General features: G+C 37.3%; 4 protein-coding genes across 9 annotated transcripts; 3 read left to right on the plus strand and 1 right to left on the minus strand.

Moving 5' to 3' along the window:
• The first annotated feature begins 13,104 nt into the window (after positions 1–13,104).
• Positions 13,105–15,812, plus strand: LOC103943871 (auxin-responsive protein IAA27). The gene is made up of 5 exons (XM_009354232.3): positions 13,105–13,746; positions 14,271–14,500; positions 14,860–14,998; positions 15,150–15,211; positions 15,458–15,812. Exons 1-5 carry the CDS (start codon positions 13,259–13,261, stop codon positions 15,493–15,495), a joined length of 957 nt encoding a protein of 318 aa, XP_009352507.2. The 5' UTR covers positions 13,105–13,258; the 3' UTR covers positions 15,496–15,812.
• Positions 15,813–21,678: 5,866 nt separating this feature from the next.
• LOC103943870 (rRNA N6-adenosine-methyltransferase METTL5-like) lies at positions 21,679–28,141 on the plus strand. Of its 4 annotated transcripts, XM_048586360.1 has the most exons (6): positions 21,679–22,050; positions 22,269–22,317; positions 27,410–27,498; positions 27,617–27,692; positions 27,809–27,868; positions 28,005–28,141. In XM_048586360.1, exons 1-5 carry the CDS (start codon positions 22,039–22,041, stop codon positions 27,844–27,846), a joined length of 264 nt encoding a protein of 87 aa, XP_048442317.1. In that variant the 5' UTR covers positions 21,679–22,038; the 3' UTR covers positions 27,847–27,868; positions 28,005–28,141. The 4 variants fall into 4 exon arrangements, 2 of the variants coding, with proteins under 2 accessions (XP_048442317.1, XP_048442309.1); XR_007259121.1 differs by having other exon boundaries at positions 27,617–27,868; XR_007259123.1 differs by lacking the exon at positions 28,005–28,141 and having other exon boundaries at positions 22,168–22,317; positions 27,617–27,961.
• A 181-nt stretch (positions 28,142–28,322) lies between these two features.
• LOC103943869 (polyprotein of EF-Ts, chloroplastic) lies at positions 28,323–33,671 on the minus strand. The gene is given in 7 exon segments (XM_009354229.3): positions 28,323–29,114; positions 29,328–30,039; positions 30,631–30,837; positions 31,159–31,566; positions 31,569–31,719; positions 31,722–32,754; positions 33,484–33,671. Coding segments are annotated over 6 exon segments (3,129 nt in total). The 5' UTR covers positions 32,733–32,754; positions 33,484–33,671; the 3' UTR covers positions 28,323–28,474.
• A 12,865-nt stretch (positions 33,672–46,536) lies between these two features.
• On the plus strand, positions 46,537–48,875 carry LOC103944022 (protein SPEAR1). 3 transcript variants are annotated; one of them, XM_009354414.3, is made up of 5 exons: positions 46,546–47,062; positions 47,176–47,292; positions 47,797–47,876; positions 48,001–48,091; positions 48,496–48,875. In XM_009354414.3, exons 1-5 carry the CDS (start codon positions 46,841–46,843, stop codon positions 48,604–48,606), a joined length of 621 nt encoding a protein of 206 aa, XP_009352689.2. In that variant the 5' UTR covers positions 46,546–46,840; the 3' UTR covers positions 48,607–48,875. The 3 variants fall into 3 exon arrangements, with proteins under 3 accessions (XP_048424060.1, XP_048424029.1, XP_009352689.2); XM_048568103.1 differs by lacking the exon at positions 47,176–47,292 and having other exon boundaries at positions 46,537–47,062; XM_048568072.1 differs by lacking the exon at positions 48,001–48,091 and having other exon boundaries at positions 46,544–47,062.
• Positions 48,876–52,604: the final 3,729 nt, after the last annotated feature.

Here is a 52,604-nt window from a genome sequence, read left to right on the forward strand (position 1 = left end):
ATTTTTTTTCTCATGCCAAGCACATGCAAAAGCTGCCATCTTGAGGTGAAGTAGCTGCTCAAAAGTCACATAGTACGCATACACACTTACGCTGAAACCTCGCAAAAAATGATTCAACTGTGGAATTTTGGTGGCTCTCAATGTCACACCCACATGCACTTGTTTCACTCAAAAGATTTTGCCAAATTCTGCTGGGCAAACGCTACTAGGGCTCCCAATTTTAGGAAAAGTTATTGTACATGTCCTCTCATAGTTTTATTCTGAAAGACAACGATGACTTCACAGACAGACATGCCACATGCAATCTTTAGTCATCAAGCCACACATCCTCACTCGATTGATGAATATTTAACCATACCATCGTACGTCACATACTTTACAAATATTACGTGAATATCTTCTTAACTTGCTCTGAGACCTTTGAGACGAACCCTTAAGGGCAAGGGTTCTGAACCTAGCTATGAAGCAAAAACAAAAATGTTGTGTGTGATTTAGATTACCACCCACTTCCTTTTTACCTTGTTGAGTTGCCAAGTGATTTTGATGTAGGATGGCAATTCTGACATTGACCAACCACCGATTACAACTTTGAATTATTTAGCTGGTAGAGATTCAGGGCCTCTGCCCCTCCTGGACTCCAATAATTTTGTGATATATTTATTGGGACCCATTAATTGCTGTGGATTCAAGTAGTGCTAGTACAACACTACCTGCAAGCCTTTTGAAGGATGCAACATGTAAGTCACTACCCATGAACTGTTCTAGAATATCAAAGCTGGAATCGTAGTCTTCATTAAAGCTTCCAAGACTTACAGTAAAAAGGTAAAAATCGAGCATAGGACTGAACAGCCTATATAACTTTAGGTCTCGTCTAGGCAGGAGAAATTTACATGTCACAGGTGTGTCATTTTCTCTTTTTTCTGCTTACATGATAATTATGTAAAGAGATTGAGAGAAAAACATATATCTTGTGACATGTAAGTTATTCTTCCCATGCATAAACCCTACCTTGCTTCAGTTACGTAGTATGATTATATATATGAGAGAACCAGTTCAAACAAATGATGCAGGAATTGGGTACTAACAGAAACGTTTCTTTCGTTTTGGCTTAGTTGGTTTTTGCTGCAGGCAAGTCATGTGGCTTGTGTCCAGTGTGCTTTTACCTTTCAGTCAATCACATTGCTAGGAAATTCTGGTGTAATCTGGGAGGCTTTCGTTTCACCGAGTGTTAACTAAACGATTTCTGACGGTTAGGAACTTATAATGGTTTGTAATCTACTTGTAACTCTTTCTCTACAAAATGATGAATTCTTTTGTGGGTCTGGAGATCTTCGGTTGCATACAAGAATCTTCATGCACATACGGTGTTTACACTTGAATCTCTCTTACAAATTAGGGTTCTTTCACAAATCTCATAAACATACGATTGATAGTGTTATATATGCAACCAAAAATAAAACTTGGGAGTTGGGAGTGACACAAAAAAGATTAAGACCAGTGTTAGGATCTACACTCGTACCTGAATTAATTGTAATAATCAAAATTAATTGACACGTCCATTTCTCATAAAGTAAAACGAATTAGTGTGACTTGAGATTGAGTTGAAAGACATAAAACATTATAATTCACATTCGAGACTTAATTCTAAGGTAATGCCAAAGGTGATATGTTGTTACTTTTCTAGTGCTCATCCAGAACAATACAAGATTACATTTAGCTTTTTCTGGTTATGGATCTGCAATGATGCCTCATTAGTACTAGGGGTTTCTATCTAATTCCTCTCCATGTGGTGGGCTCCATTGGCCTCTCTTATCCAGTGTGTCTGATGTGCAATATGTGCTATAATTCATAGATGGCTATGATGGATTTGCCATTTGGGACTAAAAGAAAAAGGATATTTATTCCTTTTCATGTTTATTCAAATACAGAATGGGGTCAGGTGGGTGCTATTTTGAAGATTCATGCTGTCTCCTAACCCTTACCAGAAAGTCTTTGCTCTGACTATGACAACCATTTGGGATGTTCGAGAGCCATCTGTTTAAGGCCTTGTTTGCTTCAAGCAACTAATCGATCTAAACTTTGAGATTTTACGGTGGCGGTATTCTAATCTATTTACACTGTTATATGTTTTAGCGTTCACGCATGATAATGTATCATTGAAACTCAAGTTATCCATCGTAGCCTCTAAGTGCATGAAAGTTCTTCTTGTGTATGGGTTTATTGTTGTTGCTTTAATCTTCATGCATGATAATATGTTATTGATTTAAGGTACCGTCATTGTAGCGTCTTAAGTGCATGCATATCAAGTTATTGTTGCTGCACAAGATTTAGATTGACTGACCATGGCACTAAGAGGATTCAAAAATGTGATGATCATGACACGCAGAAAGATTAGAATCCCTCATATTGGTGGAGGACCTAGCTTTATCTTATCACGTTGTTAACTCGTGAGATTACTGTAACAAAAGTGAAGGGCATTGGGGACCCACCACAAAAAATATGGTGTAGAATCAGTAGATCACCAGTTGAGCTTGGCCAAACACCATAAGAAAAGCACTGTATCACATCTCAGCAGGGATGTGAGGTAAGTTTTTGACACAAGCGATTTTAAAAGAAGAGAGGATTCTAACACGAATCGTTCGGTGGACGAATAAACGCACTTAATCACGTAAGTTGCAAGCCGTATACAGATGTGAAGCAAAGTCTCAAGGCATTGTGATTGAAACTAAGTGTAGGTTTGCTTTGGCTGCTTGGAAACCACTCTCTTTGTTCCAACACTGCCCTATAACACCACACGACTGCGCCTCCTTGAAGGCCCACCAACAAGAGGCAACAAGTTTGGTACTTGAGGCCCACGCACCATTTGTGGGCCCTCTTTGGAGATTTCTTTTCAATATGTTCATTATTTGAAAAAGAATTGAAAGTACACTTTTGTTAATTTTAGCTATTGACATTTTCCAATTAATTCAATTCAGCAACCGAAAATTAGAGGGATGGGATGAGAAATAAAAATTGAAGTGTGAATGACACTACCCTTTTGAAAAGAAAAAAAAATGTTAAAAATAGGTGAAGAATAAAGCTGAAATTTTGAATAGGCGAAGAAAATGTAAATAACACTATCATTTAGAATAAAGCAGAAATTTTGAAAATATTTTATCTCGAGGAATAGGCGAAGAAGAAATTCGAGTTTGCATTATGGTGCTTAATTCTTCATTAGTAAGTGGTTTAGAATGATATATCGTTATCAAGTATGTTGTTTAATATCTTAGTAGATGTGATGTTAGATTGTTGGGTATGTGTTTCGTGTTCGAAAATTTTTACTTCCCTAAATTAATTTAAAAGTTTCAAACTCTCCGCCTTCTCTTTTGTAATAATAAATTTAAAAACTAATAATAATACATCATCATCAAGACCATCTACAGTATAAAAATGTAGAATTATCCTAATTGTTGACAAAATTCCAAAGCTTGGGATGAAGTTGAAGAAATTCAGCTTTTGAACCTTGGGATAAGTTTGGATTAGAACACAATTAAATTACAGTTATGCTCCATTATTTGGTGACCCCACAACACAAAACCTCATTTCTCAAAGTGTTACTAAAAGAGATTTTATCATGAACAATATTGGTCATGACATGACATGCCAATTAACTTTACAATGTATTGATACTTCTAGTTAAATATTTGTAAGTGAAATATTTTAGGTTTAAATTTTCTGAATAATGAGTTTAATATTAAATTATTATAACTTTGTGCAATGTGTTGCCCAACCCAAATTTTTAATCTTTTAGTTAAATATATTGTTATATCAAAACAAAATATGAATCAGGAGATTTTTTTAATATAACATTTATCATGTCATGCCAGTTAGTTTTACGGTATATTGATATTTCTATCTACTTATAAGTGAAATATTTTAAATTTGAATTTTCTGAATAATGAGTTGATTACTAAATTATTATAGTTTTGTCCAATGTGTTGCCAAACCCAAATTTTTAACCTTCTAGTATAAATATATTGTTATATCAAAACAAAATATTAATCATGGAATTCAATGTTAAAAATACTGCGTTGATCCTAGCCGTTGACAAGTTTTTACTGTTTTGATCAGTGAAATTCCATGCATCCAAAGGGTAGATATAAAGGAAAAAAACAAAATTACCTTGACCCAAAATTAATTTTTATATTTACCAGAAAAATAATGAAGAAATGTAAATTTTATATTTTCTATTTTGGTAAATATTAAAAAAATAATGATAAAAAGTTGAGCGGGACTTGTTGCCAATGGCATCCACACCACCACCACAAGCATAACGCCGTTTGTCCCCTACCAACCGGTCTTCTTTGTAACCGTACAAACTGCAGTACCGTCCACTCCTTTAGCCTCTATTTATGAATTTGATTGACGAGATAGGTCATATTTGGAATTTTAAAATATTTATTTTCTAGAAGAAAAAAAAAAGTTGAAATATATGAAAACAAAATAGGGAGTTTTCGGTACGAGAAATACTAAGAAAACCTTCTCAAATACTCTTTATGGATTCTTTAGCATTTCAGAGTTTATCGTTAATTATCATGACAACAACATTATAGAATATTATGCAAAAAATATGAGGTGATAGAAAATCTATGGAGAGTCTTCACTTTGAGAAAGTCTCTTAGCATTTCTTATACCGAGTACTGCTATATTTTGTACTCATATGTTTTCAACTTTTTTTTAAGAAAATGAATATATTTCAACATTATAATCAAGTTAGCAATGAACGCATCATTGCACCTAAATTCTAATAATAATCAACTCGAGTCTCATTGAATATCTTGAAACTCATATTCTGTAATTTAACATTCAAAAAGTCAATTCATGTCACACTTTGCCCCTACCGTCAAAATCTAGTAATAATTCCTTTGGAACTGTAATCATGGTACAAATTGAAACAACTCGTCTCGATTAAATTTACGGAGTTTGGAACAAGGGCATTTTGAACATTTCACGGGTGAAATATATTTTGGGGATTATTTTTGGGCCTTAATTGGTGAGCCGGGCGAGGCCTGCCTTCCTTTTTGGTCCTGCAACCTTCCCTTCCTCTTGGCCGCCACGTGGACCTCTCTCATATTTTCCTCTCACTTTCTCTTCTTCTCTCTTCTCTCCCTCGAGTTCACACTCTCTCAACTCTCTTTCTCTCGCACCAACCTCATCTCCCTCTCCCCTAGCTACACACCCACCTACACGGTGACAACGACGACAGCACCACCAGCATCACCCACCACCAGTGTCGACCTTTTCCCTCCCTCATTCTCTGGGAAGCATAGAGGCTACCCAACCCATTTCGGTGGGTCTAACGCCTTTGAGCCATTTCCTGGCCACGACTGGACCTGAAAATGGTAAAATCCTAATCTACTCTTGGTGGTCTTCATTTTGGTGGGTAGATCACATGCTAGGATGGAGAATCAAAGTTGAACGGAGCTCGGGAAGCTCCGGCTTCCTCCTTCGCCAATCTGGCTTGAAAACTGGGTCGTTTTGACCCAAACCCAGAAACCCAGTTATAATTCAAGCCTTTAGGGCGTGCAAACCCGGGCCTTCGCCCACTAAACCTAGCCCAAGTCTAATAGCCCTAAAGCCTAAACCCAAGGCATTCGGCTTTATCTGAACTCAAACCCAAACCTAGGCCTAAGCTCAACCTTGCAGCCCAGACCCATTAAACCTTTGGCCCAAAACTCTCGGCCCAACCCATGTGGAACCAACCTAGAATGACCTAAAATGGCGCATAGCGGTGTGTGCAGCGGAGCGTGGACACCACCCCGTGGCGTCGTGTGAGGGCGTATGCAACAACGCATGGAGGTATCAGAGGTTCCCCCTTATGTTTTTTGACATCCTGAATTCGTTTATGACATCTGTTTCCCAAAATTCAACCATTTTAGTATAGTTTTATTAATTGGTACCTTTTTGTGCTTAGGTGCAATTGTGTATGGCGTTTCCGTCCTCTCTTGTTTGCATTGCTCTTCGACTGGCAAAGTATCTGATAGTGGACCCCTTCTAAAATGCATATTTTACTATTAGAACTGCATACACGAAAAACATGATTTAATGGTTACGTTTTATGAAATGTTTATGAGTAAATTAGATTTACACTTTATGAGATATCATGCTTTACTGAGAATATTTTGGGATACCATACTTTATCGATTTTTAACATTCTTTGTAATATATATGATTGATGACTATATACAATGAAGATATTTTAAGATATAATGTTTGAGCTATTGAGCTCCGTTGAGATATATGTACTTATGTTTGGAAATATTATGTTCAATGATTTTTGTGCTTATATAGTGGTCACTATTTTACCTATGGATGATGATACTTATATTGGCTTCGGCCGGGGGTTGTAGTGCCTACGGGTGGAAAATACTTATATTGGCTTTGGCTGAGGGTTGTAGTGCTTACGGGCGGAAGATATTTATATGGCTTCAGTCGGAAGAGTTCTATATGGCTTCGGGTGGGAGATGATACCACTACTAAGCACACTATATATGATATATGTTTTATGAAGTTTTATGGCATGCTAGGGTTTTCGGATATTACTTATTATGCTATATGAGTTTTCATAAAATTTTGGGGTTAGTACGTTGATGAATAATTGTTTCAGTTTTACCTATATATCAACTTGGTCCACTCATGTTTGTTTTGCGCCCCCTCAAAACTTAGAATCGAAGCATACAATTTCGGCATCAAGGCACTCCTGCATCGACATGCGAGTCCTCTCGGTGTAGGATCCATTCCTTTGTTCATTCAATTTTATATTATTTCTTTTTAGTGTTTTAGATTAGTTGTATGCTCTGAACACGTTCCTCATTTGTATATTAATTATATTTAAATTTATAAGTCCTTTGTATATTCATCGGTTCTCATGCATATTAGTATGGCTTCATCACGTTCAAGTGTTGGCTAGCATGTGTCTACCCTGGTGTTTGGAGGATATCAGGGTCTGGCGTGTCACAAATAGGATAATTGTTGTTGAAAAGTGTGCCATATAAGTGCTATACGCTACAAATTTAAGAGAGATTTTTCAGTGTGACCGGCACACGAGGTGATACACCACATGTCATTATATAAATGATGAGATATGTATGTTAAAAAGTTAATAACCTAAAAAATAAAATTTCCCACCATTTACATAAAAACACATGGTGTATCACTCATGTTTCCGTCACAATAAAAAATTTCTTCAAATTTAACAATCGAGTTTCACTTTTCACTTTTATTTATGCCAACAAACCATTTTAATGATTTGCTAACTAGTTTAGCGGTAAGAGAAAAGTGAAACACGAGTTAAGGTTTATAATGTCCAGTGATGAAGTTTAAATTTCAGAGTGTTAAGTGAAACTCAAATTAAATCTCAAGATTATTTCCGTAAATAAGCTAATCTAAACTATATATTGGTAGAACCTTGATTATCAACCAAAACTTCATAAAAGTACCATTCTAACCTTCTAATCAAAACGGAACAGCAATAAAAATTATGGGCAATTTAGTAATTACATGAATACAAATTTTATTGTTTTTTACATGAGCGTCATAGCCATGTAATGTCACATCCCGGCCCGGGGCGGATCACTTCCCGGGCCCGCTCCACCACCGTAGCACGATATTGTCCGCTTTGGGCCCCGACCACGCCCTCACGGTTTTGTTTCTGGGAACTCACACGAGAACTTCCCGATGGGTCACCCATCCTGGGAGTGCTCTCGTGCGCAACTCGCTTAACTTCGGAGTTCCTATGGAACCCGAAGCCAGTGAGCTCCCAAAAGGCCTCGTGCTAGGTAGAGATGGGAAATACATTTAAGGATCACACCCATGGGTGATGTGGGATGTCACAATCCACCCCCCTTAGGGGCCCGACGTCCTCGTCGGCACACCACGACCAGGGTTAGGCTCTGATACCAATTGTCACATCCCGGGCTGGGGCGGATCACTTCCCAGGCCCGTTCCACCACCGTAGCACGATATTGTCCGCTTTGGGCTTACCATTCCCTCACGGTTTTGTTTTTGGGAACTCACGAGCAACTTCCCAGTGGGTCACCCATCATGGGATTGCTCTAGCCCCCTTCTCGCTTAACTTCGGAGTTCCTACGGAACCCGAAGCCAGTGAGCTCCCAAAAGGCCTCGTGCTAGGTAGGGATGAGAATATACATTTAAGGATCACCCTTGGGCGATGTGGGATGTCACAATCCACCCCCCTTAGGGGCCCGACGTCCTCGTCGGCACACACGCGACCAGGGTTAGGCTCTGATACCAAATTGTCACATCCCGGCCCGGGGCGGATCACTTCCCGGGCCCGCTCCACCACCGTAGCACGATATTGTCCGCTTTGGGCCCCGACCACGCCCTCACGGTTTTGTTTCTGGGAACTCACACGAGAACTTCCCGATGGGTCACCCATCCTGGGAGTGCTCTCGTGCGCAACTCGCTTAACTTCGGAGTTCCTATGGAACCCGAAGCCAGTGAACTCCCAAAAGGCCTCGTGCTAGGTAGAGATGGGAAATACATTTAAGGATCACACCCATGGGTGATGTGAGATGTCACAATCCACCCCCCTTAGGGGCCCGACGTCCTCGTCGGCACACCACGACCAGGGTTAGGCTCTGATACCAAATTGTCACATCCCGGCCCGGGGCAGATCACTTCCCGGGCCCGCTCCACCACCGTAGCACGATAATAATAACAGCCCTGTTTAAAAATTCAAAATTAAATTTTAAAAAATTGGCAACTGCAATTGAAGTGGTTGGGGCGGGGGATTTGGTGGGTATAGTTGGGGGCGATGAGAAGTGGGGATCAACGGATGAGGAAGGGAGGAGAGGGGAGGGGAAGGGAGGGGAGGTGGCTTTTGGCTTGGATTTCCATTGTTTTCCTTTAAATTTTACATTTAAATGACTCTTAAATCCAGACATCCATCGGAACCATGGTGCCACAGGTAGCGATTCAGCGGTTCATGGTTGTTTGGTACAGTGCGAAAAAGCACAGATTAGTTTGTACATTGCTCTCTTTTTTTGTTCTCTTTTTTCATTTTTCATTTTCTTTTTTCAATCGTCATCCCTGCTCATGATAAGTCGTAATAAATTCAAAATAAATTTAGTTGCGCACGCGAACTATTGAAATTCTACACCTGTTGTAAGATGACATTAGTTTAAAAAAAAAAAAAAAAGAGTTGAAAAATCCCGTCACTTTAGAAGAAATCAAATTAGCTTTATTTAGTTTTTTCTAATATTTCTCTTGATTATAAATTAGTAGTTCGTTTAAAATGGCTAAAATCATTTTATAAAGTAATTTTGGGTATCAAAAATTTTAAGTGCTTCTTACGAAAATAAAAATATTTTCAGTCATTTAAAAAAAAAGTAACTTGTGACAGAAGAAACATCTATTGTTTTTTCTTTTATTTCAGTGCTGTTTTGCGGGTAAATGATTGTGCTTTCTTTTCAGTCAAATTTGTTTCAGTCGTCAAAATTTTCCGGGAAAGTTTTCAAAATTTCCGAGCATCCAAACGACAGCTAGCTGCCGGCACGTACAAACACAAATCACAGAGAGTCACTTCCCCATCAACCCACACTCTCTTCCCAATTCCTCAAACTGCCGTTTTTATCATTTTTTTCCAACTGGGCGTTTAGGGGCATCTCCATCCATGTCAGCTTTCTCACAAAGTCCCTCACTTTCCCACCCGACTTTTCCCTTTCTTTCCCGCAATCCAAACACCGAATCCGCCAAAACAATCCCCACCCCCACCCCCGCCTGGGATTTCCCTATCCGCCTTGAAAATTCCGACTGTGTTTTCCAGTCCCGTCCCTTTCCGTAATTTCCTATTGCCAGCCACACGTTCGCGGCGCGAATTCCAATTTTTCTAGCTTTTTTGACCTTTTTTTGCTAAGTTTTTTATATATTTTAAATAAATATTGAGGGAATAATATAAAATTAGGTTAAATAATCGAAAATTAGGTAAAAGGTTCATAAACTTTTTGTTATTTGAGTTCTTATAAATTTGTCCGTGCAAAATTTAGGGATCGTGTCACTTTGGTCCTTAATTTTTTTTTTTTTTTGTTGTCAAACGATAAATTTTGTTAGATTAAATGTTAGATTAGTCATCGATAGGATTTGAACCCACATCGTCATGCAAAGTTCAACTCCTTCCTATCATTGTAGTAAAAGGGCACTTGTGGTTGGTAGTTGTTTTTTTTGTTCGAACAAACAACAGTAGTTTTTTTTTTTGTCGAAAAAGTAATGTTCATTAAAAAATAAAACTTTACAAGCCAACCCAAGGGAAGGCAGAATAACCCAAAATAAACTTGGAGAAAGCTAAACTACAAAAGCCTAGCCCAATAAACAAACAAATAGAAAATAAAGGATTATGCTAATGAGATCAAATTTTAAAACCAAATTTGCAAATTAAATGATATATCACTAATAGGAAATAAACACGTGAAACAATACTTAAGTAATAATCCAAACATCAACATCCACATCATTGGTTAACAAAATTTGGTCTCCCTAGCATTACCCGAAAATAAAACCCTAATCTCAATCCTTCAGAGAGAAGCAGCTCGATCGTTGCAGCATGAACGTCTTGCCAGCAGTTACCAACGCAACAACACTAGAGAAAACAATCGAGTGGTCAATTTGAACAAGACATCATAGTACAAAAATTGCAAACCCGTAAGTAGAAGCACACCAGAGCTAGATTTACCGAAAACGCTAGACCGAGAAACAGTCACCGGATCAAGTCCCCTTCACTAAACTTAGCAAATATATACAACAAAGTAACATATGGTAGAAGGTGAGGCTAAAGGGGCATGTAAAATACCCTTACTTTGACCGAAGTCGCAGAACACTTGACCTCGAAAGGAATTCGGTAAACCGGTTGAGGGAAGGGAAGGGAAGTGAGGGAGGAAAATGGATATGGTATCCATTTTTGGTTTGGAGCCAAAGAGCAAAGGATAGGGTGGGGATGGATAATGAGGAAGGGATGGTGGGAAACAAAAGAACATAAGGCAGATAACCGAGGAAGGGGCATGAAGCCCAAATCTGAGACAAACTCAGGGAAAATTTAAGACAAAACTCAAGGACAACTGAGAAAAACTAATAAGAAAAATGAGAAGAGAGTGGAAAGGAAGAAGAGAATGAGGGAAGGATGAGAAAAAAGGGGTTGCCATCGGCACCAAGCCAAAGGCTAGGCCCGGCGACGAATATGTTTCCTAAGAACAAACCATATAGTTAAATTATTTATCTTTGAGAAAAAGTGAGTTGAAACGCATCTATAGGAAGAAGAATTATGTGGCTGATCCGTTGACAAATTAGAGTTTTAATATGGATATTGGTGTTCATGTGTTTCATAAGCCTTTTGCTTGGATTGGATCATCGCTCATGGATGATATTTTACTGAACATTAAACAAGAGAGTACAATAAAAATTTGAAATCGATCAAATCACTTTGAGATTTTAATTGTATTGAATTAGGCATACATATTAAAACTAGAGACATCACTAGTCAGTTAAATATATAATATTGGTGTTTATATATAATGTACATATAAATTATTAATCCTATCATCGCTCATGGATGATATTTTACTGAACTAATACAAGAGAGTACAATAAAAAATTGAAATCGATCAACCCAAATCACTTTGAGATTTGAATTGTATTGAATTAGGCATACATATTAAAACTAGAGACATCATTAGTCAGTTAAATATATAATATTAGTGTTTATATATAATGTACATATAATATTATTAAGGATTAAGTATCTAAAACCCTCTAACCTTTTAGCGTTATTCCAAATTAGTCTCAACCTTTTTAAATTTTTTCAATAAGTACCCAACTATTGAAAATATCATATCCGTTAAATCTCAATTGAGTTTCTGTTAAATTACCTAGGGCTTACTTTGTCTCCAACATCAATATAAGGTTATGGAAGCATGGGTTCCACCAAGTAACGGTCACCATCACCCTACTTAGGCTTTCACCTCCAAACCCAACGCACAACCATAAACTCCACTCTACAACTCAAGCAGCCAAAATTAAGAAGAACGTTATGAAGATTGCTGAAATAGTATGGATTGCTATGATGCGGCCACCACCATCTTTACCGCCTACAAAGAAGAATTTAAAGCTTTACTAACAAAAATTGGTGAAGAAGGAAATCACATGAGCAAAAACAAGCTCATTGGCACCTTAGCTAACTTCTGAACCTTCTTCTTTGCTAAGAAATTTCCTCATCTTCATTTTTGTTTTTCATTTTATTCGTGTATTTGTTTTTTCAACTTCATTTCCTTTTTTGAATTTATTTTTAATATTATTTTAGTATCCAAGTAAGCAAATAAGTGGGACTCATTGTTGCCACATGTATGTTTAACGACAAATTAACTGAGACTTAACATATGTAACATTTACAATAGGTTGAGTATTTATTTGAAATGTTTAAAAATGTTGAGACTAATTTAGAATAAGTTAGAGAATTTTAGGTACTTAATCCTAATATTAATTTATATATTTTATTATATACAGTTTAGTTTGGTTAAATCACGGTTTGTAATGCATTAAACCACTTTTTGCGGTTTGATTCGACCTTATTAACCGATTGAACAAAAAAAAAAAAAAAAAAAAAAAAAACAAATCAACCCATTTTGGTGGTTTTCTGGATTTTAAGGTCATTTACCCCGCCCTAGTAAAAACAATTTTTTTATTTCTTCAATGTGGCGATTAAATAAAAATTTTCATAACCAACCGATTGACTTTGTGTTGGTTGGTTTGTTATGTTTTACAATACATAAGGAATAGAAGGATTTTTGAGCAAGTAAATATTTAAAGTGATCAATTTTTGTAATAAAAGTCGTTTTTTTAGAGGAACATTTAAAATTAACCCATTATAGTTTATTATTGTTAATAAAAGCCAAACCCAAAGGTTTCCACTTTATTTCTCAAGTTGTCTATTTAAAAATCGACCAAAAAGAAAAGCTGTCTATTCAATTTTAATTTTTAATTCCCACACTTTCCTTGCTTTTTATTTTCTTTTGTGTAATTTTTTTAATATATTCATTTTCTCTGTTACAGAGTCCTGAGTACTGAGAGAGTGTATCTTATATAGAAAGAAGCTTCTCTTTTTCTTCATCTTCTTCTCCAAAACACCAATACACTCTGAAATAAAAGCTCTCAACTTTCTCATTTCTCTGGTTCTAAATCCGTTTAATGCTTTCTGGGTTGACATATTTTGATGTCTATTTCTTTGGAGCATGATTACATAGGCTTATCTCCTTCAATGGAAACCTCTGACAAGTCTGCTGCTTTGAACCTCAAAGCCACTGAGCTGAGACTGGGCTTGCCTGGCTCCCAGTCCCCAGAGAGAGACAGCGGCGGCGGCGGCGGTGGGGTGGAGGAGAAAGCTGCTGGGTTTTCAGCATGTGGGGTTAAGGGGTTGGTGTCTGGGGCCAAGAGGGGATTCTCAGACGCCATTGATGGAGCTTCTGGAAAGTGGGTTTTCTCTGGGAGTGGTGGATCTGAGGTGGAGTTGGGAAAAGGTGGAAACTTGCTTTCTCCTAGAGGTGTGCATGCTGGGAAAACTCTTGCCGCTGGGAGTGAACCCAGCAAGCAACCAACTGGTTTAGCTGTGTCTACTGTGAAAGATGGTGTCCAACAGTCTCCAAAGCCATTGCATGAGAAGAAACCCCAAGGGTCTGCTGGGTCTACTGCCCCTGCTGCAAAGTAAGTAGCTTTCTTTCTCTGCCCTTTTCTTCTTTCTTTAATATTCTGCAGAAAGATGAATATTTTGTTTGCTGAATTGTGGTATTCATTTTTTTTACGGGTTTTAAGTTTTTTAATTAGTAGTACTAGAGGAAATTGTGGGGATTTTCTTTGTCCCTCTAGGTTAAATTGAAGAATTATATGGTTTTTTATTTTGCAGATTGGTTGTTTCATTTCTCATATTGCATAAAATTTCACTTATTTCCTTGTTTGGAAGCAGGGCATAAGATTTTGTGTTAATTTCAAATATTTCGTTGCATGTATGTTTCAAATTTGGTCCCAGAACGGCAAGATTTTTGGCGTCTGCAAGCCAAGTCTGCAATCTGTTGACTTGGTTTCATTGTTTTGAATTCACTGCTTTCTGGACCTGTTGACCCGAAATTCTAACATTATGTACATTATATAGTCATAGATTGGATAGGTAGGAAGTTATTTAAGATGTTCATCATAAACTCTTAACTTGTCTAATGTCATGTGCGTGACAGGGCACAGGTTGTAGGATGGCCACCAATTCGTTCTTTCCGGAAAAATTCAATGGCTTCCGTTCCTTTGAAAAATGATGATGAAGCTGAAGGCAAGATGGGAGCAGGGTGTCTATATGTTAAGGTCAGCATGGATGGTGCACCGTACCTGAGGAAAGTTGATCTCAAAACCTACGGTAGCTATCTGGAGTTGTCTCTAGCTCTGGAAAAGATGTTCAGCTGCTTTACAATCGGTAAGTTACCTTGTAACTCATCCTCTGTTCTTATTCACCTGCCATAAGTTTCCACGTCTGGCAGTAGTTTTATGTGATTCAAACCATCTTTAAGAAGCTAGGATCAGAATTCGAGAACGATTGGAAGACTGTTTACCTTAACAAGAAAGTTGTTTGTTCCTTCTGTAGTTGGAATATTGGAACTGTAAATTAGTGACTAGAGTTGGGTGGAGTTTTTGCATGTCTGTTGGTATATGTAAATCAACTAGGTGAAGAATAAATCCCAATCTAATTTAGCAAATTCTGCGAAGCACGTTCTTTTGGATTCCAAAGAAACCAATCCCGATTTAGTTTTTCCTCTTTACTTAAATCTTGGTCAGGTCATTGTGGCTCACATGGAGCTTCGAGAGATGGATTGAGCGAGAGTAGATTGATGGATCTTCTACATGGTGCTGAATATGTCCTCACCTATGAAGACAAGGATGGCGATTGGATGCTAGTTGGTGATGTTCCCTGGGAGTAAGTGGGACTTTTCAACAAAATTTGTAAATTACCTGTTCATTTTCCAATACAGATATTCGGATGTGTAGATACAATAGTACTCAAATAGCTTTTCAAAAGAGGTTTCTCCATGTTAGAATGTTCACTAAATCGAGGATTGCTCTTGCAGAATGTTTACCGACTCATGTAAGAGGATGAGGATCATGAAGAGTTCAGAGGCTATGGGTCTAGGTATCTTCACTGATCTTATTTTTCCTTCTAATTCATTTTTTTTTTCATGCATGTCACTACGGAGATCGGTTTTAATCTTTCAACATTAATTTTGACTGAATTGTATGATCCTCATCCCTTAATATATTTATATAAAGATACTTCACGACAGAAATACCAACAAATTTCACGATGGCATGTAGATTTTGGCTTTTGTTTGCTAAATGAAATCCCTAACAAGCATCCTTATGTTTTGATTTCTTACAGCCCCAAGGGCCATGCAGAAGTGCAAAAATAGTAATTAGTGTAATCTCATCAACCAGGAATGGATCAAATACTCTTAAGCAAATGAGGTTGGAGGTAGCTTGGTACGATTGAGGTGAAAGCACTGAACGGTTCCAAAATCGGGCACTCTTTCTTATCAACTTATGCTTCTAAAATATTGAATATTTAGTGTAACAAAATATGACATTCTAGTAGGTTCTGCAAACTGGTCTAGTATAACTAGTTGTCTCTCTTCTCTCTCTTCCCTCTCTCTCTCTCTCGCGAATTTCAGATAGTTGGCTGCTTGAAGTAATTGTATTCGTATGAAAAATGAATGAAATTAACTGCAGTACTGGAATATTAGTTTGGTTTTGCTTTGAAGCCTGTATCACAAGAGCGAAAAAAGCAGGAAAGTTTGAGTGTGACTGCCATACCGACCAGGACCAGTGGTGTTATTAATTTATGTATTATAATATAGATGTACGATGTATTTAATATTTCACGGAATATTATTATAAATTGAACGAGTGGTGTAACATGGGTGGATTGGTCTCGCAAATAACGACCAAGTGACTGAACTGTGAAGCTGTGTTCATCAGTTGTGGTGGGAAAAACCGAAAGTATTAATGTGGTTTCATGGGAAGTATGTGATGAATAATTTGTTAACGGGCCTAACAAACTGAGATGGTGGTTGCTAGGAGACATGGTGGCGGATGGGAGGGAACTCAGGGAAGTGCATCAAAAGGTTTTGGGGGTAATGACTCGAATCAGAGTAATTTAGAATATCGTCTAACAAGTCTGTTTTCCAAGCATAATTTTAAATCTTCGTTTGACGGAATGGCATCATTACTAATGGGTCCAAACGCGAACCATTTTAGCACTTAAACCTCTTGAAATGTATCAACATTAATCCCAAAAGTGTATTTGTACTTTTTTTTTTAATTACAATGATATATTTACCTTAAAAGAGATGCGAAAGTTGAGCTTAACCATGCAATGACTAGTTTAATTTAGTATTGACGTCCGTCATTCATGAATATTGAATATAAGATTTCTTACTTACAAGCAGAGAAAATGTCACAATATTTGTACTTTAAAACTTAAAACAAATTAAAAGTTAAAAGCTAATTAATCCCAAATGCTTGTGAGTTGGAAAGACTTTCATTGGAATCAGTTTTAACAAGAAAAGGATGAGAAGGATTAAAGAAATTTCAACCAACAAGATTTCATTATAAATAAAAAAATTAAGCAAAAGATGAAAAATGATGAAAGAAGTGAATTCCATCATCATAGTCAAAATTAATTAACTAGCTCAGTGGTTCTTCTCAAAAGTTTCTGCCTTTTTGCTTAAAACTATTGATTTTCTGCTAAATTCTTGAATTTGGGGTTGTTTCTGTAAAACTTAAGAATGCTCAAGAGTTTACGATAATTGCATACCCCTTTAATGAGAGGCTGCATGTATTTATATTCATTTCAAAGTACATCAGGGAAAGCAATCCCTATTTACAAGGCTTTTCAAAATTCAAAGATTACAACAAACTGGAGAAAGGATATATATCCGAGAACCAACAAACATTTGTGGGAGTTGTAACCTAAGCTAACTCTTCATGAATAAGAGTTTAGATTGATCACAACTTCCTGAAGTCTCGGAAGTGAGAGTCACAGACTGACGTGGTCTATCATCCCCCCGCAAGCTAACAGGTAGAGGAACAACGGAAAGCTTGGAAACAAGAAGCTTGAATCTTGTTGAGGACAATCCTTTTGTGAACAGATCAGCAACCTGATCTTGAGAACAAATATAATTAACAAGTAACTGACGACGTACCACCTTCTCTCGAACATAATGATAATCAACCTCCAAGTGCTTTGTCCGGGAGTGAAAAACTGGATTAGATGCAAGAGCAATTGAGGAAATATTATCACACCAAATTGTGGGTATGTCAAGATGCAAGTACAAGTCTCGAAATAAAGCCCTGAGCCAAGAAATTTCTGCAGCAGTGTAAGCAAGCTGCCTATATTCAGCTTCAGAACTGGACCGACTAACAGTCTTTTGTTTCTTCGAACTCCAGGACACGAGATTGGACCCAAAATAAATACAGAAACCACCCGTTGAATGTCGAGTATCTGGATTTCCAGCATAATCAGCATCAGAATAAGCCGTGAGATTAGTAGAACCAGGTTTGTAGACAAGGCCATGATTGTATGTGGCCTTTACATACCGGAGAATCCGCTTTACTGCCTGCCAATGTGAAGTTTTGGGAGACTGCATGAACTGACATACCTGGTTTACAGCATAGGAAAGGTCTGGTCTCGTGATAGTCAAGTATTGTAGGGCACCCACAACACTCCTGTACATCTCTGGATTGTTGTGTGGCTCACCATCATAGGCACTAAGTTTGTGACCACTAGGAACTGGAGTAGAAACTGGTTTTACATCCAAAAAATTTGTTCGTGTTAGCAGATCCAAGGCATACTTGGCTTGATTGAGATGCATTTGTTGACCACAATAATGAACTTCGACCCCCAAAAAATAATGTAGAGGACCTAAGTCCTTCATTGAGAATAAAGTACCCAATTTCTTGATCAACCTCGACATATGGCAAGGGCTATTTCCTGTCAACAGAATGTCATCGACATAAATCAACAAAATCAAATATACCCCACGGTGATTGAAAACAAATAAACTGTAATCACAGGTTGACCCGTGAAACCCTAATTGAAGAAGAAACTCTGAAAACCGAGTGAACCACGCTCGAGGAGCTTGTTTCAAGCCATAGATGCTTCTTTGTAATTTACACACATGATTAGGATACTGCTGATCAACAAAGCCAGTAGGTTGGCGCATATATACATCTTCCTGTAAAAAACCATGCAAAAATGCATTTTGGACATCCAGTTGTCGTATGGGCCACCTTTTGGAAACTGCTAAACTGAGAATAAGTCGAATAGTGCTGTGCTTGACCACAGGACTAAAGGTCTCTGTGTAATCAACACCAGACTGTTGATGAAATCCATTGGCAACTAACCTGGCCTTGTGCCTCTCCACCGAGCCATCTGCCTTTTTTTTGATCTTGAACACCCATTTATTTGGCAACAGATTCATATTAGGATGATAAGGAACAAGTTTCCACGTACCACAACGTTGCAATGCATTAAACTCTTGGACCATGGCATCACGCCATGCTTTAGTCTTGACTGCTTGACTATAGCACGTGGGTTCAACAAAAGACAAATTAGTAGAAACATGCAATGCATACTTGGGATTAGGTTTGAGTATTCCTGACTGCGAACGAGTGGTCATGCGCATTTGCTCAGAGGGAGGACGTGTCTGAGTATGGGCATTATCTGAAGAGGATACGGGTGGATGGAGATGTGGTGCAGAAACTGCTGCTTGCTCATTTAAATTAGGTGGAGTGGAAATAGGGTTAGGTGAAGGCAAGGTAGGTGGCAGGTTTGTAGGTAGTGATAGGTTTGGACTTTGGGGAGGGTTAGTCAAAGGAGTAGCAGCGGGATTAGATGAATGCAAGCTGTCTAAGGTATGGGATGAAGTCAGTGAGTTGGTGGAAGATATTAAAATAGGAAAAGTGAACAAAAGATCAGGAGATGTAACAATACCTATTGGATCAACGTTTTCCAGTGGAGATGTGAGTTCCTTAAATGGAAATGAGTCCTCGTCGAATAGAACATGGCGAGACAAATAGATTCGCCTCGTGGACAAGTCCAAACATTTGTACCCTTGATGGTTCAGTGAGTACCCTAGAAACACACACGGTTTTGACTTGGGTTGAAGTTTATTTTGGGAATAAGGCACAAGCCAAGGAAAACACTTACAACCAAAGACCTTAAATGTCTCGTATTTGGGAAGTTTGCCAAATAATTTTTCATATGGGGATTGATAAGACAAAAGCCGAGTGGGCAGCCTGTTGATTAAATAAGTGGCTGTTAAACAAGCATCAGGCCAATATTTGTTGGAAATATGAGAATGAGAAAGCATGACAATTCCAGTTTCGACAATGTGGCGATGTTTTCTTTCTGCAATACCATTTTGCTCAGGATGTTTGGGGCATGAAAATCTTTGAGAAATGCCATGTTGTGCAAGGAAAGTTTGAAAAACACGACTCTTATACTCTCCTCCTTCATCACACTGAAAAATTTTAATGGACGTATTGAACATATTTTCCACTTTAGATTTGAAGGTGACAAATACTTCAAACACTTCAGATTTATGTTTAATGGGAAAGATCCAAGAGTATCTAGAATAGTCATCCACAAATAAAACATAATATTTAAAACCTTCATGGGAAACAACCGGAGAACACCAAACATCCGAATGTAAAATTTGCAAAGGAAATTGGGAAACAGACTCAGAAGCACGAAAGGGGAGTTTAGTACTCTTTCCTAATGGACATGATTGACAAAACATTGCATCAGAAGTACCATGAATTGGTACTCGCTTATTTGAAACTAAATACTTAATAATAGACGACGAAGGGTGACCAAGGCGTGAATGCCATTTTTGGGCCGAGACTCGGATGCCGACACACACTGAAATAGGGTAATTGGACTGTCCACCGCCACCAGAAAATGGGTATAAGCCATTCTCACATCTCCCGTGGAAAAGCGTCTTCTGGGTCTTGAGGTCCTTAACAAGAAAAAAATTAGGAAAGATGAGTAAATAACAATTATTATCTAGGGTAAACCTATGGGCAGAAATAATATTGGTGGATGCAGTGGGACATCTTAGAATATTTTGTAATTCAAATGAGCAAGACGGAGTTTGAATTGTATTTGAACCAAGATGAGAGATAGAGAAGATCTGGAGTGACATGTGCATTAGCACCGGTGTCAAGCAACCACTGTCCATTAGATTGCTTGTTGATGGTGACGGGTGATGTTGCCATAGCAGTAAGTCTCTTAGCTGGAATGCGCCCTTCATATGCGACATTCATCCGTTGATAACAATCCAGGGCAGGATGCCCTTGTTTTCCACATATCTGACAAGTGAGTCTTTCACCTGTAGCCGTGAACTTCTCACCATTGCAAGCCGAGTTTAGCCGTTGAGTATTACTGCGAGGAAAGAAACCTCGTTGGTTGGCAGCACCACCACCACGGGCAGACGGAGACACACCACGTCCATTACCTCGAAATCGTCCACCACGACCTCGAGTAGTCACAAATGCATTCACAGGAGCAACCTCCACAGTAGGAGCAGTTTGCTCAGCCATCCTCCTCTCCGTTGTCAGTAAGAGAGCCTCAAGTGTAGGGTACGTGATTGGAGTGTCACGTGCCTGTGCAGCACTCACAGTCATTTCATAAGCAGGACCCAGATTGTTCAGGATAATCTGGACAAGCTCATCATCATTCACTGGTTGCCCAGCAAGGGCAAGGTTGTCAGAAATCGAGTTCATGCGATCAAGATAGTTTGCAATAGCCATATCTCCTTTTTTGGTTTGCATTAGTTCATTCCGAAGGAACAATATACGATTTTGGGACGAGGAAGCATAACTTTGCTCGAGAGCCTCCCAGGTATCACGAGAGCATCTCTTGCTTGCCACAACCGATAGCACAGATGGCGTGAGGGAGCCATTTATCCAACTCAATATCATTTGATCATGATGAACCCAGGTTGTGTATGCAGGATTGATATCAGCGGCACCAGGAAGCTGTTTGGGAGGACATGCAATGGACCCATCCACATAACCCATCAAGTCACGACTCCTGAGAATGGGGAGAATCTGAGCCAACCATAGAGGATAGTTGGTTCGATCCAGTTTGATATTGACAACTGTCGTCATGGACGAGAAGGAGTTCATAGCAGGTAATGCTGGGTTGGGATTGGAGATGTTTGTGGTTGCAGCACCGTTGGAACTATCAGCCATTGGAAAAAAAATTGGATCTGTGTCGTTGGACTTGCTAAGGCTCGTATACCATGTAAAACTTAAGAATGCTCAAGAGTTTACGATAATTGCATACCCCTTTAATGAGAGGCTGCATGTATTTATATTCATTTCAAAGTACATCAGGGAAAGCAATCCCTATTTACAAGGCTTTTCAAAATTCAAAGATTACAACAAACTGGAGAAAAGATATATATCCGAGAACCAACAAACATTTGTGGGAGTTGTAACCTAAGCTAACTCTTCATGAATAAGAGTTTAGATTGATCACAACTTCCTGAAGTCTCGGAAGTGAGAGTCACAGACTGACGTGGTCTATCAGTTTCGTCGCGTTAATAATCGTGGATTTTCGATTGATTAGGCAGAGAATTCATTCGGAGACGTGAGTGAGAAGGTGGTGACTGATTTTGGTTGTGGCTGTGGTACATTGGGTGTTTCAGCTGCACTCTTGGGTGCAGAGAGGGTTTCGTCTTTCCCAGTGTTGTTTTAACTTGAGTATTAGTTGAAAATTCGATAACCCTTTTACTTTGTTAGTCGAAATTGAAGGTTATTACGGATCAAGTTTGTGAATCTCGAATGAATACTTTTTTCGTTTTGTTGTCGGTGTAATGTGTCCTTGCTTTGAACAGACAGGTGATTGGCATTGGCATTGATGCTCAATCACCTGAAATAGCAGCGGAAAATGCCATGGATCTTGAGGTACTGTTACTTTCTTGATTTCTACGGTACTGATGTTTATAGCACTTTATGGTTTGCTCTGCTTCGAAGATGTATTCATATGGCTAGTATTTGTATATTTGTCTGTCATAGAAATAGGCATTTCATGGACGAAAAAAGCTCCGACAATTTGCTGTATTGAATCATTTTGTGCATCGGTGCTGATCGACTAATATATTGTTCTGTTGGTAATCCTGCAGTTGGATGTGGAATTTATACAGTGCAACATTAAGAACTTAGGATGGAGAGGTAAGAGAACCCTTCTCTGCAGCGGCCTTTATATGTTAGACCAAGTCAATCTTATCCCAAACTAAGCTCCGCAACAAACTCTTCATAGGATAAGATTGCTAGGTCAGATTTCAGTTTTGAATACTTCAAAGATAAGCTGTTGTGATTTTGTATTTTTGAATTCAAAGTTCTCCATGTAAATAGGGTTTTCAAAACCCTACTTGTAATCTGAAAGTATTGTATAAATAGACTGCGACCCATCATTATATGGGTGTGCAACTAAAGCTGAAAACCCTAGTGTTCTAAGTTTTTACATGGTATTGAGCCCTACAGTCTAACGACAGACGATCCAATTTTTTTTTTTTTTCTTTCAACCCACTATTGCTTCCATGGCTGACACCAACAACACCAACTCCACCACTCCCATCAATCCTTCCCCCCTACCCGCTGGTCATCCCTCCATCACCTCTATGACTAGTGTGGTTAATATCAAACTTGACCGCTCGAATTATCCGCTTTGGCTTGCTCAGATTTTGCCTGCTCTCAAGAGCCGTGACTTGATGGGTTACGTTGATGGCTCCATTGTGTGTCCTCCTAAGAATTTGGCTGGCTCCACTGCCGTTAACCCAGCCTACATGACTTGGATTCAACATGATCAAATGATTCTCAGTTGGATCAACAGCTCTCTCACTGTTTATGTTTTGTCGACAGTAGCAAGCAAACGCACGTGCCGTGCAACCTGGGAAGCATTGGAACAACGGTATGCGTCAACTTCCCAGAATCGTATATTGTTTCTGCGTACAGAACTGCTGCAGATGAAGAAGGGTGACCTCTCTGTAGCTGACTACTTGGATCGTATGAATGCGATCGCTGACAACCTTGCTTTGGCTGGACAACCAGTAAGTGATGATGAACTGGTTCAAATTATTTTAAATAATCTTGGTCCTGCGTTCGAGATGACTGTGAATGCAGCACAAGCTCGTGATACTCCAATCACTTATCCAACACTTGAAGCTCTTCTGCTAACCACCGAGAGACGCATGACGGAGCAAGCTGTGCCGACTGAAACTGCTCCGATCAATGTTTTTGTAGCGTCACGAGGCCGTGGTGGTCGCTCTCATGGCATTGGACGTGGAGGCTCTCCGTTCAATCGTGGTGGTGCCTTCAACAATGGCAATCAACGAGGTGGTCTTCCTCGCAACAACAACTATCAACGTGGTGGTGCGTCTGCAAGTAATGGTGACCGGTGCAACCTTTCTGGTGAACGCATCAAATGCCAAATTTGTGGCAAACCTGGCCATCCGGCTCTGGACTGTTACCAGCGGATGAATACAGCGTATGAAGGACGCATTCCCACCAATCGTCTTGCTGCCATGGCATCTTCTCAAGTGATGCCTACTAATGGAAATTGGCTTCTTGACACGGGTGCCAATGCTCATGTCACCCCAGACCTTCAGAATATTGCAAATCCAAAAGAATACACTGGTAATGAAAACATTGGTGGAGTAGGTAATGGTTCTCAACTTTCCATTGCACATTCTGGTTCGAATCAAATTTCAACTAAGTCTTGCTCATTTAACCTCCATGACATTTTACATTGTCCATCCGCATCCACTAATATCATTTCAGCACACAAATTCACCCTAGATAACCATTGCTACATACTAATATTTCCTTATTTCTTCCTTGTTAAGGACCTCAAAACACGGAAGACGCTTTTCCGCGGGAGATGTGAGAATGGATTGTATCCATTTCCTAGTGGCGGTGGATTGTCCAGCTATCCTATTTCAGTGTGTGTCGGTGTTAGAGTCTCGCCTCAGAAATGGCATTTACGTCTTGGTCACCCTGCTTCGTCAATTATTAAATTTTTTATTGCAAATAACCAAGTACCATCATCTGGTACAAGTACTGTAACGTTTTGTGACTCTTGTCCATTAGGCAAAAGCACTAAACTTCCATTTAGCAAGTCTGTGTCCGTGTCTTCTTGTCCTTTAGAACTGTTGCATTCTGATGTGTGGAGTTCCCCTATTATTTCTAAAGAAGGTTTTCGTTATTACTTGTTGTTTGTAGATGACTACTCACACTATTCGTGGATCTTTCCAATGAAAAATAAATCTGAAGTGTTTGAAATTTTTGTGACATTTAAAACACATGTTGAAAAAATGTTTAATAAGTCTATTAAAGCCCTTCAATGTGACGAAGGTGGTGAATACATGAGTCATGCTTTCAAAAAATTTCTTGCTACACATGGGGTTTTCCAACGTTTTTCGTGTCCAAAACATCCTGAACAAAATGGACTTGCCGAACGAAAGCATTGTCATATAGTTGAAACAAGTGTTACAATGCTTTCTCATGCTCATATGCCTCAAACATTTTGGTTTGATGCATGTTCCACAGCTGTTTATATTATCAACAGGCTTCCAACAAAGGTTTTATCTAACGTGTCTCCCTATGAAACATTGTTTCAAAAGAATCCAAAATATGAGGCATTTAAAGTGTTTGGTTCAAAATGTTTTCCATTGTTGACTCCTTATACACGGCATAAACTTCAACCAAAATCCAAACCATGTGTTTTCTTAAGATACTCACTGAATCATGAAGGCTACAAGTGCTTGGACTTATCCACGAGACGCATTTACGTGTCTCGCCATGTTTTATTTGATGAGGATTCCTTTCCTTTCAAGGAACTTGCATCTCCCAAGGAAGACGTCACTATCACAGGTACACCTTTCAACCCTAACTTGATTTTAACCACAACACCATCACCTACTTTGGTACCTTCCATATCTTCACCCAATCTTGTCGAATCTCACCCTAGCCTCAACCACCAGCCTGAGTCAAACTTAGTGTCTAGTGACCAGCCGCATATCACGCCACCTTTTGCTCCGCAACAAACTGTTTCAGATTTGGACCTTAATCCTAATGCACCTATCCCTACCAGGACACCTCAACCTAGTTCCACATTAGGTCCCACCCATGAGCAAGACTTGGTTCACATTCCATCCGTACAAAGTACTCAGAATCCTTCTCCTTCATCAATTTTCTCTACCACGTCATCTTCCATTCGAGAGACTCATCTTCCCCACTCAATAACAACACGGTCAAAATCTAGGATTCAAAAGCCAAATCCAAAATACGCTTTGCATGCAATCACTGACTCCACGTTTGTTGAGCCGTCTTGTTTTAGTCAGGCTATTAAATATCCACAATGGAGGGCAGCAATGGCACAAGAGTTCAGTGCTTTGCAAAGGTGTGGAACGTGGACGCTTATTCCTTATTGTCCTGGAATGAACCTGCTGCCAAACAAATGGGTGTTTAAAATCAAGCGACGTGCAGATGGTTCTCTTGAACGTCACAAGGCTCGACTTGTGGCTAACGGTTACCATCAGCAATCCGGAGTGGATTATAATGAAACATTTAGTCCAGTCGTGAAACACAGCACCATTCGACTTGTTTTGAGTCTTGCCATGTCGAAGAAGTGGACGGTGCGACAGTTGGATGTATAGAATGCGTTCTTGCATGGCTATTTGGATGAGGATGTGTACATGAAACAGTCGCTTGGTTTTCTTGATCAACAGTATCCTAATTATGTGTGTAAGTTGCAGAGAAGTTTGTATGGATTAAAACAGGCTCCCAGAGCCTGGTTTCGAAGATTCTCGAATTATCTGCTTCAACTTGGGTTTGAAGAATCATTATGTGATTATTCCTTGTTCGTGTTTAATCAACGAGGGGTTTACTTGATCTTACTTATCTATGTGGATGACATTCTTCTTACAGGCAATAATGATAAACAAATGCAATGGTTGATAGAGAAGCTCGGCACTTTGTTTTCTATGAAGGACTTAGGTCCTTTAAGTTATTTTTTGGGTGTCGAGGTTACTTATTCTGGGGAGAATATGCATCTTACACAGTCCAAGTATGCGTTGGATCTGCTGGAGCGCACCAAGTTTACTGCTGTAAAACCAGTATCCACTCCTGTACCTGCGGGACAAAAGCTCAGCCAGTATGATGGTGAACCTTATTCTCATCCAGAAGAATATCGAACGGTTGTTGGAGCGTTACAATACTTGACGATCACTAGACCCGATCTGTCTTATGTTGTGAACCAGGTTTGCCAGTTTATGCATATGCCTCGGACTACACATTGGATGGCGATTAAGAGGATTTTGAGGTATTTAAAGGCCACACATGATCACGGTCTTGTCTACAAACCTGGTGATGTTCAGTTGAATGCTTTTTCTGATGCTGATTATGCAGGAAATCAGGACACACGCCATTCAACTGGTGGCTTCTGTATCTATTTGGGCACGAATTTGATTTCCTGGAGTTCGAAGAAACAGAAGACTGTCTCACGATCTAGCACAGAAGCTGAGTATAGGCAGCTTGCCTATACTGCAGCTGAGTTGTCATGGTTAGGAAGTTTGTTTCGAGATCTCCATCTCTATCTGCCACGGCCGCAGATATGGTGTGATAATGTTTCCTCCATTGCTTTGGCTTCCAATCCTGTTTTCCATGCACGGACGAAACACTTGGAAGTGGACTACCATTATGTACGAGAAAAGGTGGTGCGTGGACAGCTTTTGGTTCATTTTATTTGTTCCCAAGACCAGATTGCCGATTTGTTCACAAAGGGTCTCTCCTCTTCACGCTTCAACTTGTTAGTTTCCAAGCTTCCCGTCGTTGCTCGACCTGTCAGCTTGCGGGGGGATGTTAGACCAAGTCAATCTTATCCCAAACTAAGCTCCGCAACAAACTCTTCATAGGATAAGATTGCTAGGTCAGATTTCAGTTTTGAATACTTCAAAGATAAGCTGTTGTGATTTTGTATTTTTGAATTCAAAGTTCTCCATGTAAATAGGGTTTTCAAAACCCTACTTGTAATCTGAAAGTATTGTATAAATAGACTGCGACCCATCATTATATGGGTGTGCAACTAAAGCTGAAAACCCTAGTGTTCTAAGTTTTTACATTATACGCGTGTATTTGTTAGCAGAAACAATTTATACGTAAACACACATATTTGTTGGTTATTTTCTGTTTGATACAGTTGGTAGTCTATGTTTAATCTGTTATGAGTTGTTTCGACATCTAATGATCTTGATCCTTAATATAGCCGACCTTGTTGATACTGTTGTAATGAATCCCCCATTTGGAACTCGGAAGAAGGGTGCTGACATGGATTTCCTCTCAGTGGCTTTGAAGGTAAGTGCAGCGGCTGATCTCTGATTTTCTTGTGCCATCTAATGCGGTGGTCGGGTTAAGTGGAATATCTTCTATCTTGTTTGCTCTAAATGTTTCCCCATGTTGTTTCGTTTGTCAGATTGCTACTCAAGCAGTTTATTCCTTGCACAAAACCTCCACAAGGGATGTAAGCCACACGCCTTGCGCGTTAACAAGTAATTTTAACTTGCTTTCTGACTATTACCCCCTCAACACGGGTCCTCACCATTGGTTTAGATGGTTTTTTACTGTGCCCACATGATGTGATCACTTCCCTTTTGGTCAATTGCAGCATGTGAAAAGGGGAGCTCTGCAGAACTTCAATGCTAGCAGTGCTGAAGTTTTATGTGAGGTGGGTCAAAATAAGCTTATTTCAAATTTTCGCGGTGGTTAAGGACACTGCGCTGTTCTGTTTTATGAGATGAGTGAGCATGCTTTTGTTGTTGACATGATATTAAAGCTATTTTATCATCGTCTTTGTTCGTCAGCTTCGGTACGATGTACCACAGCTGTACAAATTTCACAAGAAAAGGGAGGTAGAGATTGCCGTGGACTCGTGGCGATTCGTTCCCAAGAGCAACTAGCACATGTGGTTGTATTTTTTTCTGGCCAAAGATCATTTAGGGTGTATAGCAGGCTAACAAATACACATGTAAAAGTTGATTTAGGAATTCGATTTGTTTTCTTCAAATTTTATTGGATTTTAATCTTCCATGTTGCTCCATGCATTTTTTCAAAAATGCCTCAACAGAATTGTATTTCCATCTTCTCTCTGCAATGTAGATGACAAAAAAGTACACCTCTTGTCCAACCAAATAACAGATTGATCAGCCTAAGCTGCAGATAGTAAAACTAAAACCAGAACAAAAAAGAATCATGTAACTTGCATGTAAAATTAGTTTCGTGACCTTTCTATCCTTTCTTCGGCTCCATGCAAACTCCGAGTTTTATCTTTTATTCATGCTTCAGCTCCTGCATCTTCAACTGTCTCAAGTGACTCCCCAAGAGTGAACCGAACAAACCTGCGAACTTTTATGTTCTCACCGAGAGCAGCAACAGTCTGCTTCACTAGGTCTTTCACCAAAAGACTATCATCTTTAATGAAAGGTTGCTCTAAAAGAGCCAGCTCCCCAAGCCTCTTTGAGATCCTCCCCTCCACTATTCTCTCCCTAATGTTCTCGGGTTTGGACAGAAGGTCCTCCCTCTGCCTCTCAAGCTCTTTTTCCTTGTTTACAATGCTCTCTGGAATGTCTTCGATTGATACATATTGCACCTGCGGGCAGGCCACGACTTGCATTGCCAGATCATCAACCAACCCCTTGAAATTTTCACTTCTACCAACAAAGTCAGTCTCGCAGTTTACTTCAATCAGGACTCCAATGCGGGCATCATGAATGTAGGACCCAATCCTGCCTTCAGCAGCAAGCCTGCTGGATTTCTTTTCAGCAGAAGAAAGACCCTTCTTCCGCAGGTACTCTTGTGCCTTCTCAAGGTCCCCTCCAGTTTCGGAGAGAGCCTTCTTGCAGTCCATCATCCCTGCTCCAGTTTCATCACGTAGTTGTTTAACCAGAGCGGCAGAGACGGCTACAGTTGGTGCCCTGCAATATGGTGTTGAATCTACGTCAGCGACATACACAAAATATACATCCATATTGGCATCAACAAGCACATATGTTATCACAGAAACTGAGTGTTGGAACTCTTGTTTTTATTACAGAAACATAATAAAAATCCAATCTATTATATTAATGACCCAGTATTAGAGAATCTATATAAAAGCAAGACATGATCTGTGAAGGGCGGTTGCTTACTTCTCAACAGTTTCCTTGACTTCCACTGCAGGAGGCTGCTCTTTTACTTCCGCGGGCACTGGTTTTGCTGCAGTTTGGGCAGCCACCTCAGCAGCAAAATCCTGACTCTTCTTCTCCAAGCCCTCTCCAAGATTGTAGCGCACAAACCTCTTCACTTTTATGTTTTCTCCAATAGTTGAAATGGTTTGCTTGACCAAGTCCTTCACCACCACCTTATCATTCTTAATGAAAGGCTGCTCAAGCAATGCCAGCTCCTCAAGCCTCTTCCTTATCCTCCCGTCAACAATCTTTGACCTAATCTGCTCCGGCTTTGACAAAAGATCTTCTTTCTGCATCTCAATTGCTCTTTCCTTGTTCACAAGCTCTTCAGGAACATCTTCTGTAGCAAGGTACTGTACTTGAGGGCATGCAGCCACTTGCATGGCTAAATCATCAACCAGCTCCTTGAAAATGTCACCCCGAGAAACAAAATCTGTCTCACAGTTTACCTCTAGCAAGATACCTATCCTGCTATCATGAATGTATGAACCTATTCTTCCTTCAGCAGTGGCTCTGCTGGCTTTCTTTTCTGCACTACCTAAACCTTTCTTTCTAAGGAACTCCGTAGCTTTAACAATGTCCCCGTCTGTCTCTGACAAAGCATTTTTGCAATCCATCATTCCAGCTCCTGTTTCTTCACGCAGCTGCTTTACAAGGGCTGGTGATATAATTGCTGTAATCCACATGTAAAAACAAACAGTTAGAGGTAGATATATCTCGTAATAGAAGACTGCTATTGCAATGTGAACCGGACAATCAATCACTTAACAGAATCCTTCAACATATTTAAGAGGATTTTATTCATCTTCACTCGCCCACTAGCAACATTATTCAGCATCAGATGGAACATGGTGTTGCACAGTAAAATCTGTGTAATCCTTTTAAGATCACTAAATATTTAGGGAGCAGCAATTTCACATTGCAACAATTGTTTGTAGCATGAAACTTCCCAAGTGTTTTGTGTGTGTGTGTGTGTGTGTGTGTGTGTGGTAGGCAGATAAATTCAACCCAGCAAATCAATACAACCATTCATTCATTTCCCCTATCATACGCACATTCTTCTTAGAATTTAGTTCAGATCCTCATAGTTTTCAATGGTTTAATTTCCAACTTAAAAGCAACAGGTATTCGGGTCACCATGTACAGATATTCCACGAACCATATCCCATCAGTTTTCAGGTCATTAGTATTTGTTTGTTTACCTGGTTTAATGTAGAGATTTATGAATTGCATTAAAATGAACAAGATGATCAGGCAAAATAACCTTTAATTTCTCTTTTCTTTGGGGATGGATTGTCAGATTGTCCATTTGAATCAGAAACACTGCCATTCTTCTTGGGGGCACTTTCCACTTTGTCATCTTCCACTTGTGAGATAGAAGGCAATTCACTCTCAGCAGCAGATGTTTGAATCTGAGCTTCCTCCGTAATGTTGTCAGCTAGGTCTTCTACAACTTTGGTGGCCTCACTTTCTGTCACAAGGACGTCATCATCAGCTAATTCTCCAGATGGATCAGAAGTTCTATCACTTTATGTTCCATCTGTGATTTTACATTTTAATTTTGTTTTAAAAAAGAGAACATGTCTGATGTCTCTATAGCATAAGTGTTTTAACGTTAACTGTTAAACGATGCAAAGTTTCAGCATATTTTATCCCAAAATAGCATATTATTTTGCACATTATAGGCATCTTATGTTTGTCTTTACCATCTCAGACTTAGAGCAAAATTTTGAATTCAACTGAATGAAATGTAAATACTACACTTGAAAGGAAAAAAAACCTAGTTATGAACCTTTTGGTTCTTCAGTTAGTGCAGCAGAAGGAATTTCTCTCTCTGAAGTAGGTGGTTGCAGTTCACCTTTTTCTATGGTATCATCCGCTTGAGGCTCTATAACCTCTTCACCTGTTGAAACTTCTGAAGTCGACGTGTAATTAGCTATTTCACTAGACGAACCAGCACTTGCGTTTTCCACTCCATCCATGGTAAATGTACTCCCTTCAGGAGCCAAGATATCAGAACTCACCTCTTCTCTTTCAATGGGTTGTTCTGCAGTTTCTAGAGTTTCAATTGTACTAGAAACTGGGCTTTCCTGGTCCTCTGAAGGAGCACCATTTTCAACTGTTTCATCCACCGCTGAAGGGACACCAAGAGTTCCCTCGCCACTGGTTGTTTGTTCGTCCAACACTTCAGGAATACTGGACTCACTGCTTGCAATGGCTTTAGCTGCTTTTCTATTTTCTCTCTTTCGTCCAAAAATGAAGCAATATCCTTGTTTTGGCGAAAAGCCAGAAGGAATGGGTTTGTTGCAGTGTGGATTACTCCTTGACTGACCTGCGAGTCCGACTTAGAATATCTTCTTCTTTCTTCATTGTCAAGGTTACTTGTCCTCTTGTAGTACGCAGGACACGGACATTTATTTCTTGGCCAAGCTGCAAGGAGGTCTCCCCCATGACGTTTGCAAATCCATCATCAGGTTCCTCCGATGTAGGCAGGAATCCTTCCTCTCCCTCAGGAAGAGATATAAAAGCACCAGCCCTGGCGAAATTCTTTACTAAGCCCACTAGGTCCTGCCCCTTTTCAAACTTTGTAGTTTTCCTCACCTCATTTTTCCTTTCGCCTTTCTTTGGGCCACTCCTTCTACCAGGTCCACCCCTATCACTACCAGCAGAAGCATCTTTCCTTTGCTGCGGCTTACTGCCATTGTCACGTTCACGCATAGTGAGAGAGATCCGCCCAGTCTCTGGATTGGCTTCAACTAATGTCACCTTCACCTCTTGCCCAACAGAAACAACGCTTCCAACATCCTTAACGTAAGTATCACTCAATTGTGAAACATGTACGAGGCCATCTGTGAAAGCTCCAAAGTCAATAAAAGCACCGAATGGCTGGATTGATCTTACTTTCCCCGTAAAAGTTGCACCAACAACCAGCTCCTCATTCTTCACAGGTGGCATCTCACTTTTCCTAACAGGTTTTGAACGCTTTGGTTGAGAATCTTGAGATGGGCCAGGACTATCATCAGAGGATTTGGCTTCACTAGAAGCTGCATCTACAACTGGTGAGTCTGCTTCCTCAACCGCTACATCGGTTCCTGTGGCAGATACATGGATTCTAAATCTATGATGTACGGGGCATCTGCTGTGGTACAATGCAAATGATTTGATAGAGGTCGAAAAAGGTAAAAGAAAAGTCCGTGGGGATAGAGCATGGTTTGCAGAATTCCTTGAAAAACTGAATTTTGTTAAACAATTGTTCTTTCTTGCAGTAAAGGCACTTCCAGGAATATGCGAGACATTGCTTATAGAATACGGAATTACAGGCGTCATATTGACTTGAAAAATAGAAGTTGAGTCTGCTGCTAACATAAGACTTCCATTCGTTGCTCACCTGCACAGAATATCAAAATGATGAACAAAACGAAAAGATTCATCCAAAGTGCGATATACAGCTAACACGATAATACATCCTCTCATGGTTCCACCGAGAGTACATATACAATTGCTAACACCCCAAGCCATGAGAATACATCCTCCCGTGGTTCCATCAAAAGCACATTACAAGTGCTAATAGATAAAAACTTGATAACTTCCATCAAAATTATCGAATGTCGATTACCTAATTACTTTTGGTCGAGCAACGAAAACAAAACATAGATATCACCACCCAAATTCCCATTACTTACCAATGAAGTTGACACCAACACCCCAAAAATTCAATTATTCAACAAAATCAACATTCCAATTTCGAACTTAATTTATAAGCATATCAAACCGAAACACTGAACAGACACAAACAATCAACCCCAATCCTGTGTGCAGAGTCCATTCATAACAACTGTACACTTTCACTGAAAAACAAGAACCAAACTTTCTCTTCCATTTCAATGACACATTGAAGTAAAATAAGAACACTAAGCAAACATTAAAAAAAACCAGTATTTACAAACAGAACAAAACCAGCAAAAGACTGACGAAAAAACAGAGAAATTACAATATCCTAAAGCAAAACCCAAAAAATCATAAAAATAATCAACAACCCATTACTGCAAACTCATCGAAACACAGAAAGGAGGAGAAGTTCAACAACCCAATTAGTCAATGCAGCTAAATTTTGTACCTTTGAGAAAAAATTTAGCAAACTGAAGCTGTCAAGTCTGAAGCTTATCTATGCTGCAGGTGAATGAGCATCCTGAAAGGTGGGCGCTTTAAATCCTTATCCTTTCTGTGGTGGCAGTGTGTCTGTCTGCATTGCTCAAAGATGAGGCAAAGCTCTGGCCGGCCCGGTTTCAATCTGCTCTGTTGGGCCAGTTAAACCGGAACCGAACTCAATAAGAGTGGCTCTATGTACACTACACTCAAGATTCGTCTGGACACTTCAGGTTTTTTGAATATTCAATTTACTTTCACACATTTTCTTTGAACTGAAAATAATTCACTAAACTTTCAAAAATATTCTTCTTTTACCTTTTAAGCATTTTTTTTTCCGGCTGCTCATTTTTTTATTTTCTTTGGACACTGATTTCCTTGTATTATTTTTGAAGGCTTTCTGTTCAATTTGAAAATTTTCACCGATAGAATAATTTTTTATTCTACATGTGATTGCATGGTTTTTTATTTTTTTATTTTTTTTTAATTTTATTTCATGAAGCAAAATTTGCACTATAACCGGATGCTATATTAGTAACAACCAGAGTACCAAGAACTACAATATCATTAAAAACAACTAGAGCTTCAATCCATGTAATCTAGGATCCATCACAAAAATTTGGAAATGATAGGATACTCAAAATCAAATTTCGAAAAAAAATCTATGGATTTACCATCTGGATCTGTGTATTAATCCAACAAGTTTCTTGTAAAATATGGTGTTTCCAAATCTAACACCATTGCAAAGAATATGTACTTAAGAATTGGATAAAAAGTTGCAAAAAACTTGCTTTTTTCGTTTTCATGATTATCATAGTTATCACTATGCTCTTCCATTCTGTTATTTGAGTACAGTTTCAGAGACGCACAACAAAGTAAAATTTAGATAAGTACGGTAAAGTGAAATTCAATAATCGTGAAGTTTATCAGTCGTTTGATTACCACGTTGTTTGTTTCAAAACTCTATGGATGTTAAAAAAAATATATATTTTTTTCTTAAGAAATCACCAAGTCCTTTGTGGTAGTTTTATATATGGGCTTCATTAAAAAAAAAAAAAACTTATATATGAATATAAAAATCTTTTTTCTTTTAAATAAAATTGATGGGTGTTTTAAAAAAAAAACCTTGATATACAAAGAATCACTCAAACATTAATGGGATGGGCTCAATAAGGCCGAAGGCTAATTGGGTAAAGAAAACTTGAGACATGCATGCTGGGTAGTTGGTCCATTTTTTTTTTAATCCTATCCTAAGAGAGAAATTTGTTGGACACTAAAATAGCATTATCTATGACAACAAGATAAGAGTAAAATTTCTAGCATATGAAAAAATGATTTCCCTTGGTGTATGTGATTGGAATGAATAATTCATTGTATTAAAGGTATGTTGAAGAAAAAAAAATATGAAGAAATCATGTCCAATTTGAAGGTAGGAAGTGAATAACTCATTGAGGAAATTTATCTATTTAAATCCCTCTCAAAATGATTGGATTAGAAAGGTTATGTTTCATTCATGTCTAATCCATTACAAATGAAGAATTATTTACCTCTTTTTTGTTTGTAAGTTAAGGGTATATGCTAATAAATTGTCAATTCTAACATATTTGTCATTGTGTGGCATTCAGTCTGCATTATGTTAGAGAAAATTCTAAATTCAAATCTAACTTTAATAAAAATAAGAAACCGAATCATGCTAAACCTTTTCAACTTTCAGAAAATCAAAAGATAGAAAACAAAGTCACTATGACAAACAACTAGATCAAGACTCCCGACTAGCATATCTCTAATGGTGGGCCGGGGATACTGCCAACGAGTATAACGTGCATAAAATGTCAATATGACCACATGCATGCATGCAAGCAAAACATAAAGTTGTGAACTTTAGAAAACAAGTAGGCATCGTTGAGTTAAAAAAGCAAATTCAATGGATTCATCAACACCAGAGTATAGCGAATAAATAAACATGTGAGCATGGGTGATTTACATATTTTATTTTATAAACATGAAGATGACATCATCACTAGTATAGTTCTGAATTTGTTAAACAAAAAACTTTATAGACAAGATATATGCCCAATGTCATATGCCAATTAAAAAATGTTTCCAACACGTGGAAAGAAAAGATATATAAGGAAACAATATTGTGGGGTTTAGGCTTGTCTATAGTGCAAGCATCCTTGTTTATCATTGGGTTGAATCGGGTTTAGACTCGAGTTTGAGCTTCAATATTTGTTGCTAGGCTAGTTAGCCAATTAATTGTGAATGTGGGCATGTATAGGTGAGTATATATAGTACTAGAACTTCTTGTAATTTCAATATCACAGAATAATTTTTGCGATACGAGAGAATACTACTACATCTTTTGAGAATAAGTTGATTTGTTTTAGCTTGAACACATTTAAAATCAAATCATGAAAGATTAAATAGGTTGGACCGGGTTTATATTCGAGTTTTCAGTAGGAAAGCTTAATGCTAGGCTTAAGTAACTAGCTAACTGCAAACATGTATATAGTAGTATAGTACTATACTTTTTTCATAAATGTATTCGATTATCACCCAATAACTTTTCGTTGATATGGAGAATATTTGTTGCATGTTTTGAACATATATAGATTGATTGTTTCTAACTTGGACATGTTTAATCCTAATTAAAAATGAGAAATCCCCTCTAAATATAAACACAATCAAAGCACACCAAACAATGATTATATGGTAGAGTGCATTATTAGAATTTAAGTATTGAAGATTAGGGAATCACAATGATGTATTATTAAATGAAAACAAATCAGAAATGATATCCAAGATAGATCATAAGAGCACTGGGTATGTTGGTTTTGTGATTGAGGAGGAGACAATGAGGACAATTGCATTAATATTGTACTTCATTTCCAAGTCATGAGTAGGACCTTAATAGAATTTCTTACAAGACTTGCAGATCTAAAAAGAAGTGAGAGGCCAAGTGTTGAATTCTCTAGCATTCCACGTGGGTCAGGACTCAGGAGCTCTCTTTGTAGCTTCCAAGGTCGTGAATATTTTTCTCACCACTTTTAAGTGATGGTGATACTCATTACCTTATTTATCATCGTTAAATGAGTTTAAATTTTAAGATTTGAATAGTGGATAAACACAAATCTCAAAATTTAAACTCATTAAATAATAATAAGTCAATGGTGATGCTCACTACTTTATTTATCATCGTTGAATGAATTTAAATTTCAAGATTTATATAGTGGACAAACACAAATCTCAAAATTTAAACTCACTAATAATTAAGCCAGATGATGAGTATTACCACTACTTAAAAATGATGAGCAAAAATGCATACTCTAAGATCCCCATATTCCAATATTCCATTTTTGCCCTATAAATTCATAATTAACCCTAGTTACACAAATCCTTTAGACCCTCTTGCACTTTTGTATTGCATAAAAAGATACAAGAGAATCTCCCACCCAGGCTTAAACATTGATTCATGGGGTATTTTATAAATCAATTAGTTCACCATTTGGCTACAAATTAAATTATTGCTAGCATACATAAGAGATCTAGGTATCTGCAAGGTATTCTTTAACTACTCAATCATGCAGCTTAATTTAAGGATGGGGTCACCAGCAAATCAAAGAATTATATATAAATGCACAACCCCTGCATAATCCACCAATAAAACAAGTTGTTACAATGGCCTATATATGAGTAGTTTTCGATCCATATAAATGTGTTGGATAAATATTAACAATTAATGATAAATTTATTTATGCTAATAAATAATAAATACGAATAAATAAATTAACAGAGTATGAACCAAATGAAGTAATATTAAACGGACAAATTGAAGATTGAGGCTTGCGTACCGCAATGTCCTTGAAATAGAAATTTCTTCCCTACTCAGTGCTTGTAGTTCTATTGACGTCTGCTTCACCAGGATTCAACGATCTAAGTAATAATTCCAGCACCGAAAAACTTGACTTCTGGCAAATTTTTTTGTGGTTCTCTCAGTAAGAATGTTTGGGATTGTAGAAGAAGAATTTTGTTTTTCTGTGTTTTAAATGTCATGCAAATGGATGTATATATAATAGGTTTATGCATGTTCGCAACATGTATGAGAATGTCATATGTCTGTTGGGAGACATCTCCCAAGGCCCATCTTTTGATAATTAATTATATATTAATTATCAATTAATTAGTACATCCTAAAGCCTAATCCTAAGGTTGAGCCCAATTTTATTCTCCATCCATCACTCCAACCATTTTCTATAAGGAACAAAACCTTATAAAGTGAGATAACCTTTTGATGGTAATCAATGTGGTACAATGAAATTTCTATTCAAAATTTCCAACAACATGCAATATCTTGGACCTATTCATCTTTAATTGATATGGAAATACGATTAGAGTTTTGCATTTTCTTTCTTACAGAAAAAAAATAGCAATTTTATTATAATATCAAAAACATATACAGATTTTAAAGAGCGTATCTTGAACTAAATATGAAAGTCTCCAAACCAAAAAATTTGAAAAAACAAAAAATAAGACCAAATTAATCAATCTAATAGTTTTACTTAAACAAGTCTAAAGGCGATAAACACGGTCCAGAAGTAGCTCTAGAACCCAACCGAAAAGGACCGCAACCGAACTCTATTAATGGGATCGTATATTGTTTTCAGATAATAAAATGTGAGTTCATATATTATACAGAAGTTATTTTGCTTTGAAAATCGTTTTTACGGTCAACGGATAAATATTTATAAAAGATTAAATATGGCATGAGGGGAGGAGTGGTAGCAAAGATAGTGTGATATGGATCAAACTTTTATCAAGAAATCTTTGATGATTCTTTTCAATTTTTAACTGATCCAACAAAAGTTTCTGCAGAGACAGAGTTTAATGTGTATATAATTATCAATCCCACACATACACACGTACGCACACCAACCCGACCATCAATCCTTCATCAGTTTCTCTTAATAACCTTAACCAGTTGTGAAGTTTGGTGCAACTCCCCGTGTGCTGTATTCGAATAATATTTAATTCTGGGAAATCCTATATAATATGGGATTTGAGGCTGATTTGAAAGGATATGGAAATTGTGGAGGGTGGATTTGGCGAGATTTTACAATATATTTAGAATCCTGACACATATTTTTACTTCAAAAATAAAATATATCAATTCAGTCGTCGACCTATTATTCCGAATTAACATAAAATTTCTTGTTGAGTTGGCTTTTTAATTTTCAATCCCTAAGGCCATCTCCAACTAAAGGATCCAGAGGGCTAGAGGGCAGAGAAAATAGCCCGAAAATCGTCTCCAACTTAGGGCTAGGCCAGAAGGCTTGTGGGCCCCATGGAATTTGAAAGGGCCAAAGGGCTGGCCCCTTCCAGCCAGCCAGCCAGCCCTAGGCTGGCCAGAATTTTTTAAAATGTGTTGGATTTCCTGTCGGTTATAACCAACAAGAATAATTTAGATTATTTCAATAGTGTCGGTTATAACCGACACGAATAGTGATTTAAATATTACGGCTAGACATGAATATTTTTGATTAATTACTATTCGTGTAGTAATTTGAATTGTAATAGTGTCGGTTATAACCGACATGAATAGTAATTTGAATACAATAGCTAGCTAACTGCAGCTAGTCGTTTTATTCAATTTTTTTTTTTTTTTTGAATTTAAACCTTTTTTTTCTTCTATAAATATGGTGAAGTTCTTTCAATTCTTCACTTCATATGCAATATTTCCTTCATCTGCAATATTTCTTTCAAATTTTCAATAATTTCCTTCAATATTTCCTTCATCTGCAATATTTCTTTCAATTTTTCAATATTGTTTTCAACAATTTCCTTCAAAATTTTCAATAAAAATGGCCTCATCTGCAATTATAGGTAGGGCTTGGACCCGAAAAGAAGATGAAGCTCTTTGCAGGGCTTACAAATGGGTCTCGGAAGATAGTGTGAGGGGGATTTCTCAAACAAGTGAAGGTGTTTGGAGTCGTGTGTCTAAAAAATACTTAGAGTTCTACGAATGCACCATTCCACGGAATACCCGAAACCACGAGAGTTGTTCTTCAAGATGGAAGAAACATCTTCATCCAATTTTGAATAAATGGCATCAAGCACTATTAGCAACCGCAAGTAAACATGAAAGCGGCACCAATTACTACGACGAAGTTAGTGTTTTCATAGTTTATTTTAAATGTTTAATTATATTACATTTCATTTCATAAATTAATTTCCTTTAATTTTTGTAATTATATTTTCTAGGTACGCCAAGCGGAGGAATTGTATATGGAGGGCAGCTCAAAACCCTTTCAGTTTCACGGTTGTTGGTAAATTTGTAAAGGGTGGGTGTTATTTGAAGATCCACCTCAACATAGAGCTCCTATATCAGTGTTCAGAACTGCATCCTCAGCTGCATATATGGATGAAGATGGATCTCCTACCATTCAACAAACAAGGGTAGAAATCCGTCTTCGGGTGAAGGTTCCATACCTAAGCTATAGGACAAAACAAGGCGTGAAGGTTGAAGGAAAAGGACAAGGCAAATGCTAATTACGTCGCTCAACATGAACTGGCGGCCTCATTGCGATTAATGGCGGAGTAAAATGCCATTGAGGCAAAAGAAAGGAAGTGTAGGCATGAAGAACGAGCCAAACAGATACAAGAAGAGATGGATGATAAGAATATAGAAAGGAACACTTCGAATTACACTCCAATGAGTAAGGCCTATTTTGATAGGAAAAAAAAGGAAATTTTGTCTCGGCGACAGTTATTTACCTCTGACTATACTCTTACAATGGCGGATGATGAAGATTGTCACATCTCGACCCAGGCCCCTACCACATCCCGGGCTTGACTCCACCGTAGCACGATATTGTCCGCTTTGGGCCCTGACCACGCCTTCACGGTTTTGTTTTTGGGAACTCACACTTTCTGTTTTACGCCCCTCCAGATTCTAGATAGAAATTCTTGTCGGTGGCTCACGAGGACTTCACGGCGGATTCTGATAGACATCTACTAGTGTAAGGTTTCTTTTATGATCTTTACAATTAGTAATTACACTTTTGGACTGCATCATGATACCTACGCTTTGGTTATGTGTGTCCTTTACTCTAAACATTTACACTCGTACTTATGCTAGTCTAGTGTAAATTAGTTAGTAGGTTTTTATTTATTCGTATTTTCATATCACATTCACTTCCGCACAACGCACATGGCTACGTTATCCTTTCTTGACGACCAGCATGCCTCGATTGGGGTTGGGGTCACATCCCGGCCCAGGCCCCCACCACATCTCGGGCTCGACTCCACCGTAGCATGATATTGTCTGCTTTGGGCCCCGACCACGCCCTCACGGTTTTGTTTCTGGGAACTCACACAATAACTTCCCAGTGGGTCACCCATCATGGGAATGATCTCGCCCGAACTCAGTTAACTTCGAAGTTCTTATGGAACCGAAAGCCAGTGAGTTCCCAAAAGGGCTCGTGCTAGGTAGAGATGAGAATATACATATAAGGCTTACAGGATCCACACCCTTGGGCGATGTGGGATGTTACAAAGATGATGTTGATTATGGATATTAAATTTAAGTTGTTGTAGTTTTTAAATTTCAGTTAATGTTGTTTTTAAATTTAATTTGTAGTTTTAAATTTAATTTGTAGTTTTTAAATTTAATTTGTCGTTTTTAAATTTAAGTTGTAGTTTTTAAATTTAAATTGTTGTAGTTTTTAAATATAAGTTGTAGTTTTTAAATTTAAATAATAAATTATATTTGGCTTTATGGCCCTTTGGCCCTCGGTTGGAGACGATTTTTTGTGATAGGGCTAAAACGAGCCCTATGACCCTCGGTTGGAGATAGAAGCAAATATGATCCTGCACTGTTTATTAAGATATTAATATCTTGAAGGACCAGAGGGCTAAAACCAGCCCTCTAACTAGCCCTTGGTTAGAGATGGCCTAAAAACACAAAACAAACACAGCGTTCTCCAGATTGTTCACCTCTCCTTTTCTTTTCTTTTCTTTTCTTTTCTTTTTGCTTTGCAAATCGTATGGAGAAATCTACTCTGTAAGTTTGCATGTGCCTGCAAATCTACAGTAGATATCATATATTCCCTGCATCTCTCTCCACTCCACTTCCCTTTTGTCTTCTCCTTAATATTCTATTACTATACTAACTCCATCACTCATCAAATCAATTCCAGTTAACATAAATATTCCCCGTTTTTCCTACTACTATTAAAATCCTTTCATTCTCCTTGCAAAAAGTTGCTTATGCCTTTTTTTGTTGTTGTTGTTTTCTAACCCTAACTAATTAGGTTAAAAGCACCGCAAGTTATAGACAATTTAGGGTTCGTTTCCTTCTTTCTTTCTGAGTGTTTCAGACAGATTCTAGAATTGATTTCACATAACTAATTGAAAACGGCTTTTCTTTTGTTTAGATTGATTAAATAAGCAAAATTGTTTCTGAGTTTAAAAAACACATAACTATTTAGGTATGCATTATTTGTGTTTGCATCAAACAATGTTAGATATTCATCAATGAACATAATCATGGAAAATGCGCTTGAATGAAATGCCTCATATAAAACTACTTCAAAACAAGCCATAATTTTATAAGGTACATTATACATACACAATTCGCAAATGACACGATAGGGTTTTTTTTACATAATTTAAAATCAAAGTTTCATGTTTTTCTTTGTGAATAATGAATAAAACTACTTATTTCCTGTAAAATTGTTAATGGAAATATGTGATACTATATGTGAATTTACTAAAATATGTTTAACATTATTGTTAAGTAAGAATTGTGGTACGTCAGTGCCTGATGACAACGATACACATGGCATGGCATTAATAGGGCACCAAGGAAACCACACCATCTTCACATTTCTGTATAATTGTTTTTAATTAATCATATGATTCACGACATGGATTTTATAATTTATTCATGCAGTTGAATGATATAATGTAGATTATAGGCAGTCTACTTAGTAATGCTATTATATAATTTTATAATAATAATGTGCTTCTAATTAGAAATGCATTTTGCACAGGTAGCTTCAACCATCGGTTAACGAATATAATTTATATTAAATGGATATGGTTGAAATCGTTGCATGTACACCATAAGAAAGAATGAGGTATTAATTGGATTTGACGGCAGACGTGTTCTTAATTTTTCATTATCTATTAGTTTTAATTAATTATTCGCTTCTTTGTTTCAAAATCAAATATGTAGTAGACATAAAATAGGTTTTTTAGTCAAAATGATCCTTAAGATTTGCATAACACATCACTTTGATCCCTAAGATTTGCTAACTCACCGTGATTTGGCTGGAAAACGGCTCGAAAGTGGCTGTCTTGTTCATTACAATACACACACACACACACACACACGTTCATTACAACATATTTTCAAAAACTTCCCATGATGATTGTGACATCCCACATCGTCCAGGGAGAGTGATCCTTATATGTTTATTCCCATTTCTACCTAGCACGAGGCCTTTTGAGAGGTCACTGGCTTCGGAGTTCGTAGGAACTCCGAAGTTAAGCGAATAGCGCGCGAGAGCATTCTCAGGATGGGTGACCCATCGGGAAGTTCTCATGTGAGTTCCCAAAAACAAAACCATGAGGGTGTGCTGGGGGCCCAAAGCGGATAATATCGTGTTACGGTGGAGTCGGATCCGAAAATGGTCCCGTCCGGACCGGAATGTGACAATGATAGTAACTGGCGGAGGCACATAAGGACTTAAGTAGTCCTAGGCCTACCTTGACTTCAAAAAATAAGATTAGTATTATTACACCTACTTTTTTTTACTTTGCAACCCTTCTCAACACTTAAAACAAATCCAATTGATATCTCTTTTTTTTTCATCCAACATATCCTTCCCAAAATTAAGTTAATAGTTTAAATGGTCATTATCACAAATCAACAACTTTTAAATTAAACCCATCATCTACTTTTAATTTACAAAATCAACACCGGCATACCTATTCTCCCTATTCTTCTTGACTTTCATGTATTTAGCCATTCCAAATCTCAAATTTATTGAATAAAGAACAATAAGGTTTGTAAAACTCTATTATTGTCTATAAAATATTTGTTTCTACTCTATCTTACCTTTTACTTGAGATTTAGGGTTTTCAAATTTTGTAATAATTCTCTAGACTGGGTTTAGTAATTCTTTCAATAGTATAGATGACATCATACAATGGTTTCAAAATATGAAATTCGTGGAGAATAATTATGATTACTATAAGTAGATAAAATTATCTATGCATATGTTAATTTTGACTACTGAATTATTTGTAGATATTTTATGATGTTTTGCATTAGTAATTTTATAACCACTATTCATTTTTTCTTTCTCTATAGTTGTGTAAGGTCTCTCTGCACATGAAATTCTGGCTCCGCCACTGATGATAGTAAGTCTTGATCATTTGACAAGTCATCGTTGCCAAGTCTAAAATAATGTGACTTCAGTCTTCAAGAAATTGAATTTGAGTAGATTTTAACTCTGAAAAGTGTGGAAGTTTATCGGGAATTGACAATTGTTTTTTGTATTCCTACAAAGGTTAGAGAAATACCAAAAGAAAAATATACTTCAAAATTTACAAGCTGAAAAAGGCACTTTACTAAAGTTCATGGCGAATATAAGTCACGTATACAAATAGCCCCATAGGACTTTCAGTAGTAGTACAAGTATATAATTTTGGATGACGTTGCAACGATATAAATTCAGTTCAAACTAACAAGAGTATGCAATGAGGCAATTTATACCAAACTTATCTAGTGTACAATGTATTGGTATTGACTACATACTTTTAGCTTCATGCTCTTATACTTTGAAATCTTTAGTAACGTATTTCATGAAATTTTCTAACTTTAAAAAATTACTTCGAGATATATACTTTGAACACAAGCCATAAGACTGATGTTTAAGGAAACACTGTACTTAAATAGGGCTACATAAGTCTTATGCCATATAGTGATTTTATTTAACTTCATTATAAACAGTTAAGAATAATTGTTTGGTGTTTAAACTATATAGGTACACTTATTTCACGTTATCAATTACTGTAGAAAATGGAATTTGCCTCCTTCCAATGCCAACGTTGTACAATTGTCGCTATTATAAAGAGACAGTTGTGACTGAAATTAACAGTTTTACCCCTAAGTAAATATAACCTTTCCCTTTTGTTTTATAACCTTTACCTTTTGAGGTTTTGTTTTATATTATTTTATTAACTCATAATTTGGCGACCTTTTTCTCCAAAAAAAAAAAAAAAAAAAAAATTTGGCGAACTTTTGTTTTATGTCACTTATTTCACACTTCTTTTTACTTAGTTAACTTATAAATAACATAATAAGAATTAACATGATGTGTATGAAAAGTAAAAATGTATGGATAGCACCAACTATAAATTATATTGAACTCTATTCATGAAATTTGAATATTAAATCTCTAACTTACAGTTAGCAACTTAGCATGACATGCTCAATGTTTAATTTGAGAAAACCTCAATAAACGAGGTTTTTTGGGTAATTGCATGAGTTCACATGTATGTTTAAGAAAATGGAGCATTCTCACTTTCCACCACACAACAACTCATAAAATATGACCCACAGATCATGCGTGGAACAGCTCAAATTAGATTTGGTTCCTTAACCATTCACAAACAAACATATCTAATCGAATTTCCCACCATATATTAGTCAATTCTCCATATTTTACCATTCTTTTTGAGAAACTACTTAAATTTGAGCATTTTTAACACTAGACATATTTTACATTGATCTCTATTATCTTATATAGGGAAAAGATTAAGGTAAATCTTAATTAATTAAATATATAAGATCGACCTACACGTACAGATAGTTAGCTGCTTGAGAAGCCAATATTTTTTCATTTAATCCTCATCAGTAATAGACAATCCCTATGAAGCTGCAAAAAAGATTTCTAGAATCTATAATTTAAATGTGATTTGGTCTAGCTTCCATAATGTGCTATATAATATATTTTATAATGCTTTTTCCTTTCTTAATAAGTTGCTTAAAGAAATGTTAACAGCTGGGGCTTTTAGGGCACCGTAAGCTGATATACAAGATGATCATGGAACTGGAAACCACATGCAAATGTGGAACCCACTTAAGTTTAAAACCTGCAAAATCAAAAGAAATGATATGCTAGTGATGGATTGTTTAACGGACAGAGTCTTTGTTTTTAACTCATCGCGTTCTAAATTCTCTTTAATCTCATATTTATAATTTAATTTAAAACAATATAGAGAATTGTTAATGATATTTTAAAATTTTCATTTTTTACACCAAATTTTTTATATTTACAAATAAAAATACGCTTGTGCGAAGTTAAAATGAAATTTTTAGAATGACAATAACAGTTTTCACAATATATAATATCGTTTGTAATAAAATTAAAAAAAGTAATATACTTTTTTTACATTCCTTTGACCAAATAAAAGCATTTTTCTAAATTTTCAATATCTTTTATTACCAATTAAATATGAGAATTGTTATTCGCATTTCAAAAATCTCATTTTGCACTCCAAACTCTCTATAATTAGAAAGAAAAATACATTTATGAGGAATATAAAATGAAATTTTGAAAATGATAATAATAATTCGCTTAAATATAATCCAATTTCGATATATCCTAAAGATGCTACTGTAAAAATTCTGTCATAAGTATGGCAGCCAAAGCAAAATGTTAATTGTTAATTTATCATCAAAAACAAAAAATTTATAATAAAATTTGCAGACGGCATGAACTAGCTATTGACATACGCAACTCGTCTACAGCGCGTGGTAAGGTAGTTTCTTGTTCGATTAACGGACAATATTTTAACACTTTAAATCATATAGACAATCGCTTTCAAGTGGCAGTGTATAAAGTCCACATCTGAAGGAAAAGAAATATTTGATAAATTGAATACAATATTGTATGTGACAATTATCAAATAATATGGTAAATATTAAAGTAAAGAAATTAGAGAAGTTATGAAATTAAGGGAAAACTAAAGAGAAGGAGCATAAAATCTAAGTATATAAAGCATTAGAATCTACACACAATCTGATCCAGCTATGCAATAATTACTGGCTTAGCAAACCAGCTTTAAAAGGTCACTGGAGATCTCTGATTTCTCAGCTAATAGCTTGCCACAGAGTTTGGGATTTGCAAAACCAGTTTTCTCGTTCTCTCTCTACTTGCTCTATTTCTGTGTGCGTCTCTCTCTCTCTAGAAGTGCTAATCTTATACATACGTACATACCTAGCGCGAGGAGAAATCGAAATTAAGAGGATTGATCAGATGGGGAGCAGTTATTTTGGGGAGCCAAACATGGGAGGAGGAGGAGGTGGTGGTGGTTCTTCTTCTTCTTCGAGGAAGGGAAAGAAGAGCAATTCAGACAAGCCAAAGCAACCCCAGAGAGGCCTTGGAGTGGCTCAATTGGAGAAGATCAGATTACATGGTCAAATGGGTAGCACTTATCACCCTTCCCTCCACTCTCCATACTCCACTAGTTTCAGCAACGTGCGTATGCATATACCTTTTCTCTATCTCTGAGTAATTCGTATTGGGTTCATTTGCAGAGAGAGAATTTTAATTCTAATGGGGTTTTAGTATAAATTCTTATAATCATGCAGGAGGAGACAAGAGCGCAAACAGCTTATTCATCCATACCATCATCATCTTTCTCTTCTTCACCATCCTCCACTTCCTCACTCTCTTATGGCTTCCATGGCTTCCACCCCAACATCATGGTGCGTTTGTGTAATTTCCCACCATTTTCATTAATTGTAATTTCGTTTCCAAGTTAATTTGTTGACGAGTCAACATGCACATACATATATGTGGATCAATGCTTGTGAAGTCATGTCCAACTTCATCTATATCTTGATCATCACCACCCACAACAAACGCTTACAGTTCAAACAGTTTTACCCAATTGGAGCAATTCTTTTCTTCCCCTTTTGAGGTGAACAATAACGGTTTTATTAGAACAAAAGCGGTTTTCCCCCTTTTGATTGACTTTTCTAAGTTTCTTAATTTTGTTCGTTTTTTGGCTCCAACCCTAGTTAGTCGCTGGCCACATCAAATCCAGTTTTTATAGCCAAATCCTCATTACCTCTGAAAATCATACTCTTGATCAGCCTTGAAAGATAGTAATTCAGATCAATGGATTTTATTTTCGTATGAGTAGAACTTCTGATCAATCTTGTGGAATTTTAAGTAATTCAATCCCTTAAAATTTCCTGGTTTTGCAGATGGGCGGTCTTGGTGAATATGAAAGAGCAAACATGACATATGGTGGTGAACATAATTCCCAACTTAGTACAACAGCCAGGTGTATATGCTTACTCTCTCGCTCTCTCTCTTGAATTCTTTGTGACTTCTGTGAACTGTTTTTCTTTTCCTGAAACTGTGTTTGTTTTTAACCCGTACGTAAAATTTCAATTTCTTAAAACCAGATGGGACGTCCCCGGTAATGCCATTTTAGACACCCAACATTTTGTGCAATCCAGCATGACCAGACACCTTCTAAATCCACCTCCAGTAGAGGTACTTACAATCACATGCTCTCTCACATATCAAATGTAGTTCTACTTTGACACATTCATTTCTATAATATGAAACAAAATTAATAGGAACATAATTTCAACACATCCATTTTTTCACCATGTACACCCCTGTTATTAAAGGAAAATCAAGAGACAATAATAAACACAGATGACGCTTTACCGCAGTGGCAAATGACGCTTATGCATCCCGGTGCGGGTTCGATCCCCACCAGTCTCCCTCCCTCTTAACAATTAACAATTTAATAGAGATGTGTAGAAAGAGAAAAATTGGATGCAAAAAATATTTATCAATTGATATACTGTCTTTTCTATTTATTTCGTAGGTTTATAAATGTACTGGTGATCCAAGTTTGAATTTATTTGGTGATGGTATTATATATGTAGGACTCTCATCACAGGACGAGTAAAAAACATAGAAGTAGCTCCTTGGGCTCAAGCAGTCACAACTCTGAATCAAGTGACACCCAAGATCTAGATTTGGAGCTCAGACTCTGACTTTAGTTTGCTCGAGTCTGTATGGGTTTGCAACTACATGCGTACGTACGTTTAACTTGCAATTTCAAGCTGATCGTCAAAATATGTGGCGCTTCAAATTAAGCATAGCAACAAATTAGTTAGTTTTCATTTTCATGTGGAAGAGCTCATGTAGTGCAAGTTTACTGATTTTTTCTGCATAATACAATGATGAATTTTTTTCCTTGAATCGTTGAATATTGCCAAAGAAATGAAGGAACAGCATTAGTACTAATTCTTTACTTGATACATATTGCAACTTTCTTGATTTATTGGTTTGAGGAATTTTTTGTTGTCTCTAAGTCCTATTGAACAATAGGAACTAGTAAGATTTTGTACCGAAGATAAAAAGGGAATCCATTAAGAAAGAAAACGTTCTAAGGAAACTGATTAACTGCTATTGAGTCAAGTGGATATTAAATCTGTTAAGTAAAATTGAGATCTAGTGATTAATTTAATTGAATCCAAATGGAATCATTCGTTTAAGAAAATCATTTTCAAACACTCTTTTTTTTCTTCCACATATTAGGCTTGTTCATGTCCATTGATCTCAATGGCCAGATATAAACATGATGAGAATAGGAGAAAATTAGCGTGTATAAATCACTTTCCATTATTTACATATATGCATTATGCAGTGACAAGAAATGAGCATAACGTCATTACAGAAAATGTGAGCAGAAAATCTTGTTGTATACTCGACCTAGATCATACAACTATTTGTGTTGTACTCGGTGGTTTTTTCTTTATGATTTTCGTTTGACATTAAGAAAAGTGTGCTTATTCAAGATGAATGAATCCAACTATATAGCATACATACTCCATTTGCTTATAGAAAGTAAATAAATGTTGCCTTCTTTGTTTTCTTCAGATCATGTAGCAAAATGCAGTAAAGCAACTTGATGATTAATGTGCAATTCTTGTTGGGAGTATTAACCCAACATCGAAGAAATAAGGAACTTTGCATGTCCTTTTAAGTAATTGGGCTACTTCCATTTGTCAATTGATTCTATGGTAGAACCTTAACATGCTTCATGGCATAAGAACAAGTTGTCCACTACTACGAAATCATTTATCAGTATCACTATGATAACCAACAAAAAACATATATTACTGTCGAATATTAAGCAAAATCCGACAGAAAATGGATGCAGTGGCGGATATAGTAAGCGACAGAATTACCAGCGTCAGGAAATGAATTTTCTGTCGGTTAAGGCCTTAAAACTAACAGAATTTGTGTTGGATATATGCGACAATAAATACTAAACTATTGTCAAATATTATCAATTAATGTTGTTCCTAACCGCCAGGAAATTAAAAATACTGTTGGATTCACATCATCTTCCTATCGATCCTAATTGACATAAAAAATTTAAAAAAATAAAGTCTACTATTTTCCGTTGGTCACAACCGACAGAAAAATATTAATAATGAAAAAAAATACGAATCATTCTATTTGTTTTTTTAATTTTACAGAATGAATAAAATAAATTAATGAGTGAATAAAATAAACAAAGCTCGTAACAAACATAATATGCATTCAAATATAAATTAACCTACAATAATGTCTTTCGAATCTGCCATAACACATAAAGTAGACATTAAATATAAATTAACCTACAATACGGTCATCTGAATCTGCCGTAATACATAACTAGACAAAAAACATTTGTTCGAAGTAGATAAAGTATCAAACATAGCCGTAAGGAAAACCAACAAACTATTCAATAGAACTTGAGCCCTATGCCGAACCTCCCTATGCTCCCGAGCCTTCTGCCGATCCTCCCTGTGATCCAAAGCCTTCTGCCAATCCTCCATGTGCTTCCAAATACCTCATCACATCCCCATCAAAACTACCTGATAGCAATCCAAAAAACAAACCCGGGGATTATCCACCATTGAAAACACCTGGAGAAATATGTGAGTCACCAGGAGAAGCCATCTGAAGTCGATATACTAGCATTGGATACTGCGGCTGAAAAGGCATATACTGCATAGGATATGTAGGCGCAGGTGGCTGACTGGGAGCCAAATGTTGTGATGCTTGAGCGCTGAGTGGTGGCCGCTGCAGATGTTGTGGAATAAGCAACATCAATATTTGCTGTTGCTGCATCATGATTTGCTGGTTCATCGCCTGCTGCTGCGAGGTCTTTGATTTTTCTAGCTCAATCGTTACCGCCGCCAACTTTCTGGAGGCTTTTTCCTCCCTCAACCTCAATTCGTTGTTCTCAGCTACCACCTTGGCCAATACATCCCTGGATGATTTCTTGGAAGACCTAGCACCCGAAGAGCTTGCATATGACACCATCTCTGGTATCACCCCATGACCATAACCTCGAACCCTATTTCTAGTCTCAAAACCCATCTGCTCAACATAAATCTGTGTTCTAACCTCAGAGGTGTCATCTTCTCCAGACTTGACAATTGACTGAATTTGACTCTCCATAGATGTCTTGCAATATAATATTTAAACAAAATAATAAAAGATTATTAAGAGCTGAAATATAGAAAAATAAATAAGAATCATAAAAACAGATTCATCAATCCAAACAGAAAGATAAACAAAGTTCATAAAAACACAGATTCTGTGTTTAAATAATGTGTTCTAACAAATGCAATATTATTGTTTAAATAATGTCTTAGAACACAGATTCATCAATCCAAATAGAAAGATAAATAAGAATTAAATACAAATAGTCATAATCTGAATAGAGTTATAAATCATTTACCCCTCTCTGTTGTGACGATTCATCAATCCAAGAGTTATCTTTCCGGGTATGGGTAGCTCGAAGAAAAGATATGGGATCCGGCTCCTTCCCATGCTTGTTCTTCTTTAAATATGTTAAAAGAGAACAATAAATACTTATTAACCCCAGATTATAAATACAAAAATAAAAAACACTACATATAATATGAATTATCAACACATACAAGTTCCTCGCAAACTCGAGCAAACGTTTTTGAACCAATTGTATGGTTCATCGTTTTTAACTCCCGATTATACTTGTTTTTCTCTGCCACCTCTTGAAAAGTAAAAAAAAACCTTATAAGACAAACATATTTCAATACCAAATATCAAATCATTAATTTTTTACCTTTGTTTTAGGATTATCCCAATACGCTAACATCTCGGCCCACTAACCACCATCCATACTAGGGGGAGGTTCTAAGCGCTAATGCTCTTGTATTTTGGTGTAATACTCCACTTTTAAACCATTACGGTATTCCTTGTATGCATGATCCGCAACATGGAGAGTCATGTTACGAATCAATGGCATTCTGTCATAGTCTTCATCAAGAAAAATGATATTCCCCTATATTTAGAAAAACAAGCATGTTAGTACAGATCCGAAAATAGTCTTGAAATATAGAAGTACAAAACGAAAATATATACTTTAATTCTTTTCCACAAAACTTTCTTGTCATTTTCAGGAATCAAGTGACAATCCCTTTTCAATGGAATATGTCTTAGATCTTTAACCTTCAAGGCTATCAATTTCGAAAATTTAGCGTCATTTTCACTAACACATTTCCCTGTCGAATCAAATAGACAAAGTTGTCTCCATTTCCACTTTGGAATAGCAGCTCCGCGGGTCTTACGTTCATTTTGTTCCTCCATAGAAAAGGGAAGAGGAGTAAAAATGGGTGGAAGTGAGAATGGGAAGGAGTAAAAATGGGAAGGAGAAGAACGGCTGAAGTGAAAATGGGAAAGAGAAGAGGAACGGCTGAAGTAAAAATGGTAAGTAGTTGATGGTAATAAATGTTGTCGGTTATATCCGCCAAGAAATTAAAATCCAACAAAGCTTTTATGTTTCTGTCAGTGCAGTGCATTTATGTATGTCAGAACGGTGCATTTATAGATGTCAGAATAGTGTCGGTTGTGACCGACAATAAAGTAAATGGTGTTGGTTATATCCGACAACTTGACTGAAAAGCGCCCGCCTATTTAATATACATGTTAGGTTTGTGTCGGTTATAAC

The sequence above is a fragment of a genome, unplaced genomic scaffold (genome assembly GCF_019419815.1).
Source record: "Pyrus x bretschneideri cultivar Hongxiangsu unplaced genomic scaffold, Pyrus_bretschneideri_v1 Contig1, whole genome shotgun sequence".
Taxonomy (NCBI): domain Eukaryota; kingdom Viridiplantae; phylum Streptophyta; class Magnoliopsida; order Rosales; family Rosaceae; genus Pyrus; species Pyrus x bretschneideri.

Bases quoted from the DNA above. Each gene is read 5' to 3' on its own strand.
- LOC103943870 (XM_048586352.1), top strand. The intron at 22,318-27,409 runs GTAAGAGAACCC...TCCTTAATATAG, and splicing joins TAAGAACTTAGGATGGAGAG to CCGACCTTGTTGATACTGTT. The intron at 27,499-27,616 runs GTAAGTGCAGCG...TTCGTTTGTCAG, and splicing joins TCCTCTCAGTGGCTTTGAAG to ATTGCTACTCAAGCAGTTTA.
- LOC103944022 (XM_009354414.3), top strand. From the start codon at position 46,841: ATGGGGAGCAGTTATTTTGGGGAGCCAAACATGGGAGGAGGAGGAGGT. The intron at 47,293-47,796 runs GTGCGTTTGTGT...CTGGTTTTGCAG, and splicing joins GCTTCCACCCCAACATCATG to ATGGGCGGTCTTGGTGAATA. The intron at 48,092-48,495 runs GTACTTACAATC...TTATATATGTAG, and splicing joins TAAATCCACCTCCAGTAGAG to GACTCTCATCACAGGACGAG.
- LOC103943871 (XM_009354232.3), top strand. From the start codon at position 13,259: ATGTCTATTTCTTTGGAGCATGATTACATAGGCTTATCTCCTTCAATG. The intron at 13,747-14,270 runs GTAAGTAGCTTT...TGTGCGTGACAG, and splicing joins TCTACTGCCCCTGCTGCAAA to GGCACAGGTTGTAGGATGGC. The intron at 14,999-15,149 runs GTAAGTGGGACT...TTGCTCTTGCAG, and splicing joins GTTGGTGATGTTCCCTGGGA to AATGTTTACCGACTCATGTA.